General features: G+C 38.0%; 1 long non-coding RNA gene and 1 pseudogene across 2 annotated transcripts; both read left to right on the top strand.

The window, feature by feature from the left end:
• The first annotated feature begins 2,875 nt into the window (after positions 1 to 2,875).
• On the top strand, positions 2,876 to 8,716 carry LOC120239036 (annotated as a pseudogene).
• An 18,347-nt stretch (positions 8,717 to 27,063) lies between these two features.
• LOC120239031 lies at positions 27,064 to 61,465 on the top strand. 2 transcript variants are annotated; one of them, XR_005530339.1, is made up of 5 exons: positions 27,064 to 27,125; positions 35,354 to 35,474; positions 45,537 to 45,641; positions 56,089 to 56,139; positions 61,414 to 61,465. It is a non-coding gene; the product is annotated as an uncharacterized LOC120239031 (long non-coding RNA). The 2 variants fall into 2 exon arrangements; XR_005530340.1 differs by lacking the exon at positions 35,354 to 35,474 and having other exon boundaries at positions 27,069 to 27,125.
• Positions 61,466 to 72,089: the final 10,624 nt, after the last annotated feature.

Genomic DNA, 72,089 nt, shown 5'->3' with positions numbered 1-72,089 from the left:
ATCTATAGGTATATAGCAATCATTGCATGACTTGTATGGACCCAGTTGTTCTTTTGTGACTATTCCCAAACCCAGCTTCCATGAGGAGGTTCACAAGGTAGATGTTTCAGATTCCTTTATAGAAATTATGGATGTTAAATTAAAAGGAGAGACTTTATCCTGTAAGTCAATGCCTATCTCATTTCCTATTTTGGAGGCAGTTTTAGAAATATGATGATTATAAACTCTTGACATCAACATTAATAATACCATCTTATATTTGTTTTATACTTTTTATATTTATAGAGCATTTTGGTCTTATTTGAGCCTCACAATAACTGCATGATAGTGGATAATTCTGCTCCAAAGTCCATTGTGGTAGGGTTTCCCCTCACATATTTCCAAGCAATTCTCGAACACAAATGAGTGTCCTACAATTCAAGTCAGTTCTGACACTGTCCAGAGATAGCATCAGATTCCACAGGTTAAGGATTCAGTCCCACAAGACTGCCCTCCACTTCAGATGCCAGTTGCAAGTCCAGGTTGTTACTTATACTTATGACTAACTGGCTATAAATCAGAGGTTCCCACACCTCCCTCCTTGGATTCAATTAATTTGCTAGAGCAGCTCACAAAACTCAGGAAACCAGCTTACTCACGAGATTACTGGTTTACTACAAAGGATATTAAAGGGCATAAATTAGCAGCCAGATGAAGAGATACATGGGACAAAGTCCCAGACAAAGGAGTTTCTATCCCTGTGGAATCTAGGGCCCAGCATAGTAGCTTGTGGTAAGATTCTGGATCACCAGCCTGGAAGGTCTCTTGAATGCCTTCCTTTGGGGTTTTTATGGAGGTCCCATTACAAAGGCATGATTGATAAATTCATTTGCCATTGGCAATTGATTCAAACTCTAGTCCTCCCCCTCTTCCCAGAAATCAGGGGATGAAACTGAAAGTTCCATCCCTTCTATTCATAGTTGTTCCCCTGCCAGCCAGTACCCTTGCCTCCTTCTTTAGGGATTTTTCCAGAAGTTATGTCATTAACATAAACTCTGTTGTAGTTGAAAGGGGCTTTTTTTTTTTTTTTAACATTTTATTTACTTTGGAGAGACAGAGAGAGACAGATCATGAGTAGGGGAGGGATGGAAAGAGGGGGAGACACAGAATCTGAAGCAGGGCTCTGAGCTGTGAGCACAGAGCCCAATGCCGGGCTTGAACTTACAAACTGTGAGATCATGGCCTGAGCCAAATTCGAATGCTTAACTAACTGAGCCCCACCCCCACCCTGGCACCCCCAAAAAGGGGCTTGTTATGAACAGCAAGACACCCATTTTCATCTTTAGGGATCTGAAGCAATTTCAGGGACTGAGGACAAAAGACCAAATATGATGAAAGATGCTCCCATTGTTCTTAAAGCTCAGGAAAATCCAAGGGTTTTGGTAGCTGTGAGCCTGGAACTGTGGACTAAACCCTAAAAATATATTTATTAAAAATCACAACGTGACAGGTTTAATATCCTTATTTCACAGGTGTTAAAAGATAACTCAGAAATTTTAACTAACTTGCTCAATGACACACAGCTAGTGAGTAGAGAAGTTAGGACTTGTCCTAAGATGTTTCAGCTACAACTACAGGGTTCTTTGTGGTTGGCATCACCCCTTTGTTGGAGAAAATTCAATACAGATGGTCCCCATTTACAACGGTTCAACTTAACAATTTTTCAACTTTATGATGGTGCAAAAGTGATATGCATCCAGTAGAAACCATACTTCACATTTTGGATTTTGATCTTTTCCCAGGTTTGCAATATACAGAATGATACTCAATCTTGTTGCTGGGTGGCAGTAATGAGCCCCAGATCCCAGTCAACCACACAATCACAAGGATAAACAGCCAATACACTTACAACCATGTTGTACCCATACAGCCAATCTTTTTTTCATTTTCATAGCAGTATTCAATAAGTTACATGAAATATACAACACCTTATTATAAAATAGGCTTTATGTCAGATGATTTTCATCAAACTGTAGTCTAAGTGTTCTGAGCATGTTTAAGGGAAGTGAAGCTAGCTATGAGGTTTGGTAGGTGAGGTGTATTAAATGCATTTTCAACTTATAGTTTCAACTTACAATGGGTTTATCAGGACATCACCCCTATTGTAAGTTCAAGAATATCCATGTACCTGTTTTAAAAACTATGATAGTATTGAATATCATAGATCCTCACAATATGAGAGGGGAAAGGAAAAGAAATATGTCCTATTTAATAGTAATACCCGTATATATAGTGTATACAATTAAAAAATTAGTTCAAAGAACTGTGCATTTAATCTAGACAACTCTTGCCCTGTAGGGAGGAAACACAAGGTCTGTAATGACTAAAGATTTGTGTAAAGTCATATCATATGGTTCTGGAACAGCCAGGTCTCTACTGATTGAGGGGACAGGAATCGCTGGAAGGTAGCAGGTGGGGAAGTGCCCTGTCCAAGCAAAACATCAGGTTGGTGGTTCTAGATGAGAATTATCAGGATTCCCAGTAGAAAGGATTTGGAAAGATATGTAGTTGTCGTCTGGGAGGTCTTTTCATTGATAGAATGTTTTCTTTATCAAACATTTATTGTACATTTAAGATGTGCCTTGGAGTTCCGAGGTCTTTATGAAAAAGGGTGGCCAGAGTAAGGCAGGTTAGCAGAACTCCAAGCATTAGGCTAATCGAAAGGCCAGATTCCAATCTCTAGGGAAATAAGTGAGCAAGAACAGTCAGTACCTCTCTCTGAAGGCAGGAGCCAGTCCTGGGCACGTGGGCCCCAGAAGCAGGGGCGGCTGTGACTCAGCAGAGAATTATCAGGGTAACTCCATAGTCATCACTAGGACCCCAAATCCTCGGTCTCATGAGCAACAAAGGAGACTCAGGAGACAGGAACCAGAAGTCAGAGGATAAATTACAGCTGCCCATGCACCTGGGATGGTCTACTCTTCACCAAATAGATGATCCCAAAGGAGACTTCGGCTTGGAAATGAGTGATAATAGGGAGTGCGTGCTGTGTGGCACTTCTATTTTGTTGGTATAGTAGCAGCAGCAATTGCAGGGGTGAGTTTTTGATACCAAAGTAGCAATGGTAGTTGTTTAAGTGAAGGTGAGTCCCTGGCTTTTAGTGATGGTTTTTCACTGGACCTATTCTTTGGGATTGTTCCTGGAAGTATAGTCTCAAGTCTATTTCTCCAACCCTTCTATTTATCCTCTAATAAAATCATTTTGGTTTAAACTAATCAGAAAGGACTCTGTTGTTTGCAACTAAGAACTCTGACCTTTGTCTCTAGTCTGTTGAATAGGCTAAGGCTATGAGTGTGAAGAGAAGACAGCCTAGGAAGCAGGCACATTCTAGAGAAGAAAGACAAATTGCAAGGGAAAACTGCGCAAGATAAATTTCTATAAAGATCTGCAGTTCTGGAACACAATTCTCAATATGTAGTGTAATCAGGAAAATAATATACACAGCATATTTTTGTTCTTTGGTTGAAAGGATCATGTAAATACCAAGCATTATACATCCACATTTTGTATAAACACAAATGTAATACTTTTGGTGAAAACACTGACTAAAATGTACATGAAGAAATAGCCTTTGGTTAACAATCAGCTTAAAGGTCAAACACTAACTACTTTCCTTAAAGTTTCACACAAACTAAACATATTTCACTTCATGAAAGATGCTATGCTATGCAGTCCATGGCAGTAGAAGTAAAAGAAAGCAATGCTAATGCTTGCTGATTATTTGCAGCAACATGATTTGCTGATAATATGAATATTTGCTGGATCTGACTGTTTCATTCATTCATTGATTCTGTCCACAATTCAAAGCTGTGGCCCCACATTACCAGATACTTGTTAGACATAACCTGAGCTTTCTGTCAGCACCGCATCTTCAATATTCCTGATAATAAGCTAATCATCTCTCCCACAAGTGAAATCCTCTCCTGATGTTTCTTTTTCTGCTGCTGAATCAGCATTCTCCCAGACAGACCAGTTTGAGATCTCAGTGTTTTATTTGACTTTTCTCTTGTCCTTATTCAGTCAGCTTCTAAAGACACTTAACTTCTGGATCTTCATCTTTTTTATTTCATCCTAAAGCTGGCAAGCACAGATTCATACATTAAAAAAAATTTTAATGCTTATTTATTTTTGAGAGAGAGAGAGACAGAGCAAGAGCAGGGGAGGGCAAAGAGAGAGGGAGACACAGACTCCAAAGCGGCCTCTAGTCTCTGAGCTGTCAGCACAGAGCCTGATGCAGGACTCAAACCCATGAACTGTGAGATCATGACCTGAGCCGAAGTCAGATGCTTAACCAACTGAGTCACCCTGGCACTCCAACACTAGATTCATATTTTAAAAAGAATCCAAACTTTCAGTTTTAGGCAGAATACAGGAGAGTTGGAAAATAGTAAGCAATTTATTATTGATAAAATTTGCTACTAGAGCAATGGTTTTAAAGCAATGCAAACTAGCAAATTTGAGATGCAAAATAGCACCCAGAACCCACATCTAATTCTGAAAGCAGCAAAAACATCAAAATCTGACTTCGTACTAAATATCAAAGAAGAAACTGAAGTGCTACAGTTTTTTTTTATTTCTCCATTAAAAGAGAATTTATCTACATTCAAAAGCGTGGTTTGATAATCAGTCTCTTTAAAAAAAAAGCCTGAATCCATCCACTGTGTGTGTAGTGTGAGCAATCTATCAACAAAGACGTGTGATCCTTTTGTCTTTTCAAACAAATTAAATTTTATTCTTTAATTTTCTGAAATATATCAAATACCAGTAGCCTCTGGCTGCTTATAAAATATTTACTTGAAAATTATGCAATAAAAAATCCAAACAGCAGATGAGCTCCTAAATAATTTAGCAAATGGCAAACTGACTTTTATTCATGTGCACAGGGCAGACCACAAAGATGCTGCTGCCATGAGCCCTGAAGGCAAACATAGTGTGAGAGAATTCTGGCAGAGCAGGAGGGGGAGAAGCCAAAACAAAATACAAATGGCCTTACTCCCTTTTCTGTAAAATTTGCATTTGGGATCAGAATTTGTGTCTGTCTTAGCTTATTATTATTTTCACAAAATGGCACATGTCACTATTTAGATCTTTTAAATGTCTTTCAAGTAAACAGTGTTTTAGGGTGCTTTTTGTTGTTATTGTTGTTTAAAACATTTTTTTTAAGTATACTCCACTCCCAGTCTAGAGCCCAATATGGGGCTTGTACTCACAACTCTGAGATCAAGGATTTTGATGGCTTCCTGCCTTACCTCTAGGTCTTTCACCCATTTTGAGTTTATTTTTGTGTATGGTATAAGAAAGTGGTCCAGGTTCTTTCTTCTGTATGTCACTGTCTGGTTTTCCCAGCACTATTTGCTAAAGAGACTGTCTTTTTTCCATTGGATATTCTTTCCTGCTTTGTCAAAGATTAGTTAGCCATACATTGTGGGTCCATTTTCTGGGTTTTCTATTCTGTTCCACTGATCTGAGTGTCTGTTTTTGTGCCAGTACCATACTGTCTTGATGATAACAACTTTGTAATACATCTTGACATCCAGGATTGTGATGCCTCCAGCTTCAATTTTCTTTTTCAAGATTGCTTTGGCTATTCAGTGTCTTTTCTGGTTCCATACAAGTCTTAGGATTGTTGTTCTAGCTCCGTGAAGAATGCTGGTGTTATTTTGGTTGGGATTGCACTGAATGTGTAGGTTGCTTTGGGTAGTATCGACATTTTAACAATGTTTGTTCTTCCAATCCAGGAGCATGGAATATTTTTCCATTTCTTTATGTCTCCTTCAATTTCTTTCATAAGGTTTCTATAGTTTTCAGCATATAGATTTTTCACCTCTTTGGTTAGGTTTATTCCTAGGTATTTTATGGGGTTTTGTGTGTGTGTGTGTGCAATTGTAAATGGGATCAATTTCTTGATTTCTCTTTCTGTTGCTTCATTATTGGTGTATAGGAATGCAACTGATTTCTGTGCTTTGATTTTATATCCTTCAACTTCCTTGAATTCATGGATCACTTCTAGTAGTTTTTTGGTGGAGTCTTTCAGGTTTTCCGTATAGAGTATCATGTCATCTGTGAAAAGTGAAAGTTTGACTTCCTCCTGGCCAATTTGTATGCCTTTGTGTTGTCAGATTGCTGACGCCAAGACTTCCAAAACTATGCTGAATAACATAGAATAACATGGTGAGAGTAGATATCCCTATCGTATTCCTGACCTTAGAGGGAAAGCGCTCAGTTTTTCCACATTGAGAATGATACTAGTGGTGGATCTTTCACATATGGCTTTTATGATCTTGAGGTATGATCCTTCTATCTCTACTTTCTTGAGGTGTTTTTTTTTTTTTTAATCAAGAAAGGGATGCTATATTTTGTCAAATGCTTTCTCTGCATATATTGGGGGATCGTGTGGTCCTTGTCCTTTCTTTTATTGACATGATGTATCACATTGATTCTTTTTGGGGATATTGAACCAGCCTTGTATCCCAGGTATAAATTCCACTTAGTCATAATGAGTAATTCTTTTAATGTATTGTTGGATCCTGTTGGCTACTATGTTGTTGAGGATTTTTGCAACCATGTTCATCAGGAAAATTGGTCTGTAGTTCTCCTTTTTGGTGGGGATTATGTCTGGTTTTGGAACCAAGATAATACTGGTTTCATAGAATAAGTTTGGAAGTTTTCTTTCCATTTCTACTTTTTTGGAACAACTTCAAAAGAATAAGTGTTAACTCTTCCTTAAATGTTTGGTTGAATTCCCCGGAAAGCCATCTGGTCCTGGACTCTTGCTTTGGGGGAGATTTTTGATTACTAATTTGATGTGTTTGCTGGTTATGCATCTGTTCAAATTTTCTATCTCTTCCTGTTTAAGTTTTGGTTGTTATATGTTTCTAGGAATTTGTCCATTTCTTCCATATTGTCCATTTTATTGGCATATAATTGCTCATAATATTCTCTTATTATTGTTTGTATTTCTGTTGTGTTGGTTGTGATCCCTCCTCTTTCATTCTTAATTTCACTTTTTTGGGTCCTTTCCTTTTCCTTTTGATCAAACTGGCTAGGGGTTTATCAATTTTGTTAATTCTTTCAAAGAATCAGCTCCTGGTTTTGTTGATCTGTGCTACCTTTTTTTTTTTTTTTTTTTTTTGTTTTTGATGGCATTGACTTCTGCTCTAATCTTTATTATTTCCTGCCTTCTGCTGTTTGGGGGTTTTATTTGGTGTTCTTTTCCCAATTCTTTAAGGTGTAAGTTTAGATTTTTTGTATCTGAGACCTTTCTTCCTTCTTTAGGAAGGCCTAGATTGCTATATACTTCCCTCTCATGACTGCCTTTGCTGCATCCCAGAGGTTTGGGGCTGTAGTGTTATCATTTTCATTGGCTTCCATGTACATTTTAATTTTCTCTTAATTTCTTGGTTTTCCCATTCATTCTCTAGTAGGATGTTCCTTAGTCTCCAAGTATTTGTTATCTTTCCAAATTTTTTCTTGTGGTTGATTTCAAGTTTTATAGTGTCATGGTCTGAAAATATGCATAGTATAATCTTAATCATTTTGTACTTGTTGAGGGATGATTTGTGTCCTAGTATCCAATTATTGAATATTTAAAGCAGCAAGTTGCTCTTCTTTTCGTTTCTTAAATTTTTTTTTGTCTTTATTTTGAGAGAGAGAGAGAGACAGAGAGTGAGCAGGGGAGGAGCAGAGAGAGAGGGAGACACAGAATCTGAAGCAGGCTCCAGGCTCTGAGCTGTCAGCATAGAGCCCGATGCGGGGCTCGAACCCACAGACTGTGAGATCATGACCTAAGCCAAAGTTGGATGCTTAACTGACTGAGCCACCCAGGCACCCCAGCAAGTTGCTCTTCTTAAGGAGAAAGCAATTTTACAGGCAATTTTGAGAGGAGAGAAGAAAACTTCAAGTTGAAAATGCTAAATTAAAGAAAGAAATTGAAGAATTGAAACAAGAGCTAATTCAGACAAAAATTCAAAATGGAATGAAACAAATACCATTCCCATCTGGTACTCTACTGCAAGCTAATTCCGGGGTTTCCAAAAAAGTGATACAGTCTATACCAGTAACAACTCTATCTTCTGGTGCCAAAGAAGAGATAACAGGAGGAAGAGCAGAAAATATGAAAGAAAAATTGAAATGAAAGAGAAAAAGAAGAAAAAATAGCAATCAATAGCAGGAGTCAGGAGGTGCTGACTCTCAGCCAATAGATGTTTCTTGTCTGGGTCTTCGAATTAGTTGAATCATCACTGCCAGAAAACATCTTGATACAGATTCTTTGTATGTGGAAGAAGTAGATGTTGGAGAAACAGCCCCAAGAATGGTTGTCAGTAATGGTGAATCATGTTCCTCTTGAACAGATGCAAAATAGGATGGTGATTTTATTTTGTAACCTTAAACTTGCAAAGATGACGGGATTAATATCTAAAGCAAAGGTGATGCATGCTAGTTCACCTGAGAAGGTTGAAATCTTGGCATCTCCTACAGGGTTTGTTCCTGGAGACAGAATTCTTTTTGATGCTTTTCCTGAAGAGCCTGACAAGTAGCTAAATCCTAAGAAGAAGATTTGGGAGCAGATCCAATGGATCTCTACATTAATGATAAATATGTGGCTACATACAAAGGAGCTCCCTTTAAGGTGAAAAGAAAGGGAATGTGTAGGGCTCAAGCTCTGATCAACAGTGGAATAAAATTATATATATTATATATATATTCATTTATGTATATATACATTAAAATGAAAACATGACAGTCCAAACCCTTTGGGATGCAGCAGACGTAGTTCTAAGAGGAAAATACATTTCAATCCAGGCCTATCTCAAGAAACAAGAAAAATCCCAAATACAAAACCTAACCTCACACCTAGAGGAACTAGAAACAGAACAGCAAAGAAACCCCAAAGCCTGCAGAAGAAGAGAAATGATAAACATTAGAGCAGAAATAAACAATATAGAATCCAAACAATTAAAAAAAACAACAGTAGAACAGATTAATGAATCTAAGAGCTGTGCTTTTTTGAAAAAATTAAGAAAATTGACAAACTTCTAGCCAGACTTCTCAAAATGGCAGAGGACCCAAAAAGATAAAATCACAAATGAAAGAGAAGAGATCACAACCAACACCACAGAAATACAAACAATTGTTAGAGAATATTATGAAAAAATTATACGCCAACAAACTAGACAATCTGAAAGAAATGGACATATTCCTAGACACCCAGACTCTACCAAAATGCAAATGGAAAGAAATAGAAAATTTGAACAGACCCATAACCAGCAAAGAAATCGAATCAGCGATTAAAAATCTCCCAACAAATAAGAGTCCTGGGCCAGACGGCTTCCCTGAGGAATTCTACCAGAGTTAATACCTATCCTTCTCAAGCTGTTGCAAAAAAGTAAGTAAAAATTTTAAAAAATAGAAATGGAAGGAAAGCTTCTGTACTAATTCTTTAAAGCCAGCATTACTTTGATTCCCAAACCAGACAGAGACCCCACTAAAAAGGAGAATTACAGGCCAATATTTCTGATAAAGATGATGCAAAAATTCTCAACAAGATACTAGCAAGTCAAATTCAACAGCATATTAAAAGAATTATTCACCACGATCAAGTGGGATTTATACCTGGGCTGCAGGGCCAGGTCAATATGTACAAATCAAACAATATGATACATCATATTAATAGAAGAAAGGATAAGAACCATATTATCCTGTCAATAGATGTAGAAAAAGCATTTGACAAAATACAGCATCATTTCTTAATAAAAACCCTCAAGAAAGTCAGGGTAGAAGGAACATATCTTAACATCATAAAAGCCATGTATGAAAAGCAACAGCTAATATCATTCCTAATGTGGAAAAACTGAGCGCTTTCCCCCTGATATCAGGAACATGACAGGGATGTCCACTCTCACCACTGTTGTTTAACATAGTGTTGGAAGTGCTAGCCTCAACAATCAGACAATAAAATGAAATAAAAGCATCAAAACTGGCAAAGAAGAAGCCAAACTTTCACTTTTCACAGATGACATGATACTCTATACGGAAAACCTGAAAGACTCCACCAAAAAACTACTAGAAGTGATCCATGAATTCAAGGAAGTTGTAGGATATAAAATCAAAGCACAGAAATCAGTTGCATTCCTATACACCAATAATGAAGCAACAGAAAGAGAAATCAAGAAATTGATCCCATTTACAATTGCACACACACACACACAAAACCCCATAAAATACCTAGGAATAAACCTAACCAAAGAGGTGAAAAATCTATATGCTGAAAACTATAGAAACCTTATGAAAGAAATTGAAGGAGACATAAAGAAATGGAAAAATATTCCATGCTCCTGGATTGGAAGAACAAACATTGTTAAAATGTCGATACTACCCAAAGCAACCTACACATTCAGTGCAATCCCAACCAAAATAACACCAGCATTCTTCACGGAGCTAGAACAACAATCCTAAGACTTGTATGGAACCAGAAAAGACACTGAATAGCCAAAGCAATCTTGAAAAAGAAAATTGAAGCTGGAGGCATCACAATCCTGGATGTCAAGATGTATTACAAAGTTGTTATCATCAAGACAGTATGGTACTGGCACAAAAACAGACACTCAGATCAGTGGAACAGAATAGAAAACCCAGAAAATGGACCCACAATGTATGGCTAACTAATCTTTGACAAAGCAGGAAAGAATATCCAATGGAAAAAAGACAGTCTCTTTAGCAAATAGTGCTGGGAAAACCAGACAGTGACATACAGAAGAAAGAACCTGGACCACTTTCTTATACCATACACAAAAATAAACTCAAAATGGGTGAAAGACCTAGAGATAAGGCAGGAAGCCATCAAAATTCTAGAGGAGAAAGCAGGTAAAAACCTCTTTGACCTCGGCCACAGCAACTTCTTACTCAACAACTTCCCTTACTCTCCAGAGGCAAGGGAAACAAAAGCAAAAATGAACTACTGGGACCTCATCAAAATAAAAAGCTTCTGCACAGCAAAGGAAACAATGAGCAAAACTAAAAGGCAACCGACAGATGGGAGAATATGTTTGCAATGACATATCAGATAAAGGCTTAGTATCCAAAATCTATAAAGCACTTATCAAACTCAACAACCAGAAAGCAAAAAATCCAGTGAAGAAATGGGTAGAAGACATGAATAGACACTTCTCCAAAGAAGACATCCAGATGGCCAATAGACACATGAAAAGATGCTCAACATCACTCATCATCAGGGAAATACAAACAAAAACCACAGTGAGATACCACCTTACACCTGTCAGAATGGCTAACGTGAACAACTCAGGCAACAATAGATGTTGGCAAGGATGTGGAGAAAGAGGATCTCTTTGGCATGGCTGGTGGGAATGCAAACTGTTGCAGCCACTCTGGAGAACAGTGTGGAGGTTTCTCAAAAAATTAAAAATACAGCTACCCTATGACCCAGCAATAGCACTACTAGGAATTTATCGAAGGGATACAGGAATGCTGATTCATAGGGACATGGGCACCCCAATGTTTATAGCCATGCTATTGACAATAGCCGAATTATGGAAAGAGCCCAAATGTCTAGCAACTGATGAATGGACAAAGAAGATGTATATATGTGTGTATATACATATACACACACACAATGGAGTATTACTCTGCAATCAGAAATAATCGAATCTTGCCATTTGCAACTACATGGATAGAAACTAGATGATATTATGCTAAGCAAAATTAATCAGAGAAAGACAAATATCATATGACTTCACTCATTTGAGGACTTTAAGATACAAGCAAAAATAATAAAGGAAAACAGGGAGAGGGACAAAACATAAAAGGCTCTTAAATATGGAGGGCAAACAGAGGGTTGCTGGAGGGACTGTAGGGAGGGGGTGGGCTAAATGGTTAAGGGGCATTAAGGAACCTACTCCTGAAATCACTGTTGCACTATATGCTAACCAATGTGGATATAAATTTAAAAATTAAATAATTAAAATAAGTAAATATCAATAATTGATCTGCTTCTGCACCCTTCTGTTCCAGTGTATTCATAACAGCACAATTAGTTGCCCTTTTTGCCAAGAAACAGTACAAAATAATAAATCAATGGATAGAGCAACCTGGAGAGCCTCACCCGGGTGGTTCCATATATTTTTAAATTTCTTCTTTATTTGCCTGGCTGACTCATTCATTCTTTAGCATGATGTTCTTTGACCTCCATGTATTTGGAGGCTTTCCAATTTTTTTCTTGTGGTTGATTTCAAGTTTCATAGCTGTGATCTGAAAATATGCATGGTATGATCTCAATTCTTTTATATTTATTGTGAGCTGTTTTGTGACCCAGTATGTGATCTATATTGGAGAATGTTCCATGTGCACTGGAAAAGAATGTGTATTCTACTCCTTTTGGATTAAAAGTTCTGAATATATCTGTCAAGTCCATCTGGTCCACTGTATCATTCAAGGCCATTGTTTCTTTATTGATTTTATGCCTGAATGATCTGTCCATTGCTGTGAGTGGAGTATTAAAGTCTCCTGCAATTACCATATTCTTATCAGTAAGATTGCTTATGTTTGTGATTAATTGATTTATACATTTGGGTATTCCAAGTGAGGGCATAAACGTTTAAAACTGATAGCTCTTCTTTTTGTTTAATGTGTATTTGTGAGAGAGAGAGAGAGAGAGAGAGAGAGAGAGAGAGAGAATGTGAGCAGGGAAGGGGCAGAGAGAGGCGGAGACCCAGAATCTGAAGCAAGCTCCAGGCTTTGAGCTCACAACACAGTTTGATGCAGGGCTTGAACTCATAGACCACCTGATCAGGACCTGAGCCACAGTCAGAAGCTTAACTGACTGACCACCCAGGTGCCCCTAATTGTTAGCTCTTCTTGATGAGTAGATTCCTCAATTATAATATAATGTCCTTCTTCATTTCTTGTTACAACCTTTAGATTAAAATCTAGTTTATCTGATATAAGTATGGCTATTCCAGCATTCTTTTGACTTCCAGTAGCATGATAGATAGTTCTCCATCCCCTCACTTTCAATCTGAAGGTGTCCTCAGGTCTAAAATGAGTCTCTTGAAGACCACATATAGATGGATCTTGTGGGTTTGTGTTTATCCATTCTGATACCCAATGTCTTTTGACTGGAGCATTTAGTCCATTTACATTCAGAGTTATTATTGAAAGATATGGATTTAATGTCATTGTGTTATCTGTAGGTTTCATGCTTGTTATGATGTCTCTGGTCCTTTGTAGTCTTTGCAGCATTCCACTCATAGAGTCCCCCTTAGGATCTCTTGCAGGCCTAGTTTAGTGGTCATGAACTCCTTCAGCTTTTGTTTGTCTGGAAAAGCCTTTATCTCTCCTTCCATTCTGAATGACAGCCTTGCGGAATAAAGGATTCTTGGCTGCATATTTTTCCTATTTAGTACATTGACCATATCCTGCCACTTCCTTCTGATCTGCTAAGTTTCAGTGGAAAGGTCTGCTACTACCCTTATGTGTCTACCCTTGTAGGTTAAGACCCATTTGTCCCTAGCCGCTTTCAGAATGCTCCCTTTATTTTGTATTTTGCCAGTTTCACCATAATATGCCATGGAGAAGACCTATTCTTCTTAAATCTGAAGGGAGTTCTTTGTGCCTCCTGGATTTGGATGTTGGCTTCCTTCCCCAGATTAGGGAAGTTCTCCGCTATAATTTGTTCAAGTAAACCTTCTGCCCCTTTCTCTCTATTTTCTTCTGGAACTCCTGTGATATGGATATTATGTTTCATTGGATCACTTAGTTCTTCAGTTCTCCCCTTGTGGTCTAGGAATTTCTTATCTCTCTTTTTCTCGGCCTCGTCATTTTCCATATTTTTATCTTCTATTTTACTTATTCTCTCTTCTGCTTCCTCCATCCTTGCTGTGACTGCAGCTAGTTTATTTTGCACCTCGTTTACAGCATTTCTTAATTTGTCGTGACTATTTCTTATTTCCTTGATCTTTGCAGAATGGATTCTCTGCTGTCTTCTATGCTTTTTTCCAGCTCAGCTATTAATCTTATTACTATTATTCTAAATTCTTGACCAGATGTATTGTTGATATATGTTTTGAGCAATTGTCTAGCTGTCATTTTTTCCTGGAATTTAGTTTGAGAATTTTTCTTTTTTGTCATTTTGGCTAGTTTTCTGTCCCCTATGTGTTTTAATAGCTGTTATGTGTCCTGGACCTGTGAGCACTAATATATTAAAAAGTGGCCATACACTGTCCAGGGCCTGGCCCTTCAGGAGTTGTTTTTGGAGTGTGTAGTGTGCTCTCTGTTGTTGTAACTCTGGTTGCTTTATCCCCTTCCTCATAATGGTGGTTTGGACCTTCCAGTTGTGCTTAGATTTGGTCATTGAAATAACCCTGGAAAAAAAATTTTAAAAGGAGGGAGGTGGTGGAAGAAGCCTTATCCCATACAAATAGAGAAATTACAAGGGTAGGGGGAAAAGAAAAGAAAAAAAAAAAAACAGTTGACCAGACAGAGAATCAGAGCTTAATCCAGAGAGAGAAAGAGGAAAATGAAGAAAGAGGTGCAGAAGAGGTGTGAAAAGAATAGATTAAAAATGTCTGCTTAAACAAACCAACAATCAGAATAACCATAATAGAGAAGGGAAGAAATAAGACGGAGAAAAAGAAAAAAAATATATATATATATAAACATATACTTATAAAATAAGAATTATATGTATATTATAATATATATGTATATATTTATATAAAGATAAGAACTGACCAAGAATCAAATCAGAAAATGCAAAATGGCTAGAACTGATATCTGATGGTGCATTGGAACAGGTGGCTGTGCTGGTCTGAAGGAGCTGTCTGGTTTGGTCAGTGTCAGTCTTGCTCCATTAGATATGCAGTTACCAGGGAAAAGGAGGGTGGTTTGGTGTAGGCAGGTCCTACCTTCACTGTGGGCCCGTTATCTGTTCCCTGAAGCCTCACCTTTTTGATGATGTGGAGAAAAACGGTGACATCCCAGTCTCTCCTCCCCGGATTGGGTGACCCAGACGACTCTGTTTAGGCCATCCTCACAGTGGAATGTGGGCGCAAGCAAGCCAGTTTGTCCTGCTCCAGTCACTGGGGCCTTGCTGGGCTGGGATTCAGTCTCCAATGTCTAAAGGATCCTGCTTTATGTGCCTCGGTTCTGGGGAAGTGCTACTTCACCCAGCCAACAAAGGGCCTCTGGCTGGTGGGCGCTTGCAGGGTCTTTTGTCCTTGGAGCAGCTATATACCTTTTCTCACAGCACTCACGGGAGGGGACTGCTTTCTTTGACTGGGCCTCTGAGCTCACTATCAATCCCAGAGCTGGCTCCCCTCCTCCCCAGGTGTGCAAATGGGGAAGCAGGCCCCAGTTCAGAGAAAGCCCTGTAACCCTGGAACGAGTTAGAAATGGGTTCTTTCTCCATTCCCCAGTCCATGGTTTCTCTCCTGTCCACATATAATCTTACACTTCCACAGCCTCTCTCTTCCTTTTGTCTCTCCAGAGAAAGGGATCCCTCCCCTCTGTGCCTAGAGGGCCCATTTTATCTCTTCCAATTCACAATCACAAGCCTGTGGCCTGCCAAGCTGTCCCCTTAGGCTCCTGGAAATGTTTCTGTCACTATGTTTCCTGAATTCCTAGAATTCCAAGTTTTCTGGCCTCAATACTGCTGTGTTTGAGGGACGAGGACACTTCATGTCCCACTACTTCTCCACCATGTTGACTCATTCCCTTATAAAACAATGTTTTTAGAAGCACAATGGAGTGGCAATTGATTTCTGTTGGCTATTGGCTAATAGGAAATCAGTCTGGTGTATTGTGGTTTCATCCTGTAGCTTTGGGTGGAATTGCTAGGTAGATTTTTATGGTACCCAGACCCAAATTCTTTTAACTACTTACTAGCTTGAGGCTTGAAATTCAATTTCATTTACTAATATGAACACACAATTTCTATAAAGCTGTAGTTCAGTGTTTGTGAGTCTACCCTGCAGTTTATATGCAGAGATGTAATGGGCTTTAATGGAATGTTCTTGCTGGATGCACTGATGGCTGGGTGCTGTCTCTCCAAAAATTCAGTGTCCCTCTGCTAGTGTTTTCCTTTCCTTATGTATCAGAAGTGAAGGCCTCTAGTGGATTACTCTTTTGAGATATATAAAGACTCAGGGAAACAAAGAAGGGTAGACTGCTTTATCAATGATTAAATGACAGCTACACAACTATACTATGGCCTCACCGTTTTCATTTCAATGGAGATTTTAACATTTTGTATCTAACTATGGAATTTGTGGTGATGATATAAGTTATAAAAATGAATGAAATTTCAATTTTTCATTACAAAGGTGAATAGCTTTGAAATATAACCTCATAGTCTCTAATGGCAAGGTTTATAATTACTTAGTTGCATATTTTTTGATCAATTAACATTAGAAATGGTAAGACAATACATAAATATTAGCTGTAGCAACTTCTAGAAATATCTTTTCTTAAAGATATGTGTATCTAATAAAACTGAAACATTACAGAAGGTTAGCTTATAACTGCTTTCTGTTTTTCCTTGTATACTTTCTTTTTGATTTTTGCTTTCCTGAGAAACAAAATTATGAAAAATACAGCAGTTGCAGCCTCTAGCTCAGAAGTCAAGTGTCATAGGTTAAAAGCATATATTTGGCTTGCACAGTAAAACTTTGGTTTGCAAGCATAATTTGTTCCAGAAACAGGCTTGTAATCCAAAGCACTTGTGTATCAAAGTGAATTTCCCCGTAAGAAACAATGGAAACTCAGATGATTCATTCCACAACCCAAAAATATTCATATAAAAATGAGTACAATACTATAATATGATACAAAATAATAAAGAAAATACAAAATATAAAGAAAAATAAATGAATTAATATGCACCTACCTTTGAAAACCTTCCTGGCTGGTGTGAGGGAGACAAGAGAGAGAAGGGTTATTGTGTAGGGTGACTTTCACTATCACCAACAGAATCACTGCTGTCTGTTGGTCCAGTGGACTGTTTTTCTGTATGGGGGACATTATATATGCTCACACGGATGTTGATTACAGTAAAGTATTAATAAACTCTTGTCATACACTGTATTTGATGTAACTAGCAACAAGATAGCAGAGGAAAGGGTCTAAATCTGCAGGCAGCCTGACCTAGAATGAAGCAAAGCATTCCTAAGCTTACTCTTGTATGGAAAAGCAAAGGGCTGTCCCTAGGTGCTTTGAAGTTACAAAAAATACACTATTGTCAGTGTGAGCACCTTCCAATGTTCTGAAAAATCACTGATTTCTGTGAAACACCATGGTCTGAGACCAGCATCTGAGCATGTGAGATGATTACCCACAATCCCACAGTGAGAAAGAGAGAGAGAGAGAGACAGAGAGACAGACAGACAGAAGAACCATTGGTTCAATTATGTGACGTTCAGCATCCTGTACTATTTGTATTGCAAGACATCACTCACTTATCAAGTTAAATGTAGTAGAAATTTGTGCTTATCTATCGAACACTTGCAGAACAAGTTACTCACAATCCAAGGATTTATGTAGTTAATATCCTCCAGGGATTATATTTTGTGTATTATGTAGGGTTATAATATGAGAAATGGGACTATTTCTATTTTTATTCCATATCAGTCAAACCATGTTTCTCCCTTTCTGCCTTCCCAGAAGGGATGCCTCATCTCACATGATGGAAAATTCTACTTGATAATAAATACTATTCTTATTTAATATTACTGTTTGACTTTCTTAACAAAAGACTTTAAGTAGGGGTATTCAGTATCTTTACAGAACCAGTCATACACTTTTCCATCTTCTTTTGAGAGTTTTTTTGTTTGTTTGTTTTTGTTTTTTTTAAAGCACGGCACTATGGAACACATCCTCTGTGCTGCTCCACAAATACGCCAGGTTCTGTCCTGGCTCAAGCTCTTTGCACTTCTCTCAGATATCCACATGGACAACCTCCCTCACTTTAGGTCCCTTTTCAAAAATTTCCTTATAAGAGAGGCCTTTTGACCAAGTTATAGAAAATAGCAACCGTCCTCAAACCCATACTTCCTATTCTGTTAATGTGTTTTTATGTTTCTTCATTTAATTACCTGACATATTATGTTTCTCAGCATTGTTTATTGTCTGCCAGAACATAAGCTCTTTGAGGACAAGAAAGTTGCCTATTTTATTACAGCTTTATGTATACATTGTCTAGCATAAGTTCTGGCATATAGTAGAGGCTTAATTAATATTTTTAAATGAATAAATGAATGACTCAGATATTTATTGTCAGATACTTATTATTGAACAATAATACAACAGATTTGTTGTCTGCCTTCATGATGTTTACAGTCTAGTGGGCAAGAATGTGATGCCAGCTGCCCTTTCTTGTGAGTGCAGTTTAGATGTGTTCCTGTTAACCTCAGTATGCAAATATGAATTGCTCCAAATCTCCAGAAAGCTCTATCTTTTACAATCACCCAGCCATAGTCCTCTGAGCCTTGATAATAAAACACAGTCAGTTCTTATCATTTACAGAAGTTGCATTCCTTAAAGTCGCCATGAACAGCCAATGAGCAGATAGTGAACCATTGCTCCTAAGAGAAATATAGGGTTAAGTTTCTGTAAGACTCAGACCACAACGTTTCATCAACTGATCAGGAAATAACCTTGTTTTATGTGTGTTTCTATTTAAAGATACCTTATTTAATATATACTGTTGATTCATAAACACTGAACTCCTGGCCAAAAGCACTATAGCTCATGCCTGAATAAAGCTTATCTAAAACATGTATTTTTTTCTGTAAGTCACATTGCAGCCTTGCGGTAGGAGCATGAGACAGCACTTCAGTGCTATGCTTGTGAACCATTTTAAACAGTGTTATCACCAACAAAAAGCAAAAGTGTGAGAGAAAAATATGGCACTAAATAGTAAAAAAGACCCTTGTTTGTAGTATGAGAACTGAAATAGGAAGGCAGAGTGCCACCTTATTTGACCTCAGCTGGGAATGTGCTCATGGGATGATTCAGATTTTTTGCTGCTCACCACATATTCACAAATGACCACAACAGCGCCATAAATATTAATTTGGGGGTTACAAGTAAATTTTAGCAAGTAGGCAAATTTGCAAATACAGAATCTGCAAATAATAATAATAATTTAAATACCCTGTATTTAAAGGGTAAAGGAAAGAGAAGAATATAAGATAGTTCTTAAATTCCTGGGTCAGATAGATGGTGGAGGCTTAGCAATGGTAGTTTTGAGAGAAACTTGTGAAAGAAATTAACGTTGATTGGAGCTCTGGCTGCTTCCCCAGTGGAGTTACTAAAACTTGAACAAGAACCAATACTTGTATATTTTAATAACATAACTGAAGCTATAGAAAAGAAAGAGAATGAAGCTATGTCTACAGAGAAAAAGAAAACCCAGTGTTTAAGGACTTAAATAATTCATTTAATTTTGGCAAGACAACCGATTGCTGTGTTTTTGGCTCAGTCAGTTCTGGGCCTCTGGTTTATTTCTTAATCTTTTTCAGAAAATCTGGTGTGTTTGTCTACTTAAAAAAACTTTTTAAAGAAATTTAAGTATACATTATTTTAAATATGGAGTACAGAAAATAATATCATAATTTGTGTGCTGATTGGTTATCTGTTGCTATCCAGCAAACCATCTTCAAAGATAGAGACTTAAAATAGTAACTATGCTCATGATATGATGGATCAGGAAGAATTCTGGCTGAGCACAGAGGGGATCACTTGTGAAGCTTCAGCTTCTGTAATGGTGGCTTTTGAAAGCTGGAACAGTTTAGGTGGGGCTAAATGTCTGGGGCCTCAATTTTATCTTTCATCTGGGTTCCTCACTTCTTCTCACATTACATCTTCTGGGCCTGTTGTGTCCAAGATGTTTTCTTCACAAACTAGCTTAGTGTCTAGGCTAGGATGGTTGGGAACAGTGGGGAGCCTCTTTTTCTCACTCTGTGCACGTCATCTCCACATGGCTAGCTGGGTTTCCTCACAGTATGGTGATCTTAGAGTAGTCAAACTTCTGGGTTTTCCCCAGAGGGAACATCTCAAGAGACAAAAGTAGAAACTCGGTCTCTTACAGCTTTGGCTTGAAGACAGATACAGTGTTATGTTCACGGTATTGTTAAAGTAATCACAGAGCTCACCCAGAGTCAAGAGGAAGGAACAGAGACCCAGAGCTATTGAAGGGAAGAGTGTCAAAGAATTCATGGCCATTAATCCACTGTCTGTACCCATTGTTGAGATTTAATAGATGTAAACATTTTCCCTTTATGGTCTTTATACCTTTCTCCTAAAGAAAGAAAACATTACAGTTAAAGTGAAAGTCCTATTGCCCAATCACATTACTCCTTTCCCAAAGGTAATAATTTTTCTGAAGTTGTTGTATCTCAATCCCATGCATTGATACAAAAAACAACATATACTGGAGTTTTATGTATTTTGAATTTGCATATATATGATGATTTACAGTTCAAGACTATTTACAACTTTCTCTTTTTACTAATCATGTTCTTGAGATGCATACATGTTTGTAAATGTAGCTGTGGTTCATTTAAACTATTGAATAGAATTATTTTGTATGGATAAGCTATCATTTATTTATCAATTTCACACACACACACACACACACACACACTTTCTTTTATTTAAAAAAATGTTGTCGCAAACTCCTCATACATACTTCCCCTTGGGTACAAGTGTAAGAATTTCCCATACTGTGTCCAATATGGGAGCCATTAGTTACATGTGGCTATTGGACACTGGAAATTCAAATTGAATGGGACCTAACTTGAAGATTTGGTACAAAAATACATAAATACTTCAATACTTTTTAATATTATATATATTGAGATGATAGTGTTTTGAATATGTTGAGTTAAATAAAAATATTACAATTAATTTCTCTTATTTTTTTTACTCTTTTAGTGTGTCTACTGGAAAATTTATAAGTTATATATGTGGTTCACATTTATATTTCTCATGGACAGCATTGCTCTAGGGTATATGATTAAAAGAGTTTTTATCTTCAGCTTTATTAGCTATTGCCAAATTGCCCTCCCAATTGGTTTCCCTACTGTATTTCTGCCAAACAATAAGAGCTTCCATGGGGCATCTGGGTGGCTCTGTTGGTTAAGCATCGGACTCTTGGTTTTGGCTCAGGTTATGATCTCATGGTTCATGAGTTCAAGTTCCACATCAGGTTCTGTGCTGACAATGCAGAGACTACTTGGGATTCTCTACCTTCCTCTCTCTACCCCCCACCCCCTTGCTTGCTCTCCCTCTCTGTCTCTCTCTCTTTCTCTCTCTCAAAAATAAATAAACATTTAAAAAAAGAGTTTCCATTTCTTATATCCTCTCCAACCCTTGTTATATCAATCTCTGCCAGGCTTAGGTGTGAAATGGTATCTAATCATTGTTTTAATTAGCATTTCTCTGATTACTAGTGCAGTTAAGAACTTTTTGTATGTTTATTGATGATTTTCCTAATAACGATTTTGCCTTAAGGTCTATTTTATGGTTTTCTAAAAGGAATTTTTAAGCTATAATTGACATAACATATTCGTTTCAGATTGTTAAAAAGAAACAATAGTCTCAAAATGGAGTCACTTTTGCTAAGCCCCACCAAGACTTAATACTTAACCTAAATGCAGTTTCACCCTCCCCCAGGAGTAGAAATTTTTTTAATTAAAAAACATTCTTTTTAATGTCTATTTATTTTTGAGAGAGGGAGAGAACATGAGCTGGGGAGGGACAGAGAGAGACACAGAATCTGAAGTGGGCTTCAGGCTCTGAGCTGTCAGCACAAAGCCCAACATGGGACTTGAACCCACCAACTGTGAGATCATGACCTGAGCCAGGGTCAGATGCTTAACCAACTGAACCACCCAGGAGCCCCTCCCAGGAGTAGAATTTTTAAACCAATCAGTCCGGAATTTTCTGAGTAGGAGAAATCTGATTATGTGCCTAATTTTTATTCCTTGTCCTGTATTTGCTAGTTATTCTCACTTTTAAGGTTTTCTCTTTGCTTTTAGTGTGTGCATAAACTTGTTTGATAGAGGGAAGGGATGTCTCAGTGCCCAGTGTGTAAACTTTCATTTAATTCTCCTTTTTTAAGGATGTGCCCTCAGCAAGCATGGTATCCCCCAGCCCAGAACTTTTCTGGTTTAATTTTAAATCTTCTGCCTGATGGGTTAAAAGTAGTTGTTTGGCTAGTTGGGTGTTAGAAGAGTATTTGGGGGATTGGATCCTACCTTTTAAAGGCTTTCAACCAGTCCTTGTTCCTTCAGGCCCTTTTAGTATGCCTGGTGCCCTCAATTCCAAGACTTCCTGGGGCTAGGTGGCTTGAATTACCTTGCTTCTTTATAGCTTCTCTTCCTCTCCACCAGTCTCCCTCTTACCACCGAACACCAGAGATTTGGATTTATGTTGTCTCCAACCCAATAACCAACCCAGTTGCTATTTGTAGATCCGAGTTCCAGCTTGTAAAATTTGTTGGCACTTGTTATCTTTTCTCCTATTGTCTTGTCCTTACATGTTTAAACCTTTTTTATTTCTTCAATTTCCTTTTGGTAGGGTTTCAAGGAATAGACATAAATGCCTGTGTTAAATGTGCATGTTTTACTAGTTCTCAAGGATTTATACATTTTTTTCTTTCTATAAGTTCTATTTATTGCTTTATAAAATCTCAAATTTTATATTAGGGTATTATTTTCTTAGTATTTTGACAATATATGATTCTAATAATTTCAGACTTACTGATCTTATAGTCTTACAGTCTTTTTCTGACTGTTTTTTCATCTCAAGTCCTTAGGGTATATCTTTTTTGTGTGTCTTTTGGCACTCACTAGTGGCAGGTTCTTTCTTATGTTTGGTTATTTTTTATTGTGGACTTGTTTGTTTTTTGACAATCACATATAGTATGTGCTCAAGAAGTGCCCCTCCACACTAGCTCTGTGTGCTCCACAAATAGAGAAGCACTTGCATGGGACAGTTTTAGTGTGTATTTCTTGACATGGGAGTTCCTTGACCATGAGTGTTGTGCAGTTTCAGTCCTGGGCTTATGCAAGGTATAGAACCAGGTGTTTGATTTCTCAGGGACGTGCTTTTCCACCAAAGAGAATGGATGGCTTCCTTGCCTGCCCCCTGCTTGTCTGGAGTGTGGTTTCACTGAGGGGTAGTCCTTTGAAATTTCCTGGCTTTTTATGCAGGGATTTTAGTTCCAATCCCACCTCCCATGGGCCTGAAGAATTCATCTTCTATTGCTTCTTGAGAGTTAAAACAAAGAGGATTATGGATACTATTAAACACTCCCCAAAGCATTGCAGCATCTGCTTATGTAACCACTGCCCCAGTTTTCAGTTCCTGCTTCATTCTGCACCTGAAATTTATTCCTTTTCTGCAAGCTCATATATACATTTACTTTTATTTGTTTTCTAACTGTCTGTAGAAAGAATTCTCCATGTCTTCTTGGTCTACAATTTGACCACAATCCTACTTCTTTGTTTTCCTCAAAAATACTAGCAGGTAGAAGTAAAAAAAAAATGCAAATGTAGAGATGAAGAGAATGAGTAGCCACTCAACACTGTAACCACCAAAACAAAGATGTCTCTTAAACTATTTTCTCAGAAAGATAATTAAAGAGTACACTGAAAAATGATAAGGAATCAGTTATGAAAGATTTTTAGATAAGCAGCAGTTCAGGCAACATATTGTTAAAGGTGTCAGTTTCATCCAGCATATTTCAAAACACAAGGGAAAACAATATTTATACTCTTTGTGTTACAAATCTATTAGCTAATCAAAAGAATGCTACCATTCCCATTACTGTATGCAAACAAATAGGCTTGCATAAAATTTTATTAGAGAAGATATGTGTAAGTGTTAGACCTTGAATGTTCTGAAGAAATATTACCAAGTTTCTGTAGCCCTCCTTTTTAAGTTTAAGAATTGTATTTTCATATTTTTATCTTGAAATTTTAACAATATAAAGAGAGTTTATTTTGACATTCTATGAACTTATAGACATTCTGAAATCTTCTGAGGGGAAACACTAATATGACCAATCAAAGTGTTACTCTCTGAAACAAATAAAAAACCTGAGGGCAGAGATTTAGGGTAGAAATGATGTATTAATTCTCTATTGCTACTGTGATGTATTGCTATAGACTTAATGGCTTACAGCAACATGAATTTATTGTTTTACAGCTGTGTTGGTTAAAAATCTGACATGGGACTTACTGGCTAAAATCAGGATGTCAGCAGGACTGTATTTCTTTTTGTAGGCTCTAAGAGATAATTCATTTCCTTGCCTTTTCCATTTTGTAAAGGCTGCCCACATTCTTCGGTTTAGGTCTGACTCCCCTACCGACATCCTCAAAGCCAGTAACATTGCATGTCTCTGATCATTCTTCCCTAGTTAAATTTCCCTATAACTCCCTTCTTCTGCCTCCCTTTTCCAACTACCTTTTGGAGGTGGTTGACTGGCTCTGTTGCTAGAGTGTAAGACTCTCAATCTCAGGATTTTGAGTTCAAACCCCACTTTGGGCATAGAAATTAGAAAAAAAAAAACAACCTTATGATTCCATTGGGTCCACCTGGATAATTCAGTCTAGTGTCTCTAGTTTAAGTGCAGTTGATTAGCAGCCTTAATTCCCCTTTACCATGTAGCCTAGCATATTCACAGGTTCTGGGGTTTAGGATGTGGACATCTTTGAGGGTCCATTATGCTGCCTCAGATGGCATATTACATTTTAGACAAGTTGAGTTTGAAGTCTCTATGGTATATGCAAGTGAAACTTCTTTTATGTAGTGGTAAAGAGGAACCTGGAGCTTGGTAAAAAAAAAAAAATTACCTGGCGATACAGATTTTAGGAGGTACTGATATATTTGTAGTTGGAGCTATGGATGGGGAGGAGCTCAAGATGGAAGGGTGAATAGATAATGAGGGAAGGAAAGGAAAATAAGGGGAGGGCCAGGGAGGGAAAATCAAGAATAGAAGGTATGGGAAGAGAAATAAATAAAAAAGAAGAGCAATATATACACTTTTGGCACCATGCTGAGACATTGGTGGTTTTTATTTAATCACAGAGTGATGGCTCAAGTCATTTGCTACTAAGCACAGTGGCAAGGATCTTAAAAAGACTGCTGATGTTGGAAATGGTTACTGAGGACTGAAGGAAGGGGAGTTGACTAAAGACTGTTTCCAAGATTTGCTGAGTTGTTCCTGGGGCTTAGCTGAACTTATTTCAATACTGTGAAAAGATGAAAACAAATTCTCCAAGAAGGAACAGACATGCTTGATAATTATGGATCTGGCTAATCCAGTCATCTCATGAAGACAGGAATGTATATATAGGGCTACTCATGAGTTAGATCATGATTTGTTTCCTGGTTTTATAGGAAAAAATATTCTGAATTATAAACAACAAACTCTAAAACAAATTTTGACACTTGATCTACTGATAGTTCTTCTATCTTTCAACAGCCTTTATTATATGGTCCCATTTATTATCTAACCTTGTTTTTAGACTCTACTTCATATCTCCATGGTCTAGTTAGCCAGTTTTTTCACTGATTCAATACTTTACCTTTGGGCTTTCACTTACAATTTTTTTCATTTGAAATACAGGCTGTCTTTCTAGTCTGTCTGCCAATAGCACTTCACCTGAAATGATGTGTGCATGCTACACCATAATGGCTTCAGTCCATATTAACTTCTTTCTTCTTTGAATTCCTGTATCCCTTATAGCTGCACCACCACCTAAGGGAGTCATTAACTGTGAATTAACTTGCATGATTCTCTATAGCTTCTCATGTTAGTTTTCTCAGCACTCCTATTCACTCATTCGGTTGATATTTTTATTATCTCTTATGTGCCAAGGACTTATACAAGGGGCTGGGTATAATCATATTCAAAACAGAAGCAGGCATTATTTCTACTTTGAATCTCCCACATCATATAAAATAGTGTAGAGCCCATAATTGGCACCTAATAACACATGCTATTGATTATCACACGATGCAAGATACATGTCCAGGCTGTACCTGATGCTGGTGTTGAATTCTGGAGTGAGAATCCAGCCCCCACTGTACTGGATATACTATAATGTGTACTTTTACTTGAACATCTATTGGCAGGATCCAGATGCTTTCCAGAGAACAAAGAGATGCTGAGTAGGAGACTGATTTTAGTCTTGGAATGTAAATGCTCCAGGTGATAACAGACATTTGTCAGACTAATGAATGGGCAGGAAACCAAAATACAGGCTGCAGAGTATTCTGAAATTATAGGTCACCATACTGAGAGAATACAGAAAGGAGCCTTCTGGCTTTCCTGGCAACTGAAAGATATCCCACGTCTGCGGCAATTTGCAATAAATTTGAAGGTGCCTTTTTGAGCTGTCCTGTAAGTAGAAACGATATCATTTATGGAGGCCCTGGGACCCACTCAAGATGAAATTAAGCAGATTCAAAAACTACTTGCTTAGAATTTGTTGGATAAGATGAGGGGAGGGGAGAATGGATCAGTGGACCAATCAACTCACATTTGTATCTTTAGATCTCCTCTTCCAATGTTCAAAGAGTAGAGAAAATTTGCTCTGAGATCACTACTTATTTTTTCTATGGACAAGGTAACTTTTTTACATGTACATGTGAATGTATGTGTGGTGAATTTAAGTATGTAGAGAATGCTGACTTTGTACTGGGGTGAAAGTTAACTGACAGACAGCTATAATTATGAGGCTGATAAGCTAAGATAAGATATGACTATGGGATTATAATTTTCATAAAGAGCTGAGAATGGAAAAGGGAAATGGAAAAGGAAAGAAAAAAACAATGAAAAAAGAGAGAATGAGGAAGTTAAAAGAATAATCTTTTGTAGTTTGGTGGAAGCATCTGAACTTGTGTGGGAGTGGAAGCAGTGAGGCAGAAGAGGTCCCCACAAAGGGGCTTTGGAATTATTCAACAGTGGTTGCTATAGCAGCCTGTAGAATCTGACCAAGGCTTGGAAGATTTGGGAGAGATGAGTTTAAGTGTTTACTGGTGAAGAAAAGAAAGAGACTTTGGAGGTATTTAGGAATAAGCCCAGGGTATTAAGGACCTTCAGGAAGAGAAGTTTCATCTCATACCTGAGGACGATCATGTTGAACTTGACAGAAGGAGACCAGGGCCTCATCATACTCTTGAGGAAGATCTTAGCATTGTTTTTATTTTCCAGATGAGGGAGCTGATTCCTGGAGTGACATGTGGCTAATAGATGGAAAATTCAGGAGTTGAATTTATTCAACAGCAGACTCCAGGCTCTGAGCTGTCAGCACAGAGCCCATCATAGGACTTGAACTCACCAACCGTGGGATCATGACCTGAGCCGAAGTCAGAGGCTTAACCGACTGAGCCACCCAGATGCCCCTGAAACTCACTTAAAAATATACAAGCCCCTTTCTCTATGTTGATATGAATTCACGTAATATCCACAGGTAGAAAGAACAAGAAATTTTGAGTCAGATGATTCAACCTTCTCATCCCCAGTGATTTCATCTCCATCCAGGGATTCACTTCCACCTCTTAAAATGGAGATGCTTAATCTAAGTTTGACTTTTCTTCTAAGGTGCATATTTAAAGTTGTGACTGTCTATTGGCTCTCCACCTGGGTGACTTTCCTCTGAAGCACTTTTCCCTCATATCTCTGTTTTTCCTCACTAATGGTTTTTTTTGTACCAAGTTGAAAGGCTTAGAGTTGACTTGCCTCCTTCCCATCACTTATACTGCCCATACAGTCTTACGAATTCTTTCTCTCAAAGTTTTTCAAAATTGTCCTTTCTTTTCCGTCCTCCTCCTCCTCTCTTTTACCACCTTACCTGTAATTCTGATGGTCGCTCCTGCTCTGGACAATTGTAAAATTCTTCATCTGGTAACCTTAATTGTAGCTTCACCAACTTCCTTTAATTCCTCTTAATTCTCATTGAGAAATTAATCACTCTAAGGTTTCAGCTTCGGACATATAGCTCTTCTGCTCAGAAGCCTTTGATAGTTCCCTGTTGCTTAGTAAATCAAGTATAAGCTCAACAATTACAGTAAGTAATATTTATTGAACATTACTATATTCTAGGCACAGATTGCAGCACATGGATTCTTTATTTAAAATTGAAAACAATTCTATGAGGTGGGCCTTCTACTGTGTCATTTTACAGAAAAGGCAGTTGAGGAACAGTGATGTTAAGCAACTTGCTTAAGGTCACACAGCAAACAAGTGTTGAGGCCAGGACTTAATTTCAGGCACCTGATTCCAGAGCCTGTGCCTTATGTTGCTTTCCCAACTTAGTTGTCACTTTTTAGCAGTGAAGACTAGGGTATTAGTAGACTAATTGAACACATCCTACTCACAGATGTATTTGGTGTCTCCTAAATGTTGTTTGTGAATTTTTTTCCTACCATGATCTCACACTACAAAATTCTACCTATTCTTAAAGACCTATTCAAATGGTGCTTCCTTCATGATATCATTCACAAACCCTCCAACCAGATGTGACCTTATACTCCCTTGAATCTTAAGAAGCTTCAAGTATTATAATCATTTGTTGACTTTATCTATTGTTCTGGTTAAATCCCATTCTCTTCTAAGGCAGGAGCTCTTTTCTTACCCCTGCATTGTGAAATGCATTAAGTTGGGTGGTTTGGTACAAAGATCCCAGAAAAAACTGTGATGGCTCAGGGTGTTATATTCTCTGCCCAGTGTCTATATATTTATTTTCTTAATCAATGCACACTTTAAAACTGGGGGCCCCCGAATAGAGTAGACATCCAGACCACAAACTGTTGGGCTTCTGACCGATGTAAACAGGTGATTACTGGGGGGATGAATTTAATGTAAAATTGCTTGGCCCCTTCTTGACTTTGGCTGTCTGAGTCTAGTTTTAGTGGATTAAAAAAGAGAAAGTGCCTCTTGAAACTAAATAATTTTCTTTTAATCATGAAGTCTCAGCAAATTGTTTTCAAAGCTCTTTCTAATCCTCCTAATTATACATAGGCTCTTCTTCAGCCTTCTTCCTAGATTTTGTCATCCCTGGGTGACACATTGAAAGTTAACCTTCAGTACTAAGCCAAGTTTTACACTTCAGTTTACAATTTACTAAAAACTTAATTGATAAATAATGTTGACTGAAGTGGAAAATTGAGGAGCTATCTTAGTAATTCAGGCCCAAGCTAATTTTTTTCATCAGAAATATTCAAATAACCAAAGCAAAATATAAATAGGATCCTTTGGATTCTGATGTACTCCTTGGAGCTCAAACACAGAAAATTTAAGAGAAATAGAGGCTCTACTTATTTGTTCATTCAACTAATATTAATAAAGTACCTACCATGTGGTAGGGACATTTATTGGTGAGGTTAAAATTTCAGGTCCGTGCTCTCCTCTGTTTACATCATTCATTGTGTGTTGATTGGGAAACTTTGCTCACCCAAAGCGAAGACCAACTAGAAGCATGCTTTCAAAAACGGTTTAGGCTCGGGGCGCCTGGGTAGCTCAGTCGTTTAAGCGTCCGACTTCGGCTCAAGTCATGATCTCACGGTTCATGGGTTCAGGCCCCGCATCGGGCTCTGTGCTGACGGCTAGCTCAGAGCCTGCTTCAGATTCTGTGTCTCCCTCTCCCTCTCTCTCTCTGACCCTACCCTGCTCACACTGTCTCTCTCTCTCTCTCAGAAATAAGTAAAACATTAAAAAAATTAAAAAAAAAAAACGGTTTAGGCTCATTCGATAGATATGTAAAGGGTCATTAAGGGCAAAGTGAGTTATTTAGAAACAGATCCCTCTCCCTGTGAGTAATAGCCTACCCTGTCCTCACCAATGACCATATCCACCCCTGCCCAAAATTCCGCTGTGACATGATGTTAGACAGACTGGACCGCTAGTTTATCTTAGTCTAGAAATGTTTATGTTCTCTTGTCCCCTTTTCTTATTAACAGAATGATTCAACTGTTATTTCAATCCTCCACTCAAGTATGCAGCTAAGCTTTCTAACCTTTAAATTTGTGTGGTCATTCACAACACATCCATTGATTTTCTTTTCAGTTTAACCAATATACATAATGCTTATCCCCCCCTGGAATTAAGAGTCTTGCAGGTGTCAATTACTGTGTTTGAAATAAGATAATATAAACACCTATCCTCAAGTTTTCGTTTGGCAGTTTTTTAAATTACTTTTAGGTGTTCTGAGCTACATTTTCATTCAGGTGTCAGTAGGTGGCAGCACATTATTTTTGTTCACTGAAGGAAAAGGGGGAAATCTATTTTTCAACAAACCCTATTGTGGAAAGCCATCCTTAACTAGAACAAAGGCAAATAGTTTACATATATAATCTTCATTATCTCATAAAAGTATTCCTTTAATTCTATGCATTATTTTGTATTTGTTATGCCTTTATTTCAAATTCTATTCACATTATCTCATCATTGACACAGGATTGTATGTACAAATTAGCTTTTATTTAGGTTTTGAGAAATTAGCCTTTTGTAATTAAAAAGCCAGTTAAGGAATGAATACCCTGAGTAATGTGAACTTGTTCTGGAAAGCTATCTCTGAGCAAATGTTGGACATTAGGGACCAGGGGACTAGGGAAAAGTTGTCTTCTCTGTGTCAGTTTTCAGGATTGTGGATGTACCTCCTTAGGGCAAAACAGATGGAAATAAAAATCACTAATCTATTATTTATCGCTTTGTACCTTATCTCTTTCCAAGGATTTTGGTCCATGCCAGTGTTTTTTCGAGAAAGGGAACACATTTGCTGTTTAGAAAAACTCAAAATAATTTTGAAGGAATGTAAACCACTTGGTTTTTAAAGCTAAAAGACTTCCAGACTTCAAAAACAGTATAAGCATGAGGCAATCAGTTCAGTTCAACAAATACTTACTAAGTGCTTGTACAAGGAAAGACTCAGTTTTGTCTCCTTTACTACTCACACAGAACACTTCTTTCTGCCTCTTCTGGTCACCAAACGTGCGGGTTCTTTTCCCCATACGAAGAAATTCTCTGGGGCTCCTGGGTGGCTCAGGTGGTTAGCCCAGCCAACTTTGGCTTAGGTCATGATCTCCCGGTCTGTGAGTTCGAGCTGGTGTCGGGCTTTGTGCTGATGGCTCAGAGCCTGGACCCTGCTTCAGATTCTGTGTCTCCCTCTCTCTGTGCCCATTCCTCTCCCATGCTCTGTCTCTCTCAAAAAAAAAAAAATTTTAAAAAATTAAAAGAAACAAGATTCTCTCTTTTTCCCTCTGCCCCCCTCCCCTGCTCCCACTCTCACTCTAAAATTTAAAAAAAAAAAAATGAAGTTTAAAAAGAAATTCTCTGTGACACCAGGTAGGTGTTCTATAATTTAACTCAATTCTAACAATGTCTACCTGGAGATAGTGCCAGATTCCACAGGTTAAGGGTTCAGTCCCACAAGACTGCTCCCATCCTGTTTCAACGCCAGTCACAAGTTCTGTCTGACTTGGCCACAAATCAGCGGTTCCCACAGCCTCCTCTCAGGTTCAGTTAATTTGCTAGTGTGGTGCACAGAACTAAGGGAAACTCTTAAATGTTTACTAGTTCCAGATGAAGAGAGACATAGGGTGAGATCTGGGAGGGTCCCAACTGCAGCAGCTCTGTCCTCATACAGCTGGGTGCCTCACCATCCAGGTCCACACCTGCAAGCAATCCAAACCTCTTATTATTGGGTTTTTATGGAGGTTTTCTCATGTAAGCATGATCAATTACCAACTCAATTTCCAGTCCCACTCCTCTCTCCAGGATGTGGAACAGGGCTGAAAAGTCTAAACTTCTAGTCATGGCTTGGTGTTTCTGATGCCCAGCTCCCATCCAGGAGCCATCCACGACATACCCAGAATCACCTGATTAGAACAAAAGATGCTCCTCATGCTCGTTCAATTAGGAATTTATAAGGATTTTAGGAGCTCTGTGCTAGCAACTGGGGTCAGAAACCAATACATATGTTTTCTGTCATATCATAGTGCTCCTTTAATTATCTAGCAAACATTTTTTTTACTTTTATTCTTTAAAGGGTATTATGCTGGCTGCTGTAGAAATACTAAATGAGTGTGAAATGCTTCTTGCCCTCTGGTAATTATTCTAAGTCAGAGGGTAAGACATGTAATACAAACAAATATAAGTCACATGGGTGTGTTCAGTAAACATTTGTTGAATGAATAAATTGCCATAAATAGTTGTTAAAAGGTGCTATGGGGCTTCCAAGGGGGGAAATCGAGTAGACAGGTTAGGGAAAGATACATGGAAGATGCAGTTTCTTCCATGGCTTTGGAGAACAAATGGAATTAAGGGTCTGCAAGGTAGAGGCTCTTGTAGGTGTCTGGAGCAAAAGCATACTAGGAAACAACAGATAGTCCAGTTTGGCAGGAAGGTTGCTCAAGGCATTAGGCTACCACTTAAGGAATCAGCAAGGCACACAGTGGGTACATAATAACCCCCTACCAATGCATTTACTAATTTCAGAGTAAGGGACTAGACTAAGGGCCCTCCAGGGTGGTCTTTGGCATTCAGAGCCTTATGAGGTGGGGACAAACCCCTTGTTCTTCCTTGTCAACCAAGGTAACAATTGGTAACAATTTTTCTTTCTCTGAAACATTAACATTTTTAAAATGATACTTAGTTAAAAATTCAAGCATTCTAAAAAATAAGAGTAAGAAAAAAATACCTTAAGTTACATCACCTAGGAAATAATCATTGTTAACATTAGATATCATTTCAGATCCCTTTGCAGATATACAGGTGAAGGCTGTCTTGTTAGGAATAGGTTTGCAAAAATGGAGCCATAGTACATGCTAATTTTACATAAATTATTAAATTTAATTTTACTTGAATTTAAAAAGAAAAACAAGAAATTGTGATCAAAATGAAGGAGTTGTGGAAACAGGTAAATGTTTCTTTAGTTTTAGTTGCCTTAAAAAATAGATAATAGAGGTGCCTGGGTGGTTCAGTCAGTTAAGCTTCCAACTTTGGCTCAGGTCATGCGTGATCTCATGGTTTGTGGGTTCGAGCCCCATATTAGGCTCTGTGCTGACATCTCAGAGCCAGGAGCCTGCTTTGGATTTTGTAGCTCTCTCTCTCTCTCTGCGCAACCCCCCCAGTGCTCGGGCTCTGTCTCTCAAAATTGAATAAATGCCAAAATAAAATAAAATAATATATTCATGTGGTACAAATTTAAAAAGTTGCATGTTAGTGAAAAGCCATGAAAATTCTCCCTTTCACTCTATCTCCCATCTATCCAGTGTTCTTCTCCAGAGGTATCCATGTTACCAATTTATTGTTCACCTTTTCAGAGCTCAGTGTTTAAAAAAATTTTTTTACCACAAAGATATTCATTCCTAAAATTAAGGGAAGGGGTGCCTGGGTGGCTCAGTCGGTTAAGTGTCCAACTTCAGTTCAGGTCATGATATCATGGTTTGTGGATTCGAGCCCCACATCGGGCTCTGTGCTGACAGCTAGCTCAGAGCCCAGAGCCTGCTTCTGATTCTGTACCTCCCTCTCTCTCTGACCCTTCCCTGCTCACACTGTCCCTCTCTCAGAAATAAAATAAATAAATAAATAAATAAATATAAATTAAGGGAAAAATGATTGTAAAAGATTATAAAAAGCCATCAAATTTTGAAGCTATAATGTTTTAATAATTGTGTTTTAATTTTTTTATAATAGTATCTAATGCTGAGCACTATACTAAGAAATTTACATGGATTATTTCATTTGCTACCCACAATACCATTATCATCTTCATCTTATTGGCAAAGAAACTGAGATAAATACTTTGTATAAAGCCAAAAGTAAGAATAGACAGAGCCAAGATTTAAACTCAGGTGGTCTAATTCCTGAATTACTCAGTGCATACACTGACTCCTTTTAATACTAAAAAGAATACCAGTGCTTTTCCCCTGGCATATCCAAGTTGATTTCATCTCTGGTAGTTTTTCCCAAGAAGGACTATATCTGCTAAGGCCTCTCATGGTTGAGAATGTGTACCAGTAGCCTTTATTTTCAAACAACAGAAACATTTGGGTATTCCTGAGTCATACTTTCTTTCCATCAGAATTTAGTAGATGAAGAATCGACATTATCCTCCTTGATTGTTGTGGAGAAGGCTGGCCAGTCTAACTTCGTTCTCTCTTGTAGCTGACTTGTTTGTTCTAACAGGATTTCTTGAACTCTTCCTTTTAATCCCCAAAGGTAATTGACCTAACCAGGCTATGTATCTATTTTAATAATTCTATGTATTTAATAAGTCTATGGAACATAGACTCCCTATTTCATCTGCAAAATTACTTCTTCATTACTTTTTGGAAAGTTTGCCTTAAAAAAAAAAAACCTGTTGAGGCGCCTGGGTGGCCCAGTCAGTTAAGCATCCAACTTCGGCTCAGGTCATGACCTCATGGTCCCTGAGTTCGAGCCCTTCATCGGGCTCTGTGCTGACAGCTCAGAGCCTGGAGCCTGCTTCGGATTCTGTATCTTCCTCTCTCTGTCCTTCCCTCACTTGCACTCTATCTCTCTCTCTCTCAAAAAAAATTAATAAACATAAAAAAATTAAAAATTGAAAAAAATTGAAAAAAAAAAACCTGTTAGGGCACTTGGGTGGCTCAGTTGGTTAAGCATCCAACTCTTGATCTCTGCTCAGGTCCTGATATTGCAGTCATGGGAGAGCCACGTGTCAGTCTCAGTGTTCCGTGTTAACCCTGCTTGGAATTCTAACTCTCTCTCAAAATAACTAAGTAAAACTTAAAATACCCATTTTCTGTTTCATTTGTCTTATTCTCTGTGTCATAGACACCAGTTATCCTTGTATAGGATCATCACCATCTCTGTTTCATATCTGTTACTTCCTCTCTAATTGTCAAAATCCTTTATCCTTTTTCTCTGAATGTGCAGTGACAACACTGCACCTTCCCTTTCTGTCAGACCTGTGATTCCATTCTGAGTCTATCTGATCTTTATCTTTCACATGTATTAGTTCTCTCATGGTGTTGTTTGGGTCCTCAAGTAACAGTCTTGGTGCTATCCCGTCTACCTCTAATGTTTTACCCGTTTTTGTCTTTGAAGTCTTATTAGGTTTTCATATAATATGACAACATTGGAAGGAAATTTTTTAAAATTTTTGAGTCATATTTTCTTTCAGACTGCATCCATCACCTTTTATATGCTTGTTGTTATCTGTTCCCCTTTTTAATTATTATTTTTCACTATAGTATATTTGCATCATCATCATATCATATCATTTATTTTCCTCTTCTTCATGTTTCACAGAGAAAGCATTTGCCAAGACCTCCTATTTACTCTGAGATAGTTCCTTCCCACACTATACTACCTAGGATATGTTGTTGTCCCCTCCAAGTTGCTGGTGAGGACCATTCTTCTGCTGCCTGAGGTATGCAGAGGGGTGCAGGGGATGGGACTAGACATAGCTGGGACTGGGTGCAGCCTTTGAGGGGAAATCAATGTATATCTATTGAATCACTCACTCTCTCTCTCTCTCTCTCTCTCTGTCTCTGCCTTTCTCTCTCTCTCTCCAAGGATATATGTTAATTCCCAGACATGATAAAATCTACATTTATATTTCAAAAGAAAAACATTATCCTAACTACAACATAACCTGTACAGCTCTTTCTGGAAACATAGGGATGTTTCTTTCATTACTATTCAGGAGAAAGTATAATATGGTGGTTGAGAACACAGCCCCTTACATTCAAATCCTAGCTCTGTAACCATGAACCTATTTAGCTAACCTAACCTAACTAGATCTGTAACCATGAACAAGATACTTCTGTTTCTGAGCCTCAGCTTCCAAACTGGGGAAAATAATAGACTCTATCCATAGAGCTGTTTTGAATCATAAGTGGATTTGTACACAGGAAGCCTTTAGCACAGTGCCTGGCATACAGTTAAGGATGTAATAAATGCCAACTATTGTTATCATCCAAAAGAGCAGCAGCAATTTTTCCTCCTGTTTTCAGAGTTTGATCCAGAACCTTTATGAGTGAGAGCCATTAAAGAGCTATCTACTTTCTGATAGTATATCTTGGCTAAGCCAGGAATAAAGAAGATCTGAAAGTAAAAATATGGATCACATACATTGATGGTAGGAATGTAAAGGTACAGTCATTCGGGAAAGCAGTTTGACAGTTTACTTAAAAAATGAAACATTCAACTACCATTCAACTCAGCAATGGTACTCTTGGGCATTGACCCAGAAAAATGAAAACTTATGTTCATACAAAAACCTATACACAAATGTACATAGCAACAGTTATTTACTAAAAACTGGAATCCATCCAGATGTTTTTCAGCAGGTGACTAATTAAACAAACTGTGGCACATATATGCCATGAAATATTACTAACCAATAAGAAGGATTGAGCTATTGATACAGACAATAACTTGGAGAAATCTCCAGGCAATTATTCTGAGTCAAAAAAAAAAAAAAAAACAACAACAACAAAAAACAAAAACAATCCCAAAAGGTTATATGCCATATGATTCATTTATATAACATTTATGAGAGGCAAATTTTCCAATTGGAGAACAGGTTAATAACTTCTAGGTTTTAGGAATAGAAGTTGGGGGGGGTGGGCGCCTGGGTGGCTCAGTCGGTTGAGCTCCGACTTCGGCTCAGGTCATGATCTCACGGTTCATGGGTTTGGGCCCCACATTGGGCTCTGTGCTGACAGCTAGCTCAGAGCCTGGAGCCTGCTTCGGATTCTGTGTCTCCCTCTCTCTGACCCTCCCCTTCTCATGCTGTCGCTCCCTCTCTCCATCTCTCTCTCTCTCTCAGAAATAAATAAAAAACATTAAAAAAAAAAAGGAATAGAGGTTGGGGGGAATGGAGGTGTGTATGATTATAAAAGGACAACATGAAGGATCCTTGTGGTGTTGGAACTATTCATTATCTTGACTGTGATGGTAGATATTCTAACCCCCACAGGTGATAAAATTGTGTGGAACTTAATACACACAGATACAAAAGAGTACAAGTAAAACTAGGGAAATCTAATCTGAATAAGATAGGTAGGTGGTATCAATGTCAATATTCTGGTTGAATGTATGTTATTCTATAGTTTCATAATATGTTACCATTGGTGGAAACTGGACAGGGGATCTCCCTTTCAATTATGACTTACAACTGCATTTGAATTGACAATTTTCTCAGTAAAAATTCCAATTAAAAAATGAAGGGGGTGGGGCTCCTGGGTGGCTCAGTCAGTTGAGCATCCAACTGTTGATTTCAGCTCAGGTCATGATCCCAGGGTCATGGGATCGAGCCCTGTGTTGGGCTCCATGCTGAGTGTGGAATTCACTTGAGATTCTCTCTCTCTCTCTCTCTCTCTCTCTCTCTTTCTGTCTTTCTCCCACCCCATCCACCCCCTCCCACACTCACTCTCTCTCCCACTCTCTCTCTAAAATTAAAAAAGTAAAAAATGAAGAAGGGAAAAATTGCCTCAACCTCCCCCAACCCCACCCCCAAGTAAAAGAAGGAAGAGAAAGATAAGAAATCTTTCTCTACTTTTGGAGGGAGCCTCAGTAGATTTTCAGGCAGAAGATTCTTCTCTAATGTCTAAATAGGAAGGGAAGAAGTGTGAGAATATATATTCTATTCTTTGGTGCTAACAATTCCGCTCCACAATGGTATGGAAGGGGGCACTAACAAGGAATGTTCTGCCAGTGTAGGATGGCAAGCAGGAAAACGAGGGTAGGATGGGAGCAGGAAAAGAGCCTTTAAATGATTTTGAACAAAGAGGTGATCCAATGTGTCACAGAAAGAATAACCCTGGTGGAACTGTGATGTGAGATAAAGTAGGAGTTTGAGATACTACTTGATGGTGCAATTTTGGGGGTGCTAAACAGTTCCTTCAGTTTAATAACCAGCTCTTTATGGCTTCAATGTTTGAAATTTGCATGTTAAGCAATCCTTCTATTCAGGTTTGGAATATCTCACTTGCAGTGCCTGGCACTATCTGCAATGCTGATGTATCTCTTTCTGGGTATCAGTTTACCTAGTTTATGTTTGTCCAGTTCAATTAAGATTGTGTAGTAAAGGGATGCATAAGAGATTATTAAGTTTGGTGGTAGAGGAGAGGCTCAAAAAGTGCCAAAATATATTGAGTTGCCCATGAGGGTGGTGAGGTGGGGTGCACTGTGGGGCTCTAAGCTGTCTAGGAAGCCACTCGAGGGCACCAGAGGACTATGGAGAGCTTGGGAACTGATGTCGCAAGTGCTGCATATTCTTTGTATACGTCATTTTGTTAAATCTCACAACAACCTTCTATGAGCTAAGTGTTGTTTTCTATTTTAGAGAGAAAAAAAGCTGAGGCTCTGATAACTTAACTTGTCCAAGAACACATCGTTAGAAAGTGGTGATGCCAGGATGTCATTGGAGAGCTTCTGAACTTTCTGACTTTCCCCCACTGCCTTCTGCTGGACAGTTTGAGTTTGCCCATATTTTGTATTTTATATTTAATTAAAAATTCATCTCGTGTGGGGTGTCTGGGTGGCTCAGTCGGTTAGGCATCCAACTCTTGTTTTCAGCTCAGGCCACAACTCATGGTTTGTGAGTTTGAGCCCCATGTCTGGCTCTGCATTGACAGCATGGAGCCTGCTTGGGATTCTCTCCCTTTCTAACTCTCCTTGCCCCTCCCCAGGTTGCACAAGTGCACACACATTTGCTTTCTCTCTCTCTCCCTCAAAAAAAAAAATTTTATATCATGATATATTGGTGCAGATCCTATACATTTTGTAAATGCCAAAGATAAAAAACCAAACCTATCTGTAGTTACCATTTAGTATCTCTGATCTCCTTCTTAGTCAGGTTTCTGGAAAGAGCAACCTCCATATTTGGCTACCACTTTCTCACTTTCATTCACACTTCACTCCCTCTAGCTTTATCCCTACCGGCCACTGAAGGTTGGTGTGCTTGGGCCACCAAGGGCCTTACACCAGTGAGAGGAGTTTTACTGGAACCTTCAAGAGCTTTTCAACAGGGTAGGCCAACATATTAGAATCACCCAGAAAGAATTTTTTAAAAAATATCCAGGCCTCAGATATTTTCCCAGAGAAAAAGATTTCCTGAGATTGTGGTTTAATTGGTCTAGGGTGAAACTTTATTATTAACACAATGGGCAGTACTCAGGGGCTTTAAGTAAGAGAATAACATAATTTGATTATAATGAGTTGAACTAAGATTGCAGCCTTGGGGATAGGGAGAAGTAAGATGCATTTGAGAACAGATTCAATAGGATTCAGTGACTGGATGAGGGGAATGGCAGGTGTCAAGAATGATTCATAGGTTTATGACATATGTGATTGGTGGTTGGTGGGACCATTTACTAGGATGCAGAGCTCAGGAGAGGACGCAGATAGGAAAGAGCAGCAGGTGGGGAATGAGAGCTTAGTATTGCCATGTTAAGTCAGGCATGTTTGTGCCTGTACTCAGGTAGAGACTGAAGCACATAGTTGAATATTTGGATCTGGAGGTCAGACGTTGTCAGCATTGGTATAAACAAGACAACAGGCTCAAAATGGAGCTCCTTATGCTAAGCCTCACCTCACCAAACCAAGATTTAACTTAATTATAGTTTCAGCTCTCCCAGAAATGGAATCTTAAGCCAATCAATCAGGAATTGCCTGATCTTTACTACCTAGGTAATTGGCCTGATAGACCCGTCATCCCTAAAAGGAAAGTAACCTTTTAATGACCAATCTGCTTTTTGTCTCATATTACTTCCTTATTTCTTCTCTCTTCTGCCTATAAAAAGTCTTTCATTTTGCACAGCTCCTCAGTGCTCCTTTCTGTCTTCTAGATTGGATGGTGCTCATTTCGTGAATCACTGAATAAAGACAATACAGTCTTTAAAATATATTTGATTTTTTGGGGTGCCTGGGTGGTTTGGTTGGTTGAGTGTCTGACTTCAGTTCAGGTCATGATCTCATGGTCTATGAGTTCGAGCCCCGCGTTCAGGCCCTGTGCTGACAGCTCAGATCCTGGAGCCCGCTTCAGATTCTGTGTCTCCCTCTCTCTGCTCCCCCTCACCCCACTTGCTCTCAGTCTCTCTCTCTCAAAAATAAACATTAAAAATTTTTTTAAAATATATTTGATTTTTAAACAGCATATAGATTGTATATAAGGCAATGGGTGGATGAAATCTTAAATGGAAAGAATAGAAGAGAAGAGAGAATGGGAAAATCCTGTAGAGTTCTATCATATAGAGATCAGTAGAGAAGGCAGATTGAGCAAAAGAAACCATGAAAAGAAGTGGCCAGTGAAGTATAAGGAAAACAGAGAATGTGGATGCCTAGCATCCAAGAGGAAACCAAGAAGGGGGAAATTATGTGTGTAGTTGTTCTCTGCTTGCCTGAACATTAGAATTAACTGGGGAGCCTCTTCCTCCTGCCTCCCCACACCTCAGCTACCTCCTGGCTAATGCTTTTAGTCCTTAGAGCCCTGGCTTCAACGTCCTGCTCTCGGAGCCTCAATATAAAAATAGTCCTCCTGTCTACTCTCTCATACTGTCTATACTTTTTCTTCTCAACACTAAACAGGATTTGTAATAATAAATTTACTTGTGTGATATTTGTTTAAAGATGGTTCCTCTACAGATTATAAATGCTGTATGAAAGAGCAGGAATCATGTTGTTTTGTTCACCTTTCTGTTATCACAGCTTTCAATGTACCTGGCATATAGGAGGTGCTTAATAAATGCTTCTTGAGTAAATGCTTAGGGAAACAAATGGGTTTTTGTTTTTGTTTTTGTTTTTGGGGTTTTTTGAGTTTTTTTTTTTTACTTTTACCAGACCATCTATTTTATTTAAAAATTTTAGTGATGCTAAAAAAAAATTTTAGTGATGCTACAGAGTTTTAATCCAGAAATCTACTTTAATAATTTAGAAGCTTTTAAGCAGATTGGTATTTTAGGATCGTCCTTCCTTTTTTCTTTTGTTTTCTTTCCTCTCTTTCCCCTTCCTTTCCTTTTCCTTCCTTCCTTCCTTCCTTCTTTCCTTCCTTCCTTCCTTCCTTCCTTCCTTCCTTCCTTCCTTCCTTCCTTCCTTTCATGTGTTTCCTTTTCTTTCCTTCTTTTCCTTTTCCTTCCTTGACAAGCCAGCTGACATCTTTATTCCTGTTGGGGTTGAAGGGGTGGTCTCTGGAGTTCTTCGTGGGTGGACCTGCTTCCTCTTCACTGTCACTGGCTTCTGTCTGCACAGATGATATGCATTCTGCAGATGGCTATGGTTTACAGAGGGGGAACAGTACTTGTTCTTGCGGATCATGTGCCAGGTGCTGCTGAGGGTGGCCTGGGTGTTCTGGTTGATGGTGATCCCCAAGTTGGAGGCGGCTGACTTTCACTGGCCAGATCTCTACTTCATGACCACCAGGGTTACCTTTGCCCTGGGCTGCTAGCTCCTCACCCACAGTCTTGTGGTGTATCACACCTGTTAATAGCAGGGGTTGAGTCTTCCAATTGCTATGTTTGGTGCTATGTCTGCTTGTTCCCCTTGACTGGAAATCAAGAGGCATTCCCCATGAATAGCTGTTGTAGAGGCTTGAATGTGGAGGCAGCTCCTCTTGCTGAGGCAGTGGGAGCTGGAAAGAGCAGGGGTTCTTTTTTAGAAAAGAAAAAAATGTGTTTACAGTTGACACCCCATTGATTTGTGCATAATTTGGAGAATAGAGAATATAGAGGAAAGAGTTGACATATTCCACTGTTTGCATAATTGATCCACTTTTTCTCTTTCATCAGATACTTTATTAATAAAGTTAATTATAAAGAAAAATTCTATTGTTTTCATTTACATTATATACAGTACTCTCTGAACACTTCTGATACCAAATGTTTCAGGGATTTTCTTTACTCCAAGCATACTGCAACACCAACTGGGTTTCCTGCAATTTAACTCAATTCTGATACTACCTATTGAGGGAGCATAAGGCAAGCTGAGGGCAAAATACAAGCTAGCACTCCCCACCCCCAGGTGGGATATGTGTGATATTCCTCAGGCATTCCTGGCTGCCCAAGAACAAAGGAAAGGAAAGAAAACAAATGGTTAACTGATAGAGAACACAGTCATACAGGACATGGTTTACAAATATCTTAGCAGATTACAAGAAAAAGGCAATCTTATCAGTAGCCTAATATCCAGAAACTATAGACTCAGTTTTCGGGAGTCCCTAGTATCACCTTCCCCTCCATAGTGATGTGGGAACAAAGGCAAGAGGGAAAGGGGAGTAAAATTAAATTTTCTTATAACCTGCAGCCCATTAACAGATACTTGAGGCAGGCAGAGTAGAACATTTCTCCAGGAACTCCCTACTGTCTTAATTCTAATACTTTGCTAGAGGGAAAAGCAACCTTAGCTTAACAATAGCTAAGCCTTCAGTATCCTACAAATCTTCTTTAGCATATGAAAATCCCTTTGGAAGCTTCCCCTTGACTTTGCCTCCCCCAGTTCCCAAGTATATAATCAGTCTCTCCTTGTGGTCCCTGGGCAGCTCTTTCTGCCCTTGGGTCCTGTCCTCATACTTTAATAAAATAATCTTTTTGCACCAAAGACATCTTCAAGAATTCTTTCTTTGCCATCAGCTCCGAACCCTACCATCACCCCAAAACCTCATCTCTACTTATCTGGAAATATCATCAGGTCCCACAGGTTAAGGGATGTCTCACAGTACTGCTTTCCCCACGCCTCACCACTACTGGCCCTCTTACTTTAGATGCCAATTTTAAGTCCAATTTTCATGATGCTGGACAGTGGCAGCAAGCCACGGCTCCCGGTCACAAACATACAATCACAAGGGTAAACAACTGATAGACTTATAACCACTTTGTACTCATACAGCCATTCTGTCTTTCACTTTTCAGTAGAGTATTCAATAAATTGCATGAGTTATTCAACACTTTATTATAAAATAGATGTGATGTTAGATGATTTTGCCCAACTGTAGGCTAAGTGTTCTCAGCATATTTAGTATACGCTAGGCTAAGCTATGACATTTGGTAGATTAGGGATTTTAAATGCACTTTTGATTTATGGTACCTTCAACTTAATGATGATTTTATTGGGACATAACCCCATCACAGGTCAAGAAAGATCCATATTTATGGATAGCTCTGTGCCCATGTGGGCTTCCTAATTCCTTATTATAAGTTCGTTTATTTATTTTGAGGGTGACAGTGATCAGGGGAGGGGCAGAGAGAGGAACAGAGAGGAATGAGAATCTTAAGCAGTCTCTGCACTCAGCAGGAAGTCTGAGGCAGGGCTCAATCCCACCCTGGGATCATGACCTGAGCTGAAATCAAGAGTCAGACGCTCAACCAACTGAGCCACGCAGGCGCCCTATTTTTTATTATATATCATAATATCACAGGGGCTCCTTGGTGGCTCCATCAATTAAGTGTCCAACTTCAGCTTAGGTCACGATCTCAAGGTTCATGGTTTCAAGCCCTGCCTCAGGCTCTGTGCTATCAGCTTGGAGCCTGGAGCCTGCTTCAGATTCTGTGTCACCCTCTCTCACTCTGTCATCTCTCAAAAATAAACAAACATTTAAAAAATAAATAAATAAATCACAATATCACAGAATGAGTCTGGAGACTTAACACCTACACCCAAGAACATCATTTCAGTAGTGGAGAGTGAGAGGGTTTGGAGACATCTATTGTACTTTGCTATGCATCAGTACATATCTGGTTTATTCTTTTTAACATTTATGGAAGGTAAACATCATCATCCCCATTTTACAGATGACAAAACTGGTGATCAAAGGATTAACTAACTTGCTAGGGTGTGAGATAGCACAAAGGTCCAGATAATCAAATCAGGCCCACAGAATCATATATCTCACACAGTAGCAGGCTTTGCTAATAGTTTCAAGGATACAAATAACTTCAAGGCACTAATGAAGCAGGGAGAAGTCTGGGACCCACCAACACAGCTCCAAGGTCATTTCCTGCTGCACTGGGACTAGTTTTGGTCCTAAGTAACAAACAGGATCTCTACATGATGTGTGCAGTCACATTGCTTTACACAGAAGAGAGCCATTTCTTTCGTGACACATCTCCATGTTATATTCCAGTAGTAAAATGGATTACATGACAGTTTTTAGGGAGGAATATTACATAAATTGTAGATCTGATTACTCTCATAATCAATCTTAGACAGATCAGGCTCATCCTGCCCAAATCATTCTACAGATAAGGATTCTCCCACTATGAACAGTGTTAGTGTGTTTTCTTGGATGTCTGTGTTACATGCTTACAGGGAAGTTTGACCAAATTATCTTCCTTCTTTTTTTCCCAGGGGAATTTCCTCAGGAATGACAGAGAGTGTGTTATAGGCCTGCTGTTAACCACCTTGCCAAGGTGGCAACACCAGTAAACGCCAGAGCTAGCATTCAAACCCAGCTCTGTCACTTGCAATCCCATTCTTTCCAATGCACATACTTTCTCTAGACTTCAGGACCTCCTAGCTAGGGGACTTCACAAGTATTCATACTTCTTAATGTGTCTCCACTCTTAATCTTCATGAACGTTGCCACAAATAGTCCTTCAGAGGGTTGTTTCTGCTGCTACTTCTTAAAACCAAACACCCTGATTTGTAGAAGAAAGAGGAGAAAGATAAAAAAAAATGATGTAGAGAAGAAGGGAAGGATGTTTCAACTTGTTATTTTATTTGAACTGGATGTTGAAGTGGGTGATTCTTCCTTAATATATAGCTGGATAATAAGTATTATAGTCACTTCATTAGTTTCCATAGATGATAAAGTGGTTGTTTGTTTATAAAAGTAGCACAATAATTCTTGGCATTTAATTTTCAGGATATAACAGAAACTCCTCATACTTTATAGATAATGGGGTGTTATAGCCGGTTAATACCAGTTTCTGAGAGCCCATTGTGAGCAGTGATATCATTCACATTGGGAGCTTGAAATGGGTCATGGTAGCAGTATTCACACCACAAAAGGGATCAAGTATGACAAACCAGGACTTCCTCCCCATCTACCACCTACCCCCAATGCAGAAAGCTGGTTGTTGAATGTTTACCAGCACATCAATATTCATTGGTAGATATTCAAGGCATTCCCATTCTTCTATTCAGGTTTAATCTGGTGCCAGCATTAGAAGGTCAAATGGAGAATCAAAATATTACTATAATAGATAATTAAAGTTTAAATGTATTGGATTCTCAGGGAAGGGCAATAAATAACATCCCTCTCTTTCCCTCCTGAGTTTGGAACCAACACTAAGATAGAAGACCAATATCTCAACTTAATTACTAATAAACCTGATTAGAGGTCACATCATAGCTCTGTGCCCACGTGGGCTTCCTACTTCCTTGTCTCTACACACAGTTCACACATCCTGTTGCAGGCAGGGCTGGGCCATCACAGACTATGAGGCCCCCTCCACTTCCTGAATGTTTGAGCTAAGAATGTGTTTGTCCGCAGGTCAGGGCATTCAGAGCCATGGAGAGACGGAAAGAAACAGACAGACAGAGGCTGCCCCTGCGACCTCAGGTCCTGCTTGCCAGGTGTTGCGGTCACACTCCTTGGGTGAGTCACTTCTCTTCCCTTGGGCAGGGACAATGATAGGGATGGAAGAGAGGGAGGACACTCCTACTGACTGGGCCAAGGCAGGAACTTTGTTGTGGAAGAGAATGGTTTGGCCTACTGTATATTTTATTTTAATCCTCTTTCCTATGCCATTTAGTAAAATCAGACATTGATCATACAGCAGACATTTCATTCTGTAATGCTGTTGAATTGAACAATTGAGGTGAAAGGTTGGGGAGGTTTTCCAATCGTTTTTATGAGAAGTGGTAGTGGTTATGGTGGTGTATTTTACCTACAGAGGCAACTAAAATATATGGTAAGTAGTTTTGATTTCTCTTTCTTTTTTAAGAAAGTTGTGAACAAAGTGGTGTCTGGCTGTCTCTGTTGGTGGAGCATTCAATTCTTGATCTCAGGGTTGTGAGTTCAAGCCCCAAGTTGGGTGTAGAGATTACTTAAACTTAAAATCTTAAAAAAAAAAAAAAAAAAGTTAACAAAGATTCTCAATTTAGGTCTTCCAATGTTAAAATATCAGACCCCTTTGAGCACTTTCATCAAGCAACCAGTTAATTCTTTGAAAAAGAGATAATCAGACCAAGCATTTATTTAAATGACTCATTGTTTATCTGAATTGCCTCGCTGCTTAAGAGAATTGACATCAGTTCTGTCGAGGTTATTAATCCTGTGGATACAGACAGCCTCTTTTTCTCTGTCAGATCACAGTATAATAAAGTTTTGTGTACATTTCCAGTTTTGTATGGAAATGTTTAAAAGAATCCACAATCCAGTATTGTTGTTTTTTTAATTGTGAGTTAAATTATCCTTTGTGCTGTGCATTTTATTTTCTTTTGGGGCCTAAGATTATTTCAGGCTTTTGCGTGTCTCCTGGCTTTTCCTTATGGTCCAATAAGGTCAAATTACCAAGCGGAAGATCTTTATATTAGACTTGTCAAACAAACATGTCCTTTGAAGGACAGTTGTTAATCTAAGAAGCATGTACTATTTGAAAGGTTGACTTTGGGGATCTCTAGATTATGTTAAAACCAACCTAGGTTGTTGATGACTTGGCTGTGGACATCTGCAGACTATTTGCTCTTCCATGGGAAATGAGGTGGTCCTGTCTCAGTGCCACAGAGCCTCAGAGCTGGTACCAAGTAGTACCATTGTTGGAAGGCCCAGGAGGAGGCCAGGGACAGGGTAATCATCACTCTATCTCTGCACCCGGGTGAGGAAACACTGGTACACCATTGTAAGGAGGCTTGTTGTCCTGAGCATGTGGTCCCCAAATGAACAGTACCAGGGCACCTCAGCTCTGGCATGAAATGTAAACTCAAGCCTACACATCATTTAGGAGAATCAGTGCATTTTGCCTTTCATTCGTTTGATGGACTTCACTTTAGGAAATGTCTCGTTTCCCAAGTCCCACTGAAAAACTATCATATTGATTACAATTTTGGAGAGATTATTTTTAGTAATGTGATTTTGCTGCAGTAGCCTTATTATAGAAATACAGTTTTAGGATGTTTATTGGAAATAATAGACTCTGGTGTGCATATAACTTGCATTAAATTTATATGTCACTCATTTATAGTAAAAAAATCATAGATACCTCCTCACATCTTAATGCTCCTTCCCATCCAGAGACTTTGAGCACCATATCTCTTGAACTTAATCCTCCTCAGGCACTCTGTCCTCTTTACTTCCAACACAAAAAAAATCATTTGTAGGAAGGGCTCTGATTATATGTATGAAACAATGACATTTCAGAGATGATACAAAGATGAATAGACTCTTAAACCCCACATTTTGGTGAGGTTGTGCTTAGAATTCTAGCTGATATTGTTGTCATCTTTTATGACATACTTATTATAAATAAGATACATTGTCATTTTATAAAGTTTTAAATGGTTACTATTGAAGACAGATTATTGACAGTTATTTAAAGGACTGAAATTCTTGTGATTTGGAGACCTATAGCATCATTTTGAATTCTCCTTGGTCATTTATTCAACAAATATTTTATGCCTAAGATCACACTGGGTATTGGGAATATAGAAAGGTATTTGTGGACCAAGAGACTTGGCTTTGTCTCCTCCCCTATGGTAGGTCACAGTTTAGAAGTGAAAATAAACAAGTAAGGGAGGAGTAATGATTCTAAATTGAAATGGTAAAATAGGAGCAGAGTAGCCATCCTAGTTAGGGTGAAATTGAGGACTGGCTAATTTTAAAGTATGAAATAAACCAACGTTTCTTTCCTCCAGAATCTACTTTATCTGCACAAAAGAGTGGATAAGAACTTGGAAATGTGTTTAAAATTGAATATAGATATATGCAAACATATATGGTACAAATGTGTGTGTGTGTGTGTGTGCATGCCACATTTGAAGTGTGTCAGGGAACATGATACAGTCACATTCCAGTGTGACTCTGATATGATGACCCAAATTTAGCAAAAGGACTGACTGAGGGATGGAGGGAAGTTTTTGTTTCATATATGGTGTGGGAATCGGCTCTGTACTCATTCAACCTTTTCCAGCATCCCTGGATCTCTGTGTGAATTAAAATTTCTCTTGTTTTGAAGTTCAAGGAACTCTCCACAGTGGGACCCTCCAAAGAGCCTACGACAGAGAATAAAATGCATCTCCTTCTCTTTGTGAGAGATGACAGAGATGTTGGAGCACAGTGAAGATGTCTAGCATTAGTAGTCAAGACAATGAGCAGTAATCTGAATCACAGTAGGGACCATCCAGAGCTTGGAATTAAGTGAGGCCAGTAGGACTGAATGGCTTGGATTGCCAGAGCTAGCAGAGAGAGCCATATGCCGAAGCACACCTTCTCCATGGTATATTTCTCTAGTTTTGCACCTTTAGACATTGTCTAAGATCCCTCACAAATATTGCCTGAAATGGTGTTATAGAAACCAGTGAAAATGGAGACCCAGACTGATTCTTAAGTGTATCGAAAGACTTTCCTTCGAAGCCTCCATAAGTTCCCAAAGGATCTCACAATGGAGTTCCTCTATGAGCTGGTGGGGGCTTAGCACAATAAGGATTCAGTATGAATATTAATGAATTCTCTATAAACAAACTGGGAAGAACTCTTAATTTAAACCTGAATCAAATTCTTCTTTTTGTTACCTTTCTTTCCCAGTTCCAGTCCAATTCTGCCTAGATGCCCTTTATACTGGATCAACTAGTTGCTTAGTTCTCTCAATTCTCTTTCAAACTGTAATCCTAAATAGATAAAGCCAGGATTCATTGTCTTGATATACACGTATCATTGCCTGTGGAAAGCAGGGGAGGGATAATGTCAGTGGCATTTTTAAAGACGGCCATCCTTAGCTTCATCACTGATTCTAAGACACTATTCTTTGGTGGGTGAAATAAGGCACTTCTCTCTTGTAGGCTGTTCATCTTGTACAACATCTGACATTGTCAATCATGAAAGCAAGTCCCCAGTTCAGGAACAGTACTTTGGAATTCATTCTAGTGATAAATGTAAGAAATAAATCACTTAACATACAAATGGGAACAAAAGGAATAAGGGCTAAGATTTCCTATTGTACGATGTTTTCTTCACAATTTTATGATATGTATCTTCATTTTTAGGGTGATAAGAAGGCACCAATGAGAAAGAAAATAAAATATGACACACAAAAACCCAGCTTGTGTTTGCCAAATATAAAGAAGATTTGAACTGTGAAATATTAATTAAATTGTGTTATTAAGTAATCACTCCTAATTCAAAAATAGGTAGAATTATTTTCAAATTGTCAGAGGTACTTAAAGGAAGAGATATGAGGCCAAGTTTTCCTTTAACATATTTCACCAACAATTGGTACATATGAATTAATAGGTACTTGGAGAGTTTAGAAATCTTCTGCCTCATTAGGATAACTGCCCTTTTCCCTACAATTAAACATTAATAGAAGTCCCTTTGTTTAGGAGCTGCAATACATACAATGAGCAAGCTTTTATGCTTTGATATATGTGCCTCTAACCTCCAGTGGATTCTATCCCTTCAGTAGTTTTAAAAACAAGGCCTCAAATTCTTTGTTCCACCTTCCATTAAGAGGGGACATCTATGTTCCATTCCCTGAATCTGAGGAGATTTGTGACTTCTCAATCAATAGATGTAAATGTGTGTAAATGGTGTTGTGTGACTTCTGAGGCTAAGTCACAAGAGACATTGTAGCCTCTGCCTTGCCTCTTGAAAACTTGAGCTGCCACGTAAGAAGTCTCACGACTGTGACCACCCTGATGAGAGGCAAACATGTAGGTGCTCTGGTGGACAGTCCCCACTGACTCCAGCCTTGCAGACATCCCTGCCAAGGCACCAGCCATGCGAATGAGCTGTCTTGGATCCTCCAAACCTACTCTCTGCCAGATGACTACTGAGTGGCCCCCATCAACACCATGAGTAACATATAGATAACCCAAAATCACTCAAAAATACTGCCTTTCCTTCTCATCTCAATTATTATGGCTTATTTCATTTAAAAATTCCATTTCAATTGAAAGTTTTCAATTAGGAACTATATAAACAGAGAAAATTTCTCTTTCAAATCTGTTCACACCCATAAAATCATGATATAACAAAACAGTTGTTGTTTTGAGCTATTATGTTTTAAGGTAGTTTGTGCCCCAGCAATAGATAAGTGGAACGATCTCCTTAGGGGCTGCTTTTGGGGAAGGCTGTTCTGCCCTGAAATTATACATTCTTATTTTTGAAATTGCATTTTGTACAATATTGAATGTCTGGGGTTGAATGATGTCAAAACAGTCTTGTCAGTACTATATCTCACTTACCCCATGGCTTAAATTTGCTTTTTGACCAGCAATTAAGAATCACGTGTGACTTCTGAATACCCAAGTATCTAACTAATGAATGGAATTCAACTGTTTGCTGGTTGGGAACTGTTTACACTGAAAGCAGCTGAAGCTCTAGGAAGGAAGGCAGCTCCGCAGGTTGATGCTGTCTGCAAACTAAGGGGGCACAGCTGTAGAGGAGTGGCAGGGTGAGCTGCACCAGCCTCTCCCCAGCACTCACCTCCATGCTCTGCTCCACAGTGGCTGGAAGCCTCACCCAATAGCCTTTACATGCTCAGTAGCATTTTCTTTCTCTTCCATGGTGTCTGATACCCTCTGCCTTGAATTTTACTTATTCCTACATATTTATTTTCTTCTCCTCTACTAAACTGTAAGCTTCTGACGGTGGGCATTATGCTGTATTAACTTTATATCATTGGACACTGCATGCTGCCTTATGAGATAGACATTTGTTGACCAAATGGATGTTTCTTTCCTAAAATGACTGCAATGGCCAGAGGATAATAATAATAGCTTTCAATTGCCAGCCTGTGGAACTTCTCTCCTTTTCCTTCATGATTTAGCATCAACGAATATTAGAGCTGGCTGGGAATTTAGAGAACATAAGCATCTGGAGGAACTGAGAACAGGGGCTGCTGGGTGAGCATGAGAGCTGGGATGCAAGCCCAGGTTTCCTGGCTCCACACAAGAGCTGCTGCCACCAGACTAGGCAGCCTCTTCGTCTCATTCATTTACCTGTTATCTCCAGCCTGGCAGCGGTGACAGTACACCATAAAGTAGTTGCTCAACAGATTCTCTGGAGAGTTCTGCATCTTTGACCGTTGTCCAAAGTCCCTCAATTTTGCTTTTCCATCCCATCTCAATTATTGTAGTTATATGTGAAAATGAGCTATTAAGAGCTCATTTTCAAGTATTAGTTTTCAAGTAAGAACTTGATGGAAAAGCATCTCCTTCAAATAAGTTGTTTTCTTAATGCTCTCATGCCCATATTATGTGCATTCATTGATAGAGCAGGTATTCATCACATATTTATCATTAGTGATGCAACAGATGATATTTCTTCCATTTATCATCATATGTTATCATTTGCTTTTTAAAATTTACTCAAAATTGGGGCGCCTGGGTGGCTTAGTCGGTTAAGCGTCCAACTTTCGCTTAGGTCATGATCTCGCGGTTTGTGGGTTCAAGCCCCGCGTCGGGCTCTGTGCTGACTGCCAGCTCAGAGCCTGGAGCCTGTTTCAGTCTGTGACTCCCTCTCTCTCTGACCCTCCCCTGCTCACGCTGTCTCTCCCTATCTCTCCTAGAAATAAATAAAACATTAAAAAAAAATTAAAAAATAAATAAATAAAATTTACTCAAAATTATCATTTGCTTTCATTTATTTCTCAAAAATTTACTGCTGTGTTAGATGTGATTTTTAGTCATTCATTCATTTATCCATTCATTGAGCAAATACTTATGGGGGCCTCTATGTGCACCATCCTAGGAACTGGGGACAGAATGCTGAATGGGACAGGTGTGGTCCTGTCTTCACAGAGATTACAGCCTAATCTTGTCCTGGCTATCTTTGTTCTGCCCTTCTCTAATTCACCCTGAAATTCCCTGGGTGAGACGGGGTGGAAAAAGCACTTTCTTCCATCTCATCACATTCTTAGATTCCAGAACTCAGCCCTGGCTTCTGCTCAAAGTCAGTGTTCTCTCTTCTCTCCCCATTCCCACCCCCCTCACATGCAGTGTTTATTCATATCTCTGTGCAAGCCTATTCTCAAACTCTGGAATGTCCTAATCACTCTTCTCTGTCAGGAGGACACCCATTCATCTTTCAAGGTCTAGACCACATGTTTCTTGCTTATGAAGCTTTCCAGTCCTCAGCCACAGGAACCCATTTTCAAGTGTGCAGGAGCACCTAATTTCTTATTTAAGGGCACAACACCAGTCTAGAATATATATGAATGTAATTCAGATTAAAACACTAAGCTTAGAATACTAATATAAAACAGAAAAACTCAGAAGATATTTTTATTTTTTAAGTAATATATGCATGTTAAAAATTCAGTTGTGTGAAGTCCCAGCTTACTCTCTTCCCTAGAGGAAACTGTGATTATAAGTCTGTTGTAATCTTTTCCAAATGCATATTCTATGAATATATGAACAGGAATCCTAAAACTTTTGTGAGGAGGGACTGGACAGAATTATTCGAAGTTCATTTAGAAACATAAAAGCCAGTGAAGACACAAGAAAACTGTGTAAGAATAGTGAAAGATGATGTAGAGGAAGAAAAAAAAATTTTCTCAACTGTCTTAGGGTCCCTGGCTGAGCCTGAAAATTAAACTGGCAAAACTCTGACAAAGACAGATTTACAGGCAAAAAGCATGCAAATTTATTTAATGTCAGTTTCGTGTGACATAAGAGTCCTCTTAAGAAAATGAAGACTGGGAGAAACAGTTAGATATGAATTGTTTTTGTTTTTTTTTTAAAAGAGACAGAGAGCATGAGTAGTGCAGAGGAGCAGTGTAAGGGAGAGAGGCAGAGAGAGAGAGAGAGAGAGAGAGAGAGAGAGAATCTTAAGCAGGCTCCACGCACAATGTGGATTCCGATGTGGGGCTCCATCCCACAACTATGAGATCATGACTTGAGCCAAAATCAGGAGTTGGATGCTCAACTGACTGAGCCACTGAGGTGCCTGTAGACCTGAGTATTTTTATGTATTTTTTTATTTTGATGAAGATTAGATAGGTGTAAAGAAACAGGATAATCAAAGAGTATGAGATAAATATAGTAAACTGGGGGAAACAGCAAGCCTGTTCATCAGAATTCTTCTTGAGATCCCTTTGTCTTCAGAGATAAGGATGCTTCTTTCTTTTGAGAGTAGGGAGGGCACCTCTCACTTGAGAGTCTTATGAGCTGTTTCAGTGGGAAAGGGCAAAGGAAGTTGAGAGTGACCATGACTCTGCTGTTTTCTCAAACTCCTTCAGTTCAAAATACTTAATATGCCAAGGTGCCATTTGCGGGGCTAGCATTTCCTAAACCCCATCAATAACATGCCTTTCCAGTTACCCTAATCACAGCTGATGCTTCCCATTTACCCTGAGCTGGGCATGGCTCTGAACACTCTACTTACATCAGTCCTTTAATCCTCACAACAACCTCATAAGTTAGATATTGTTACTATCCTCCTTTTATGGATGAAGGTATTGAAGTAATTTGCTCAAGATCACAAAGTTGGTGAAGTCTGATCTAAACCTAGGCTTTTGGTTTCAGGAGCCCATGTCCTTAACCACAATGCCATTCTGTTCAAGATTATTAAGCTAGTCATAAAAAAGTATAGCAATAAAAAGTATGATATTGACATAGGAATAGATACACTGTTCACTGGAATAGAACAGAGTCCAGAAATAGATTCATGGTAAAGATGATATTCCAATTTAGTGGGAAAAGGTGGAATATTTTTAAATATTTTATTCATTTCTGAGAGAGAGAGAAAGAGAGAGAGAGAGAGAGAGAGACAGCATGAGCAGGGAAGGGTCAGAGAGAGAGGGAGACACAGAATCTGAAGCAGGATCCAGGTTCTGAGCTAGCTGTCATCACATAGCCTGATGCAGGGCTTGAATCCACGAACCATGAGATCATGACCTGAGCTGAAGTCGGACACTTAACTGATTGAGTCACCCAGGTGCCCGAAAGGTGAAATATTTAATAAACGATGCCAACATACCTATTCCCTTAGCTATATCTTTAAGATTTAAAGTATGCACAATCTTTGACTTGGCAAATACATACTCAGAAATTCATCCCATACAAATAAACTACACACAAAAGTTAGGACACACAAAATGGTGGTGGTTATAAAATCATTGTTTTTATTGGGAGGGTAAAAGAAAAGAATGAAATGAATACAAGCTAAATGTCTAACAAATAGGGACATAATTAAATACAGTCCACACTTAGCAATAATACACAATTATTTGAAAAATATGTCAGATCCATATTCACTGACCAGGAGAGATATCCTTGGGTAGATTGTTAGATAATTTTTTAACTTTATTTATTTATTTTGAGAAAGGTTCTATTTATCATGAGGTGGGGCAGAGAGAGAGGAAGAGAGAGAGAGAGAATCCCCAACAGGCTCTGCACTATCAGTGCAGAGCACCATACAGGGCTGTAACTCACAAACTGTGATATTATGACCCGAGCCAAAATCAAGAGTCAGGCAACTAACTGACTGAGCCACCCAGGTACCCCGTTAGATAATTTTCTAAAAGTTGAACAACAATGTGTGTCGCATGATTCCATGTTTGCCGAAGTAAAAGAAACCAAAAGCAAGCATGTGGCTTGTGTTTGCTGGAGAAAGTGTGGAAGGAATCACTCAAGCTGTTAACTCTACTACCTCAGGAAGTGAGACTGGAGGAATTGGAATAGGAAAAATAATGAAACCTTTGCATTTTTTATTTAAATGTTTTTGAGAAGATATTTGCAAATGACATTATCTGATAAAGGGTTAATATCCAAAGTCTATGAAGAACTTATCAAACTCAACCCCAAGAAAAAAATAAATAATCCAGTGAAGAAATTAGGCAGAAGACATGAATAGACATTTTTCCAGACAAGACATCCAGATGGCTAACAGACACATTAAAAGATGCTCAACATCACTTATCATTAGGGAAATACAAATCAAAACCACAATGAGATACCACCTTACACATGTCAGAATGGCTAAAATTAACAACTCTGGAAACAACAGATGTTGGTGAGGATATGGAGAAAGTGGAACCCTCTTACTCTGTTGGTGTGAATGCACACTAGAGCAGCTGCTCTGGAGAACAGTATGGAGGTTCCTCAAAAGTTAAAAATAGAACCACACTACAATCCAACAATTGCACTACTAGGTATTTACCCAAAAGATACAAAAATAGTGATTTGAAGGGCACATGCACCCCTATGTTTATGGCAACAGTATCAACAATAGCCAAATATTGGGAAGGGCCAAAATGTCCAGTGACTGATGAATGGATAAAGAAGATGTGGCATATATGTACAATGGAATATTACACAGCCATCAAAAGAATGAAATCTTGCCATTTGCAGCGATGTGGATGGAGCTAGAGTGTATTATGCTGAGCAAACTAAGTCAGAGAAAGATAAATACCATATGGTTTCATTCATATGTAGAATTTAAGAGACATATGTACCCATATGGAAAGGGGGGAAAAGAGGGAGAGAGAGAAACAAACCATAAGAGACTCTTAATGATAGAGAACAATCTTAGGACTGATGGAGAGAAGTGGGTGGAGGGGATGGGCTATATGGGTGATGGGTTTTAAGGAGGGCAGTTGTTAGGAGGAGCACTATGTATGTAACTGATGAATCACTAAATTCTACTCCTGAAACCAATATTATGCTATATAGTAACTAGAATTTAGATAAAAATTTGAAAAATAAAAAAATGCTTTTGATAATATTTAATTTGTTAGGAGGACATACTACTTTTGTAAGCTAAAACAACCTGTTCTTTGAGCACTCCAACCCTGGTGTATTTTTCATCTTTCTTTCATTATGCTGTTAATATTCTGTCATTATTTCCTCTTCCTGACTGAAGACAAATATTTTCATCTTGACAGCTCCAGCTCAAGAGTTACCCCATTATGAAGCTTTTTACACTTGCTGCACAGGTAGACTTTTTTCGCACTCCTATATTTGTTACTGTTACTTCAGCACCTAGCAGAGTTAACATGGTATTTGCTCCCTTTTCTGTCTGGCTTTTGCTAGAAAGTAAACCTATTAAAAATAGAGATTGTGTTTTACTTACTTAGTATCCACTGTGCCTGGCATAGAGTAAGGGCTTAATAAATGTTTGTTTAGTGAAGAGGCTAAATCTATGAAGGAGAGACCTTGTCTGGTAGAGTTCATGAGCCTATTTATGGCACTGTTCAAAAATAGCATTGTTCCAGTCAGCAGCCTTTTAAAAACTTGATGATTAAGGAAATTATAAACCCTCTTCTGCTGAACCTTAGTGAAAAAAAAATCCCTAGGATGGTTATATTTAAATTAGCCTTGAGAGGTTAAGCCCTCATATCAAGTATTTACATGTGTAATAAAAATAGATTTTTCCCCTAGTTCTGCCTTCACTCTTCTGCTACCAAACATAAACAAACATCGCTGACAGACCTAAAAGGCAGCAATAGGGAGGGAGTATATTATACCCACCTTTCAAGGTTTACTTCTGTTTTTATTTCTCCAGTGAAAAATATTGCTTAAAAAATTGCTGTGTGGGGTGCCTGGGTGGCTCAGTTGGCTATAAGTGTCCAACTTCAGCTCAGGTCATGATCTCAGGGCTCATGAGTTTGAGCCCCGCATCAGGCTCTTGCTGTCTGTCATTGTGGAACCTGCTTCAGTTCCTGTCTGCCTCTCTGCCCTGCCCCAGCTCGTGCTTTCTGTCTTGTCTCAAAAATAAATAAAAAATATAAAAAAAATTTTAGTTGCTATGAAAGTAATACCTAATCATTGTAAAAAAAAAAAAAAAAAAGAATACATACTGCAGAAATTTATAAGGAAGAAAGTGAAACTCACCTGGAATCTTATTACACAGCAATTAATATAGTAAGCATTTAGCAATATGTATTTCAGGCTGTGTGTGTGTGTGCACCCATATCCACAAATATTTTTACAAAAAAGGATTGTATTAATCATACTATTTTGCAACCTGATTTTTTTCACTTAAAATAAATCTGGTCATTTTGCATATTAATAAGTATAGATCTGAATCATCTCTCTTAGTATGATTTCTTATCTGGATATATTATAAATTATTGAACTGATTTCCTACTAATGGACGTTTTGAGTTGTTTCTCATTTTTCACTGATATAAAAGCATGTCTTGGTATTGCTATCTTGAATTCTGCACTTGTCTAATTATTTTCCTAGGATGAATTCCTAATAGTGGAATTGCTAGGCCAAAAGGCACATACATTTTAAAGTTTAGGAAACATAATGCCAAATTTTTGTCCAGAAAATTTTCCAGTTTCTACTCTGTTCAACACTGTAGGCAAGTGCCTATTTTGCTACATTTAACCTATAGCACCGAGTTTTATCATTCTTGTTATTTTGCATTTCTTTGATTATGAGTGAGGTAAAATATTTTCTCAGTGTTTTTCTTTGAACTTTGATTATGGCAGTGTGTGTGTGTGTAAAAAGTTTTTCATTTTTATGTGTTTAATCTGTCATATTTTTAAGGTATTGGCTTTTGAGATCATATTTAGAAAGGTGTATTTCATGACTATGATAAATTAATGCACCTATGTTTTCTATCATACCTTTATTGGGAGAGAGGCAGAGGGAAAAAGAGAGAGAATCCCAAGCAGGCTCCATGCTTAGAGTAGAGCCCAACACAGGGCTCGATCCCACAACCCTATGATCATGACCTGAGCTGAAATCAAGAGTTGGACCCTCCCTTTTTTTTAATATTTAAATCTTTGATCGCCTGACAATTATTTTGGGGTAAGGTACAAAATAGAGTTCTAACTTACTTTTATACAAATTGGTTATCATACCCCCTTTAAAAATTAATTAACCCTTCTCCTGTTCAATTAAATTGTTATAGCAAATACTTCAATAGTGATTATACAAGTTGTTCTGCATACTTTGTGCATACGAACTCATTTAAACCTTGCCACCACATGATGAAATAGGTACTATTGTTATCCTCAATTTATTAACAAGGAAACCGAGGACAGAGAAGCTAAGAAACTTGCTCAAGATCATATGGCAAATCATTGCTGAAGCCAGATTGGAATCCAGGGACCTCAGGTTCAGAATCCACTCACCTAAACCTATGCTGCCTCAGTGAAACACCTCAAGACCCAGTCCTAACACTCCTTCCCCCATACCTTCTCTACTCTCCCTAGTGAGAAAAGCTTTCCCTCCTTTGACTTGAAATCTTCCTACTCACAGCATTTAAATTCCTTCTTGGCAGTAAAACTGCATGTGTACATGGCTCCTATTCCAAACAAATGCCACTTTCCTTGGTGGCAGGGACAGAGAATTAACTATATTTGCTCCAAATGCTGTGCTTTGCTCATAGAAGCACAAATGATTCCTTTCTCTATGATTAGTCTCTATTTTAATTGGAAAATGATATATTCTCATGGTAATAGCACAAGAGTAACACTGAAATATCTCTTTGTTTCTACAAATGCCCTCCAAAAGCATTTATTAGACATTTTTCTATTTAAATATAGGTATATGTATGTACATTTTATTACCTGTAAATAGGAATATTCTAAGTATCTTTTTTCAATTCATGTATCTTGAACTTAGTTTAATATGTATACATAAAGCTCCAGCTCATTCTTTTTAATAAAGTTATAATATCCCATTGCAAGGATGAACCATAATTTATTTAACCAGTCCCCCATGGTGGGCATTTAGATTTCTTCCAAACTTTTGTTTTTACATTGGTAAAATGAACATTCTTATACATTTGTCTTTAAGGACATATGGGAGAATATATATATGATAAAGCTATAGCAGTAGAATTGCTAGTTCAAAGTATGTATGCATGATGAATTTTGATAGATAATGCCAAATGAAACCATAGATTTTTGAAAGTTAGATAATATTTTAGAAGTTGCATAGTTGGCTTTCAATAGTGATTGAATACTGAAAGACTTGAAGAAAGAGCAATTTAAACATGTATAGATGAAAACAAATACAATATATATGGAAAAAAGGCTTACAAATTGATTTGATATTTACTGCAAAATAAGATAAGCTGGGACTAAAATTAATAAAATGTAGAGTGGTAGCCAAGGTCAAAGATCACTGAAGACCCTGACATCGTATACTGGTTAGAAAGTGGCCTTAGAGTAGTTTAAATTAGGGCTTTAGAAATGTGACTTTCTGTGTTGAAATCCATGGTGTTCTCCTTCTTAGTTGTGTGACCTTGGGCAAATGTGCTTAACTTTTTGGGCCTCAGCTTCCTCATCTTTAAATGTGGGAGGAAATAATAGTGCTCAAGTCATAGAATCGTATGAGAATGAATGAATACGTATGAAACACTTAGAGCAGGGTTGATACACTGTAGCTCTGTAACTCAGTCACTAGGTTAAATGTCATTTGAATGTTCGTAATAGGAGAAAAGATGATCAAATGAGCTAATTGGGAACATATTCACAGACTAGAAAGCTGAAATTCAACAGTGGGGTTAGGAATAGATAAAAAAGCATGTTTATCCATAGTGTTCATCTGACATAGCTGGAGAATTTTTGCCTTTGTTTTTCGGGAAACAGTTGCTTCAGTTGTTCTTGGCTCCACTTTAGAGGATGCACATGGCTCAATGCAGGATGAGACTGATTTTGGCAACTGAATGGAACACTGGAGTGTTCAGTTTTAAGGCTGATTTATGAAAAAACAATGGCAATAAGGCCATTGATTAAAACATCCTAATCCAACAATACAAGAAAATGATTGTTTAGAGTGTTGGATATGATTTTTTACTCTTGAATGAACTGCTTTGTTCCATTCATGAGAATAGTAGGGATTTTAACAAACATTATTTAGTGTTTTCCATTGTTGAAGAACTTAAAGTTTGCATAATTTTATGTACTATTTAGTAAAGCTATTATAGAGAGCTATATTTGAGCCGCATATATGTACTTATATATGCTACACTATTCATGGTCCCTTTAATTTATATAATAATGATAACAATAATTCTGTATACTTGTATAGTACTTAAAATTCTTGGGGCGCCTGGGTGGCTTAGTCGGTTGAGCGTCCGACTTTCGCTCAGGTCATGATCTCGCGGTTCGTGGGTTCGGGCCCCGCGTCGGGCTCTGTGCTGACTGCCAGCTCAGAGCCTGGAGCCTGTTTCAGTCTGTGACTCCCTCTCTCTCTGACCCTCCCCTGCTCGCGCTGTCTCTCTCTCTCTCCTAGAAATAAATAAAACACATTAAAAAAAAATTCTTTTAGTTTCTAATATTTGAGAATTGTTTTTCATCATGGGTACAAATTAATCTCCTGAGAAAGATTGGAACATCAAACTTATTTAACATGAGGTTAAAGAAAAAAGTCTATTTTTCTGTAGTGAAGAAAATGCATTCAGGAGGTCATATAAAATTAATCCTTGTTGAAATGGTAATTTTATAATAACTTTAGCTATAAAAGAAACCATGTGAGAGTCTGATAGCATTCAAATCAATTGATTTCTGTAGGACACAAACTACATGAATCTCTTGTGGTGGGACTGGGGAGGGTGGGTCAGAGAACACAGTTATTTCTTACTTGATAACAAAATGCTATTTCTGCCTTACTTTTATTGGTAAAATCTCTCAGGAAGAGACAAATTACTTTTCTACCAGCTAAAACAAAACAAGACGAAACCTTGCAATTTAATTCTTTCATTGCACAAACTGTAGGGTTCCAGATGGTGGTGCTGTTTTCATGAAGGAAAATATTCTATAAATCTTGTATTATTTTAAGAGGTAAATTATTATAATTGCTCCTTTATTTGCAAATTAAGCTATTAAAACAACAATACCATATGGATACAGTTTCTATTAACCTTAAAAAATTTACTGTTTCAATATGGGATTATTTTAATCTGTAGTGATTAATCAGTAATGTACTTAGCAAAAAGACAGTGGGATATTTATTTATAGTGACTAGTAATGTAATAATGTGCATCACTATCCTTTGTATTTGAAAAGCAAAATGCCCAGAAAATGCCCTTATCTTTGTTAAACACAGTGCTGCATTTATGAAGCTATAAAAACCTATAGAAAAGGTGCAAAATTCAAGACAAAAGCATGTCTAAGGTGGTTAAAATGGCAGTGCTATTCAAATGCAAACAAGGAAGCAGATCGTAAAAGCCACACAATATGTAACTGCCAATAATGCTTTTTTACCTTAGATAACGCTTTATTGTTATTGTGTGTTGTGTTTTTCAGTTTGGCCTCCTTGGTGTGAAAGTCGTAAAGAGAGAAAAGTAAATGCTTGCATGTCTTTATTTTCAAAAGTCACTTCCCAAGAGGTGAAAATTTCTTTCTATAAAATTTCCTATATGAAATAATGCCTGAAATAATGTGGTTCTCTGAATACTTGTGGATGCTTAAGGGAAGAAATATCACCACATATTTACTTAAATTAGATAAAAGCCAAATGTTTCTTGGGAAAGATCTGCAGCAGTTCTGTGAATCTGGGCAAGAGCTAGTGTCTAGTGTGGAATTTGTTATCCTGGTAGAAGAAAACCATATAAACATGATTGAATGGAACACTTGCTGTAGGAAAATCAGCCATTCCCTATCCAGACATTAGATTCCCCATGCCCTTCCTTCAGTCAAAATGTCCTGAAAGTTTTGGAACTATTTTCTGTGTTTAGAGGAGTAGACAGTATGGTGGACACAGAGAGGAATCCAAAGACTTGGTTTCTAGAATCTCATCAACTACTACCTTTTGGTCTTGGGCAAGTTGCCTTACTTGTCTGAGCTGTTCTTACAAATAAATAAAAAGTTTGGACTGGAATATAGATGACCTCTAAGGCCACTTCCAAATCTATAATTCTAAGTCAAAGACATTCGTAGAAATGTAAATTTATTAATTATATGTTAATTACACACATTAAACATATATTTAAATAATAAGCAAAGTCTATTATTTCCCAAAACAGGCAAGGGGATAGAGTGGTTACTGGCTTGCTTAATTTAGCTGTCAGTGACCTTATCAAGAACATTTTTTATCTTTCTGCTCTGTCGTCTTCACTATCTTGGCTTTTCTCCTTAGGCTTGTTCTTCACATGGTTGCAAAATGACTGCTATAGTTTCTAGGTGACATGTAGGCATGACCTCATCACACAGAAGAGGAGCCATTCCATTCTGTGACCTCTTGTCATTAAGAAGGCAAATCTTTCCATAAAGCACCCCTATTTCCACCCCTGCAGACCTGCTTTCACATATCGTATATCATTAGCCAAAATTATATATCACATGTCCATGCCTAAACCATGACTGGCTTAGACCAATAAAAACTTCACTTTCTGGGGGAAGAAAGGACCAGATATCCATATTTCGATGAAATTAGGGTTTATTAAACAGGAAAGAACTGAAGGAAGGAATGACAGGTAGGCAATCAACAGGGCCAGCCACACTGCTAAATAGGGTTTGTTTGATGTCATCATGTCTATAGACTAAGATCAGTAATATACTGCATGGGTAGAAATATCCTGTACCCGTAATAGATACCATTAATCAATAATGGTGTGACTGTTTAATGAGTCACATATTCAACATCACATGTTAATTTAGGGCTGGGGCAAGAATAATAACTCCACCTCACCACCTTTTGGTCTTAAATTGCCAACATGATGCCCCATTATTCTACAAACATAGATATTCTCCTATATAATTACAATATGTCCATCAAAATCAGGAAATTATAACACTGATACATTACTACCACTGAGTTCTCAGAAACGATTCAAGTTTATCTGTTGTCCCAACAGCATTCTTTAAAGTTTTAAGATCCAGTTCAAGATTGTGTGTTGCATTTAGTTGTGTCTTTCAATTTGGAACAGTATTCCTCAGTCTTTCTTTGACTTTCATGACCTTGACACTTTTTGAAGTTTGTAGGCCAGTTATTTTGTACAATATTTTTCAATATGGGTTTGTCTGATGTTGCCTCATGGTTAGATCCAGGTAATGCATTTTTGGGGCAGGATTCTTTCTTTTTTTAAAAAAAATATTTATTTATTTTGAGAGAGCGTGAAAGAAAGAGAGGGAGAGAGAGCGCAAGCAGCAGAGGACCAGACGGAGAGAGAAAGAGAGTCCTAAGCAGGTTCCATGCTATCAGCACAGAGGCAGATGCAGGGCTTCAACTCACAAACTGTGAGATCATGACTTGAGCTTAAATCAAGAGTCAGACACTTAACCAACTGAGCCACGCAGGTGCCCCTTGGCAGGATTATCATAAAAACAATGCTATAAATCTGATAGAGAGAGAGAGAGCAAGTGAGTGCTTGATTGTAGGTAATTCTTAAAGTTTCATATAATTTTGTATCCAAAGCTTAAAGAGAAAAGCAGTTGCTCATTAGTTGTGCCCATATTAGTGGTATATATTATATCCATAGTTGGTCAAAATTTCTGAGCTTCCCAAGAGAAAACTGACTAGCAAGAGAAATAAAAACAAGTATATATATTTCTCTTCTTTGAGAAGATTGTGACACATACCTTTTTCAAAAGGGGTACAACTCATTGAAGTGGTGAAAAGGTAGAAATAGTAATATATCTATATGTAAATTTATGTTTTTTCTGAGTAGTACTTAGCACACAGTAGACTCCCAGTAAATATTTGTCAAATAACATTATATTTTAGGGTAGAGGATGATGAAAAACGTGGTGAGCATCAAATCAAAAGAAACAAGAATAGAAAAAAATTGCTGTAGCAGAGATCAAGGAGTAGAAGGAATAGATGACGTGTTCCTATCCAAACTAAGGCATGATATTACAGAAATGATGAAGAGAATAGAATACACTTTTTAAGCTTCTCTTGCTAACCAGTTTTGTCTCTTGGGAGACTCCAAAGACCATCCTAGCCTGAATTCTGACCAGGAAAAAGGAACCTGTGATGCAACCAGAACCTTGTGAGAAAGCAGTTGCACCATCTCAAAGTTTCCATAATCAAATAAGGGGTTGCTCTACATGGGTAGTTGGAATGCACATGAAGCTTGAGGAAAGTAGATTTCATTGTCTTCAAAAAAATTCATCATCTGAGACATGTCAAAAATAAGGTAGACTCTGACAAAGTGAAATGTTCCCTAGGAGTGTTCAACCTTGTGGGTTTAAAAAAATTTTTTTTAATGCTTATTTATTTTTGAAAGACAGAGAGAGAGTGAGTGTGAGCAGGGGAGGGGCAGAGAGAGAGGGAGACACAGAATCCGGAGCAGGCTCCAGGCTCTGAACTGTCAGCACAGGGCCTGACGTGGGGCTTGAACCCATGAACCGTGAGATCAGGACCTGTGCTGAAGTCAGACACCTATCCGACTGAGCCATCCAGGTGCCCCTAACCTTGCATTTTATAGAAGGATGTCAAACTGATCATATTTAGGAACATCAAGGCCAAGTGACTGGGAGAGTTACTAAGGAGAGCATTAGCAGAATTGTGGAATCTAGTAGAAAAGCCCACAAAGGGGCAGGTTCCTGGTTAGCAACACCATTCTCTAGGGAAAGAAGAGAATAAGTATCACACTTACTTAACAGAATTCAAGCAAAGTTCTGCTTTGGAATCAGAATTATTTACTCATAGAATAAGATGTGTATACAGAAGGAAAATTAATTTTTGTTGAAGAGCAATGTTACAGAAGAGATTTTGATCAATTGGAAAACTGGTCATCAGCAAAGAATCAGTAAATCTTGGGTTATGGGGTTTTACTGGAGCTTATCCCCCAAATCCCAAGGTATTCCTACTTTCGTAGTGAGACACAGTATTAAAGAATCATGACAAGGTGTATTCATGGGTCACTACATACCTTTCCTTCACAGTTCTCTGACCTTTTCAACCAGAGCTGGAAGAAAGCAAAGGGATCACAGCTGAATGGTATCACATTATTCCAGCCAAACCCAGCAGGCCCCTTTCCCAGCTCCCAGGCTGTTGTGTGACAACACTTAGTTAACTCTAGTGGATCATAGATCTAAATGTAAAAGCTAAAGTTATAAAACCCCTAAAGCAAAACAAGAATAAATCTTCATGACTTTGGGTTAGGCAATGACTTCTCAGATACAACACCAAAAGTACATATCTTAGATGACTGATAAATTGGACTTCATAAAAATTAAAAGTATTCATGCTTCAAAGGACAATTAAAGGACAACCACAATGGGAGAAAATATTTGAAAGTCATATATCTAATAAGACCCTTGTATCTAGAATATAAAAAGAACCCTTACAATTCAATAATAATTTTAAAAATAACCCAATTTAAAAATAGTCAAAGGGCTGGAATAGACATTTCTCCAAAGGAGATACATGAATGGCGAATAAGCACATGAAAAGATCTTATCATTACTCACAAGGGAAATACAAATCAAAACCACAGTTAAGACACCACTTCAAATGTACTAGAATGTCTATAATAAAAAAGACAGACATAACAGATCTTGATAAGGATATGAAGAAATTAGAACCCTTGCACACTGCTGATGGGGATATAAAATGGTGTAGCCACTTTGGAAGATGAAGGAGCAGAGGGTAGAGTAGGATTTGACTGGTTTTTTTTTTGTTTTTGTTTTTTTTTTACAAATAGTTTATTGTCAAATTAGTTTCCACATAACACTCAGTGCTCATCCCCACAAGTGTCCTCCTCCATGCCCATCGGATTTGACTGTTAATGGATGAAAAGTTTCTTTCAGGAGCAATGAAATGTTCTAAAATTAGGTGGTAGTGATGACAACACAACTCTGAAAGTATACTAAAGCTATTGGATTGTACACCCTAAATGAGTGCACTTGGTAGTATATAAATTATATAATAATAAAATTTAACATATATGCAACCATATATGTATACATGTGTATATGCACATACACATATACGTATATATAAACTCTGAAGTAGCATGGAGTTCCTGTGATAATTCCTTGGCATTATAGCATGCAGCATGATCTGGCAGCTGCCCCACACATAACATATTATAGGAAGGTGTGATTTCTATGAGAAGGAAACGTAAAAATATGCAAAACAGTAATCTGACTTTTCAAGTATCTGGTTTTGAGGCAGGTGCTTTGGATAGGACTGGGATCAATATTATCCTTTACTGGAACAAAAGTTATAAGACCAAAGGGTCCCTCCATCTAGGATGACATATTCTGAAATAAAACATCCATCTAAGGGTCTGTTTTCATTGCTCTCAATATTTCAGGTAAATTTATAAAAAGTGTATAATCTTTGCTTTCTGAGCACAAGCATCTTTATACGTATTAGACCTGCTTTCTAACCATGGTTCAAATCATATGCAGTTTACTTTTGGCCAACTTGCTTTATCCATCTCTAAGAGAAGTATGTTAGAGATTTCCACTATAATTGGGAGTTTTTGACATCTCTTTGCATGCCCACCAGTCTTTCCCTTATTTACAAATGCTGTAATGTTAGAATCATAATGGACTTATGACTGCTCTATCCTCTTTGTGAATGGTTCTTTCTACTAATGTGAAATATCCCTTGTTCTTCTCCTTGGTACATTGCATCTTGAATGCTATTTTGCTTGATATGAATGTTGCTGTACTTGCTTTCTATTTCTTAGCACTTGCCTGGAAAATGACTTTATTTTCCCTTTCTGTTTCAGATGTGTCTCTTACAAATAACATGTAGTTGAGGTCTCTTTATTTTATTTCACTTTATTTTAGACCAGTCTGAGAATCTCTGCTTTTTAATGAAGGAATTCAATCCATTTAGATTATTATGATTATTATACTCCTATCTGCCCTGTTATTTTATTATTTATTTTTTGTACTAGTTTCATACTTATACAATACTTGTGAGAATAGTCCAAAGGACTCCGATATAGAATACTTATAAGAATAGTCCAGAGGACTCCAATATACTTTTCTTTTTTTTTTTTCCAATATACTTTTCACCCAGATTCACCATCTGTTAATATTTTACCACATTCTTTATCATTTTCTCTCTTGATATATACATAGACCTATGTCATAGGTATGTATTATATAGTCATATATACATAGTTATATTTCATTTATGAGCCATTTGAGAGTACACTGCAAAGATCATATCCCTTTTATTCCTGTATAATTCAGTGTGAATATTCTAAGAAAAAGAAAATTATCCTACAGATCACAGTACCATTATTAAAATAAGGATATTAAACATTGTTGTTACTATTCTCTAATCTACAATCCATCTGCAAACTTTTCCCAGTAATATGCTTATGGCAATTTTTCTTCCACCCCTGCTTCCATTCCAGGATTGTGCATTGCATTTAGTTGTCATGTTTCTGTAATATTCTTTAATTCAGAACATTTCTTTAGGCTTTCTTTTATTTTCATGATTTTGACATTTTATTTATTTTTAAAAATTATTTATTGAGAGAGAGAGAATGTGTGTGCTCACACACACATGGGGGAGGGTCAGCTAGTGAGGGGGAGAGAGGATCCCAAGCAGGCTCTGCACTGCCAGCTCAGAGCCCCACATGGGGCTTGAACTCATGAACCATGAGATCATGACCTGAGTTGAAACCAAGAGTTGGATGCTTAACTGACTGAGTCACTCAGGCACCTCAATTTTGACATTTTGAAGAGCATTAGTCAGTTATATCCTAGAATGTACCTCCATTTGGGTTTCCTATCATCTTGTTTTGTGGGTTTTGTATTTTCATTGCTTGTTTGCTCTTCTTCCTGGTCTTTTATTCAATTGTTGAAGTTTTATGTTTGTTTGTTTGGTTTGGTTTCAGTTACAGTTAGTTTCTCTAGCTGCTTGGAAGTTACAAAATCTATTTCTACTTTCTTATTTTTATATGTGTAATATGCCTATTCAGCATATTTTTAATCTATATCTGGAATGATGCGGCATTTAACTTCGCCCTAAGATGAGATGAACTTTCATTTACTAGTTTCCTCTGCTCCTGCACTGAGATCATTTGGGATTTTAATTTCTGATGGTTATTTTTTTATTGCTCCTCCAACAATTATTAAGGTTTAAGTATAATTTATTTTGGTTTCTTGACACATCCCCCCTTTCTTGTTTTATCTATCCTATAGGTCTTCTCCTTGGGTTTATTTTTAATTGTTTGAAAGTACATTCTTTACTAATTTTTTTCAGAAATGGTTTATGGTTGATAAATTTTTTGAATCTTTGCATTTACAAAAATTTCTTTGCTTTCAAAGTGGAGTTATACTTTGACTAGGTCAAAATTTGGGGACCAATTGTTTTCCTTAGAACTTTGAAGTTGTTATAATTCCTCTTGATTTCAGTATTATTGATGAGGTCTGATGTTAATTATCTTTGTCCTGTGTAGGTTATCTGGTTTTTACCCTCTAAAGCCTCTATTTATTTTTTTTAAGTAAGCTAGTTCTACGTCCAGCATGGGACTTGAACTCACAACCCCTAGATCAAGAGTTGCATGCTCCATCGACTGAGCCAACCAGGTGCACGAACTCTCTAGAGACTTTAGAATGCCCTCTTTATTATTTTTGTTCTGAAATTTGACAAGAATGGATCTAGATATAAATTCTTTCTTCATTTATCCTGCTTAAAACCCATTACAGGGGCGCCTGGGTGGCTTAGTCGGTTAAGCGTCTGACTTTCGCTTAGGTCATGATCTCGCAGTTCGTGGGTTCAAGCCCCGCGTCGGGCTCTGTGCTGACTGCCAGCTCAGAGGCTGAAGCCTGTTTCAGTCTGTGACTCCTCTCTCTCTGACCCTCCCCTGCTCACACTGTCTCTCTCTCTCTCTCTCTCTCTCCTAGAAATAAATAAATTTAAAAAAACATTAAAAAAAAAACCCGTTACATACCAATATGAATTTTTGTTCCAGAGAAATTTTATTTTACTAATTCCTCAATTATTTCCTCTCTTATATTCTCTGTTCTCTTTCTGGAGCCCCTATTAAATGGCTATGGGAACCTGTGACTCAATCTTTATGTTCTGTTAACTTTTCTTTCATATTCTCTTTGTCTTTTCTCACTATGTTTTTTTAAAGTTTATTCTTTTATTTTGAGAGAGATAGAGAGAGCATGTCAGCAAGTGAAGGAGGGGCAGAGAGAGAGAATCCTAGGTAGGCTCTGCACCATCAGTGCAGAGCCTGATGCAGCGTGGAGCCTGAGTCCATGAACCACGAGATCACAACTTGATCCGAAGTCAGATGTTCAACAGACTCAGCACCCAGGTGCCCCTCCCACTATGTTTTGAGACAGTTTCTCAGCTTGGTATTTCAAAATGCTACTCATTATGTGTCCATTCTACTATTAACTCCCAAAGTGATCCTTTCATTTTAATTATCAAAATTTTTATTTCTACAATATTCAGTTAATTAACTGTTTTAGTTACAGAATCCTACACCTTTCCAGAGATGTTTTTACACTTATTCTGAAACCTTGTGAAGTCTCGTACATCTTATTCTTCAAAATTCTATATTTGTTGAATTTTGGTCTTTGTTGCAAGGTGTTAACTTTTCCTCAAATGTTTGCATAATCTTGGTTGTTCGTCTTTTGAGAACCAGTACCTTTGTCGGTTCTGTTCAAACATTGCATGGGACAGACAAGATGTGCTTGGGGTTCAGGTTGGTGCTGGTAGCCTGTCTTCTCCTACCCCTAGAGGCCACTCTTTTTGGTTTCTTCCCCTGCTTCTCCAGCTCCAGGGCATAGCTTTCTGATTTAGTCAATAGGTTGATACTACTACTTTTGCCCTGATTTTGTACAGTTCCCTATACCTTTCAGAGCCTGCCTTGGCTTGCCCACTGCCCCTTTCCCGTTATTGGCTGAAATTTCCTGAGACAAGAGGAGAATTGGATGATGAGGTCTTTGTTCCCCTCAGATTCATTGTTGTTGTTGTTTTAGCATGTTTTAGGAACTCAGGGAGTTACAAATCTCCACAAATTTGAGGAAAAAGAGAAAGTATGTTTAACCAAGAAAGTTGGGATCCTACCTCAGACTATATAGTGCTGACTTCTTTAGCCTCAAATGCTAATTAAAACGTGAGATATGAAATTAGGAAAACTGATGGGAGTTCCACTTCTGCCACTTTTTATAGGTGTTGTGACCCATCTCTGGACCTCAATTTCTTTATCAAGACATTGAGGGTCGTAAGATCATCTGCTGCATGTGTTCTGTGAGGATGAAATATGGCAGGAAAGTGGACATACTTTTTGATTGTCAAAGAGCTACTGAAAAGCCATTATTCATTACACTAAATAATGCCTCCTCAGACCCTGGGGTGGGGAGGAGTGGGAAGTACTACATGAAGAAAGGAGACGAACATGAGAAAGTAGGAGAGAATGCAAAATGACCAAAACAGCCAAGATGGGGGAGGAAGAGTTTGCCATAAGCTCTTGCCCCAGATGTCTGTTTTATAATCTCTCCTCTCAATTCCATAGACTATTTAAAACTAAGATTTTCTGTGTGTCAAATCCAGAAACCCTACTTTCCTTTTAGTATAAAATCTAGTCAAAAGAATCACTGGTAAAGGGTGCCTGGGTGGCTCAGTCAGTTAAGGGTCCGACTTGGGCTCAGGTTATGATCTCACGGTTTGTGGGTTTGAGCTCCAAGTCTGGCTCTTTGCTGACAGCTCAGAGCGTGGAGCCTGCTTCAGATTCTGTGTCTCCCTCTCTTTCTGCCCTCCCTTCCCCCCACACACATGTTCTGTTTCTCTGTCTCGATAATAAAAAAAAGAAAGAAAGAAAGAAAGAGAAAAGATAAAGAATCACTGTGAAGATTCTCATTTAACCAGAGCAGATAATTGGTTATGGGGGAGAAGAAGGAAACGGATGGCCATTGATATAATCCTAGTAGATAGAATTATAAAATCAGATTAACTTTTTCCTAGGACTTTTTCAAAGTGACACTTTTATATGTGTCTTATCTCTGTGTAAAATAACTTGGAATTATCTAAAATATGGATTTGAAAATATCTTCTATAAAGTGAAGACTTTGTAGTGGGTTTTTTTCCCCCTCAATGATGAAAAACTGGATAGAACCATAAACACTTCAAACAATTTAAAATCCTTTTGGGCTAGACTCATAACCAGGGTCCCCACGAGGATCCCTCTCCTCAGAGAATTCTCATGCTCTTCCTTTCTTTAGGGAATGCAGTTTCTTAGGCAGTTCAGCCCTAGATGTGCTACAATTACAGTACTTACTTCGGGGCTCAATGTTAAGAGGTCCAGTAAGCATCAATAATACTACAATGCAATGGATACAGAGATTTCCTTCCAGTGTGCTTTAATGTGGGTTATAACAGATGGCCTTAGCTAAGATTGGAATTCTGTGTTTTACTTCTTGGTTAAAATAAATCTTTGCCAAAATGTTTTCTTTACTAGTGTTAAAATGTCTAGCTGAATCAAAATGGTGCTGCCTGCGTACAGATTTATTATGTTAGCCAATCATTGTTTTTTGGGATTTTTTTTTGTTTTTTTTGTTTGTTTGTTTTTGTTTTTTCTTTAGGGAGGAGAGAATATTTGGATATTTGTTTCCCTCCATTGTCATTCAGGGATTATTTTGTCATACAGGTTTCAGCATGGTTTACCCAGTCCTCACTTACTCTTCTTGGAATGAAATAAAGGATGAGTTTTGTTCAAGGTGACATATATTTTAAGGGGCGCCTGGGTGGCTCAGTCAGTTAAGTGTCTGATTCTTGATTTCAGCTCAGGTCATGGTCTCATGGTTTGTGAGTTCAAGCTTCACATTAAGCTCTGTGCTAACAGTGTGTAGCATGCTTGGGATTCTGTCTTTCTCTGTCCCTTCTATGCTCTCTCTCTCTCTCTCTCAAAATAAATAAATAAACTTAAAGAAGAAGTTGTTTTTTAAATGAAGGCACCTAGTGATGATCAGGATTCAAGGAGGGGGTGGATTTAATAGACCAGGAGAAGGACAAGAGACTGGACTCCATCTGGGGCAATTTTTAGCTA

This window comes from Hyaena hyaena, unplaced genomic scaffold (genome assembly GCF_003009895.1).
Source record: "Hyaena hyaena isolate Hyena2069 unplaced genomic scaffold, ASM300989v1 scaffold_221, whole genome shotgun sequence".
Taxonomy (NCBI): Eukaryota; Metazoa; Chordata; class Mammalia; order Carnivora; family Hyaenidae; genus Hyaena; species Hyaena hyaena.
This window is presented reverse-complemented; position numbering and strand designations above follow the sequence as displayed.